Below are 72,089 nucleotides of genomic sequence, written 5' to 3' on the forward strand. Positions count from 1 at the left end.
CAGCTCTACATCTTCATTTCCCAATCTATCTTCAGGTGTAATGTCTGAGGCAGTGAGATCACGGTGTGTAAGTGTGTGTCCCCAGCAAGAAGGCTCCGTGTCAGGGGTCGAGACTCCCATCAAATAAACATGAAAAAGAATAGGGGAAGAAACTGAGAAACCAGAGAATAGGCAAAGACAGTTTGTAGATAAGAAAGAGAAGGCTCAGAGAAATGAGGAGAGATGGGTAAAATGTGAATACAAAATGAAGTGGCAATATGTCAACAAAATAACTGTAATACCTGTTCTGGAATGTGCAACATTACCTACTCTGCCTGTCTTACTGTCTTAGAGTTTTGAAGCTTTTTACTGCAAGAAAATCACCACTGAATAGATTTGTTCTGATAATTCCCTAATATATATTATTAATACAAATTTATAGGTGCCAACATTGGTGTTTCTTATCCTATTAAATATATAGGTGTGGCTTTATTTATTTTTCTCTAAAAATTATAATAAAAAACCCACGTATGCAAACCCCCACCATGGACACAATCTACCTGTGTGCCTAAGGGGAGGATATTGCTGTACCTGTTGGAGCTGTTGCTCTGCAAAAACCCATGTGCAGATCAGGCTGAGGAACAGTGTCCTGGGAAAGCTGGGTGGCTGTGGAGCAGTTACAGAATGAGCTTTATAGTGATAGAAAGCTAAAACTTGAGATGCAGAGTGACCAGAGGCAGTAGTTGAAGATATTTGTGCGACACAAGAATAGCAGATCTGTGATTTTTTTAAAGAAGAGTAATTATGAACTGAAGCAAGAGATGAATGTGAAGTTAACTGGTGTGTGTAAAAAGTCACGGGGCTATAATCACTGTTACACTTTTGCTGACTGTCAGTGATACAAGAAATAAATACTGTAATTCTCTAGAAGACTGTCTCAGCAAGCATTTGAGCTCTCAAGATCAATATAGTTTATTCCTCTTGGCCAAATTGTATTAGCAGCTGAATTTGTTCCTTAGGGACATCTGTACTCATGAAAATAATTTCCATTTAAAGGCCTCTGATCTGATTTCCTCTGTCCAGGTATCAAGCTGCTAATACAATTCAGACACCCCTCCCATGGCTGCACAGAGGCAGCAGTGTGGGGTCAGCCTGTGTCAACCCTGCCACTGTCCCAGCACCTCCTGCCCGCACCAGGCCTTGGCTGCTCCTGCTGACATCTCCTCTGGGGCTGGAGGGAGCGTGGAACTGCTCAGTGCCAGCGGTTTGAGGGCACCTTGGCACACCTGCTTCCTCCCAGCCCTGGCTGTGCAGCCAGGCCAGCACTGCTCGGCCATCACTGGTGCCTTTCCAGGGAGTCAGGGCTTGGGGCTCCCTGGAAAAACACATCTAGGAAAGGGTTGTTTCTGGGAGTGGTGGTAGGTGGGCAGGGGGAGAATCGCTGTCCAGCCCAGTGGGTATGTGGAGTGTTTGAATTTTCATCTCATGTCAGTGTAGGTTTGCTAGAGGAAGGTTTGTAAGTTTTGTTGTGTGGAAGCCCAAACTCTTGCATTATGGGCTGGGTTGACTGGTTTTAGATGGCGTCATCTTTTGATGTAACCTGTATCCCTCAAATGTTTCTTTTCCATATATTTTCCCATAAGTTTTTCTGATTTATCATCTCATCCTTAACTGGGCTTAGGATGAGATGCATATCCCTGGCGTCATCATGTTCTTCCCCCCGCCCTGAGCTGATAAACTGTATTTCCCAGCTGAAGGTTCATTATTTCCTTGCAGTCCTGGCTCCTTCTCATCTCGAGTTGCAGCTGCTGCTTCGGGGCAGAGACAAAAGACTGGCTTGTCTGTGCCTGACAGAAACAAGAAAGCCCTTGGAAACATAATCCAAATAGATCTCAGTGGCACAGAAATCAGAAGCAAATAATAATCCCGAAATGTTTTCGGAAAATCCCAGTGATTTAAAAGCCGTGTTGTAAAAAGCAAAGCACGAGACAAGGCAGGTTTTTGGCAGGCTGGTGTCCTGTCCCTGCGGCTGCTCGCACTAGAGGGCAGCCCGAGACTGTCTGTGCAGTGCTGCGGCTGTTGGAATGCAGCTCACTGCTTCGAGTGGGAAAAAAAAATAAAAAAAAGTTTACAAACTGTTTCCTCTTTTGGAAGAAATGTGCCTCTTTGCAGCTCGGTTTAGCATACAGGACTCCAGTTCTCTCGTACAACAACCTCTTCTGAATCACAGTAACATATTCAGTGGAAAGAGGATTTTGAAGGAATTCAATTTCACCGTGAGTTAAGAAGGCCACTTTTAAAACACCAGTACATTCTTATGTCATAATAAGAAGCTATATCCGTCTTAAAATATTTAAAATATGGGTGACCCTAGAATACCTGGAGATAACTACTGCGAACTAGAACTACCCAGCCTTGCCTTGCTGAGCAGCGCTAAAATAGCAGCACTTGCTCCCCCAAACACCAATGAGCGGTCAGAAAGCCGAGGCTTTGGCAGCTGATATTTGGTTTTGCTGCATGCTGGGATCATGTATGATCCAAACACACATCAGCAAGACACGCACCACTGCTGCTCCTGAACAGCTTGTATTTACTAATTAATACCAGCATTAGGCTTTCATGTATTATTCCATGACAGTCTGTCTCCCAGTCATTACTTTTGCTATGCTTTGAGTCTCATTTAGATCTTGTTGAATATTTTATTTTAAAATGTAATTAACATTGGCTCATATGTGATAGGGATGTATGATGCAAAATGAGTATTAAAAATAATAAATTATAAAGTGATAATAGTCACTGGATCTGTAGCAGATTGAATAGTTTAATGTATTTCATTTGGTTTTGGTTAAACTACATAAAATTAACATAATTTATTAACATTTGAAAACTATACAAATAAAAAGGCTTTAGAGTCAAAAATCAGCTATGATGGATTTTAATAAAGGCTGTTTGGGCTTTTTTTCTAGAGATTTTTTTTCTTAACCCATTGTAAGTCAAATCTGTGTCAGTTAGGCTGCTTCCTCTGGTCACCTCAAACCCTTGGGCACTGCCAGAGCACCCACGAGCTCAAGGACCCCACACCATGAGCTCCCAGCCATAAACTGGAGTGTTACACGTGCTGTGTGTAACTCAGCCTCAAGGCCCTGGAGTCAGTCAGACCAGTTTTTACTGGGACTGTGGTGACAGGAAGGAAGGGGTACAGGAAGGAGCACATTCTGCACAAGGCAAGGTACGTTAAAATAATTCTTGTTTCACTGAACATCTTTAGTTGTTTCCCAGCAGGTGCTTAAGCACAAACTGCTTGGATTAGAGTCCAGGGGAGGGCACTCCCCAGGCTCAGGGGGCTCTGGATGGGGCCATGGGCACTACCCCTGCCACCCTGACCCACGAAGGAGCAGGAGGCTCCAGCCACGCAGGGCAGTGTCCCCAGCACAGCCTCCTCCTGCACAGCTCACAGCCAGCAGGTGCTTGTGCCAGATGTCCACTATGCCTGTAGTTAGGAACTGGCATGAAATCCCAAGGAAGTTGAACAGGTTCATTAATGAAACAGATACAAATTTCTCATTTTTCCTCTGTAATGAGGTGCCTTTCTCCAAGGCATCACTACCAGCAAGGCCCTGTTCCTGCCAGACTCTTTGGAAGCAGCACACTGAAGCTGTCAGGATCGAGCCATTCCTTTTAACAAGGCACATCAGCCTGAGCATCTCCAAAGGGATGCAGTGCTGAGTCCACACACAGGAAGGGCTCACCTTCCAAGGAACCATGGTGCCACTGGGATCTGAGCGTGTCTGTCACAACACACCAGCTCACGAGAGCCCTGCCCAGGGGATCTGTGTGTCTCAGGAAGTGTGACCCAGAGAAAAACAAGGGGAATCTATTTGTCTGTTGAGACTGGGCTGAATGAGCCCTGTTGCCACACTCAGCACCTGAACTAGCAGGGTCCTGAGCTGCTGCCAGAAGCAATCCAAGAGAAGAGCTGTGATACCCAGGTGTAATGGGGTGGTGTGTAATCAGAGTGCTGATAACCCCTAGTGCTGGTTACCCTATGTTGGTAATGCATGTAGACAGCATTATTTTTATAATGTTCCACGTATCTGTGTTAACTTTTAGTCAACCAACTGTAGAGACATCAGTGACTATATATATAAAACGTACCCAAATCATCCAGAGGAATTCAGGTAGATCCCTGTCACTGGACTGCAGTGGAGGGCACTGAGCCATGCTCACGAATCTCTCGGCTTTTTCACGTGAAGTTTTCATCCGTGGGAGTGTGAAAAGCAGCCACATCATGTGAGGGCTTGGGCTCCCGCTGCAGGCAGGGTCTTTATGAGTGGTGGTCAGCTGCTTGCACGGAGCTGGAGGTGAGGCTTTCAGCTCCGTATCTGTAATCTGATTTCTTCTGAACTGCTGGAGTGTGGTGGGGCAGTGAGGGGGTTAACGCTGCTGCAGTGCTCTGATAATTGAAAAAGAAAAAAGCCCATCCAAAGCCAACCAAAAAAAACCACACAACCACCCTGTTTGAGGTCAGTGCTCTGGTAAGTGCCTTTTAAAGAAACAATAACCTGGTGCAATAGAAAATATTCTGTTCCTCTCTTCTGTAGGAATCTGATAAACCATGGAGAGAGGCAGGTGTCCAAGGAGATAAAAGTAATAAATGTGGCTGCAGTTCGGGAGTGAGTTAGCCTGTCAGGCTGGTAATTAAATGAAAGCCCTCTTAGGAAATGCTGGAAACTAATAGATATACATGGAGATGCCAATTCATTTGCCTCAGCAATATATGTTAATTTTAGCATGGGATTAATGTATAAATTTTGCAGTGGGACAAAATGGCAAAGGTGGGAGGGGTAGAGCTTTCATCCTGCCAGTGATCATTTCAGGTGGTAGAGATTATTAAGCACCTTATACTTGTTAAAAACAGAACAGGGTGTGAAAATGGGAGAGAGAAAATGTCTCATTTAATCAGAACCTCTAAACAGAATTAACTAATCACAGGCTTATACCTGACCCAAGGCACACTTGCAGACAGCTGCCAGGGGCTCCTTGGCTTTGCCACAGCTCAGTAAGTACAGAGCCCTTGTTAGCAGGTAGCTCGAGTTGCTCTGTGTTGCTGTGGTTTAAAGGATTTCTGAGAGTTATGTGAGTGTGAAATGAGGAGTGCTGCAGTGGTGGATCCCACCTATAGGAAGAACAGGGGTTATTAGGGGCTACAGTAAGCACAAGGATGCTTTGGCTGGTAATCACCAGCAGAGCTGTGTGTGCCCTCTGGGCTCAGGGCAGTGAGCCAGTCGCTGCTCAGGAGCTCTCTGCTTTAGCCATGTGGCACACACCACCCACAGAGCTGCCCAGCACCTTCTGGTTTGTGGTTGTCCTGTTCTGGAAGAAACCAGCCCTGAGGGCAGACAGACATCAAAGTGGGGATGTTCACCTGAGGCGGGAGGCAGTGAGGAGGGCACTGTGACCCCGCTGGGCACTCAGGCACTGAGTCCCTCTCTGAGGTCATTTTTGACTCTTGTGTCACTTCAATCCTATTTGTCCCATCCATGGAGCTCTCATGAACACCCCTCCAGCTCTCACGGGCACAGCTGCCCGTGTTGGAGGACAGACACACCGCCACCATTGTGTGCTCTGCCCCGTGGTGAACCCCAGGGTGCTGCTGCCCGTGGTGGGGTGTGCCAGGGCACAGACCCTCTGCTGCCAGCAGTGTCAGGTCATGAAATGAGGCCCTGATTTACATGTCCAACTGTGGCATTAAAGGCTTTACTACAGGTATTTCAGCACTGAAACACACACTGCAGCACAGCAGGCTTCTTTCTAAAAAAAAGCCCTCTGATCTGTAAAATTATCAGCATTGAGGCAGCAGAAGCAAAGCAGATTTTCCTTTATTTTCTTCTGCCTTAGAGGAAGAATACTTACTTGCCTTTCAGTATGATTACAGCCCATTTACCAACACTTCCTTTATGAATTTCAGACCTACATTTTGGAACAGTCACAAGCAAGGAATGTTTCTTTTCAGAGCTTGGAGCAGTCAGCACAAGGGTAAAGTTTATTTAACAAAAAGGAGTTCCAGCTGAATACATCTGATGAAATTGCAGGTCCATTTAAAGCAAAATAGAAATGCTTGTGGGTCAGGGTCAGGGAAGGAAGATAATGACATCTGCTGCAAAGTGCATCCAACAACTGTCTTCAAATTTTAAAGTTTTGTCTAGGATGTTTTCTTTTCTTTGTGTAATTATGCAAAATAATAGAACTAAAAATAAATATACTAGATGCTAAAAGCAAAGTCAAGGCTTGCTCAGGAGTTGCAAGTGGAGGCATTATAAGTGGTTCTCAAACGCTGACTGATTTCAGAGCTCTGGGCTCTGTCCTTCCAGGATGGAGGTCTGTGCCCTTCCTGCCCATACAGGTGTACCCAAGGGATGTCCTCCCTGCCTGCCTGGCCAGGGCAGGACCCTGAAATGGTGAGACCCCCACGAGGGGTGGCCCTTGGTGCACACTCCCTGCTTTGCAGCAATTGCCCTGATTCCACAGAAGTCACCTCAATCCCTTTTGTTCCAGACTGCAACTGTCCAAATCCACACTTTTCATGAGAAAGAGGGTTGTTACCTGCTTTTCATGATAGTATTTTTGGTGGAGTTTGCTCTTGCCACTCTTGCTAGAGAGTCTGGTTTACTGTGTCTCCTCCCAGGCACTGCTGTAGTGTCCTTCTGCCCCTCCTTCGAGGGCTCTCTGTTGGTGTTTCCATAACACTGGGAGGTGAGCTAGGAGCAAACCCAGGAATATCCTCTAAGCCCTACCAGCATGAGCTCTGTGTGTTTGTCTGTAAGAGCTGTGGGAGACGTGGAGGAGTCAGGAGAGCCTGTATTATCACAGGAGGGGCTCCTGTGTGCAGAGATCATCTTAATGAAGCCCTCCCTATCACCTGAGGAGTCACCTGGGGTACTCTGAGATTACCAAAGGGACTTCCAGAGACTGTAAGAGACTTCAGGACATGCCTTAGTTCATCTTTGTCCTGACAGTACTGAGTCCAACTGAGCCTTTCCATAACCCTGACATTTAAACAGGCAATGTATTTATAGTTGTCCTCTTCTAATGAGTTAAAACAACAACAACAGAAGAAAGAAATGATAATTTCCCACATTGTCTTGCATGTAAAAATACCAAGCTCCACAGCTGAGATGCTTTTGGTGCCCGCACAGACATGTGGGGGTCAGTTCTGGGGATAGAAAACAGGGATGTTCAAGTTGCTAGTGTAGATACCTTCCCTGCGGATTGCAGCTCAGATTCTGCTCTGGCTGGGTAGCACCAAGAAATTTCCCTTCTCTGAACAGAGGTGATGACTGAGCAAAGCAGCTGGAGCCCTTGTTCTCCCTGAGCACTGGAGGAGGTGTTTCCAGAGCCCAGCACACCTTCAGGAGCAGCACAGCACGTCCTGCAGCTCTGCTCCCAGGTCCTGCTGCTGCCAGGAGCTGGGATCTTAAAACCAGCTGAGCATCCCAGATGGCAATGTGATTTACTAAACCACTAAGATATTGGGTCAGCCTTGTAAATCATTTTAATTATTTCACTAAACAGGTTGTGGAAATAGATCAATAGAAAATATGGCATTTAGGCTTACAATGCTGTGCATTCATTATGGGAAAGGAATTATATTAACTGATTTAGGAGCTAATAATAACTGAAAATAACAATTTAATGGAAGCTGTCCAATCCTGCACTTTGAAAGCAGGATACAGCTATAAGCAGTCTACCCATTTTAATCTCAGTCAAGTATACAAGAGCAATCTTTTGACGCTCAGAGAAATGTCAGTCAAGTACAAGTACTTGCAGACTTTCAGCATCCCATAAATTACATCATAATAAAACCAAACCAAAGAAACTGTCAACAACCATTTTTACATACTGGCAGGGTCACATGAACAAGGCACATGAAAAATAAGAAAATGTATTACAATATAACAAAGTTGAGGTGTTGCACAGCAGGGGCTACTTTCCACTTGCGATTGCTATTTCTGTGAGACCTCAGTTTGTGCTGCTGAGCTTGAAGGACGCTTCTGTCTCTAAAATGTTGGGGTTTTGTCTCAAACAGCTGAATACTAAATATGTGCTATATTTATGTGAGTATATGCTATATATATGAAATATGTATAGAGAGAGACAGGGAGGAAAACAAATCAGAAGAACCTAATCTCTCCTGTGCAGCAAAAGCCAGGTCTCACCATTCACTAGCTGGGGTCAGCATTGCTCTGTTTCAGTTATTTTACTGTAGCTAAACTAAATTTGGTATGCTGTGTCCTGGTTTTCTTAATGCATGCATGACAGTCACCTGTGCTGTTAAAATATTTCCTCCTGAAATAAGCTGTGCATTGTGCCTATTTAAGGCCTTATTGGCCATGGAGTAATGATGCTGAACCCAGGAGGCAGGACCGTGGGCAGAATTGGAGCTGCAATCAGACAGGGCCCCTGTGTCATGGCTGGTTTGAAAGCCTGCAGCCCACTGATAGGCAGTTGTCACACCAGCTATCTCCACTCTGCTTTGCAGGCAGAGTTAAGCTTTTCTTCAAGCCCTCAGGCTTGATAGCATTGGAATTATGCACTTCATCGCCCCCCAATTAGTTAGGGATGCATGACGAAAACCGTTATCAGCGCATTTATTTGGGAAAACACCTTATTCTGCTTCTTGATTCGGCACATGAAGGAAAAACACTCACACACAAACCCCCTCTTTTTCTCCACTGAGAAAAGCTTGTTTTGGAGCAGAGTTAAACTTTGAGCTGTGGCTAATCATGCTGCTCTTGCTTATTCACCTGTCCATCAGCTCCATCCATCTGTTTCGGGAATGTTGAGTGTTGCTAAGATAGAATTAAATGGCTTCAGCATGACCGCAGAACTTACTGAGCCCAGTCCCTGAGCAGGCCATGCAGCACATCTGTCTCCTACTCCTGAGACCCCACAGAAGGTGAGACTCAGTGTCCCCAGGGAAATGGCCCCTGTGGCTCCCCTCCTCCCTTGCCATTTGCAGTCACATTCCCAGCTGTAAACAACAAACCGGACGGATGATTTCCCCAAGCCCAGTAAATGCCAGCAGCGACAGAGATCAGCACTGAATGAAGGGAAACGTGCTGGGTGAACACATGGCATTTTCATGGCCCTGAACATGAGCAGTGTTTTCTCTGGTGCTGCTCTGCTCCAGAAACCTGCAGTGGCAAGGTTTGAATTACCTGGGGTAATGAGCCTAAACTGGGTTGACTTTTCCATGCTCATTTACAAACAGGTTGACAAACACTTTTTGAACCCAGCAACGCTCCAAGCATTTGCTTTTGAGATGGTTTGCTTTAGTGAAATGCTTTAGTCTCACGGCATAAGACCTCTCTGGTAATAAAATAATTAACTCAGGTTAATAAAGAGAGTTTATGTTCTTAAAAAATATTGCAAAAAGTTCAGCTACTCACATTTGACACCATGGCAAGCTGGATTTAGTTCCTTTTACTCAGTCTTGGTCTTCCTGTCTTGTCAAATCCTGCTTTCTTCTCTAAGCCAGGGTTATTAATTATTAAAAGATGTCCCTCTGTAAGGTGTCTGGCTGCAGACTTCAGTGGGACGTGGATAGCTCGGGTGCAAAGTCATTATCAGCGACTTAACCATAAATGGAGGTTCATTTTAACCAGCATTGCAATTAGCACCTTGCTGTGCATTTAACTAACTTGAGACTTTCATAGCACTACACTATAAAAGTTGAAATTATATCCAGGCACTCTGTAAATGGATTACACTATTGTTATTATTTGTAGCACTGAATGATTGTACTTTTACTGTCTTGCACTGAATTAACATAAATGAATAACAAACAAGAGTGTATTTCGTAAAGACCATAAAGCAACTGATGTTTCCTTTATCAAACTGTAAATTTTCATTGTCTCATTTGATTTTGTTGCCTTTACCTTCTCTTGTGCACTTTCTCAAGTGCTGCATTCCCCTCAGGCTAACAGGTATCACTGACAGACATAGCTGGGTCTAGATCATCATTCAGTACAGTTATTCCTTGGCTTGACTTGGATTTAGATGTGCACTCTGTGTCTTTGTCCAAAGATTTATCAGCATTCCCAAGCAAGCACAGCTCCTGAGCTCGTGTACTGCTTGGCTTAGTCACAATGAGACACACTGAGCAGGTAGTGCCGACCTGCCAGAGCTCAGAGCACACTGCAAATTCAGTATAGCAATGTGGGGGTCTTCAACAACACCCTAATTCCTGTCAGAGGCACAGGATTGGTTTACCTGGGGAAAGCAGGCTTTTAAATCCTGAGGCATTTGAAGGTCCCTTCAGGAACTGATGGGTGGGTGGCCTTTCCTTGTGCTCCCTCTGTCCTTGCCTGCTCAAAGCTGGGGGAGTGGTGGTGGCTGTCCTGCCAGACCAGGGCGTGCCAGGCTGAGCTGTGCACTGGGACACGGGGCAAGAGGTTTCCTGAGCTTCACTGGCCACTGGAGGCCAGGCAATACAGCCCCTGCCATCCTGCTTTCAGTGCTTGTGAGGAGATTCCAGAAAGCAGAGAAAAACTAAGTCCTCACCACCACATTGGTGATGCTCTGTAGGCTCCAGAGAACTGATTCTCCAAGTGCAGGTCTCAGAGGACAGACTATCCCCCAGCCCAGGGTTGCCTGATGCCATCAGAGGGCATCAGAGTGTCCCAGGGGGTAATTTAGTTCTCAGGTCCTTTGCTGACATCTGGCCAAGCTCCTCATCTCTCAGGCACAGCAACCCACCACGTTGCTCTTGTGAGGGAAGAATGGGGCGAGCCAAGGCAGGGTGTCAGTCCTGGCACTGACCTTCCTCAGGCCTGGCCTAAGAGCACAGACATGACACATTTATAAAGCTGCAAAGACAGTTGATTAATGGCATACTGACAGGTATCAGTCACTTGGATCAACTCTGACAACTCTGGAAGCACTGAAATGCAACTGCCTGGAACAGTAAGTCACTAAATTACAGCATATACATTAATAAAAGACTCTGCCATGGGAATTGAGAGTTAAATGTCTTGTCTAACACAGACTGAGAATACAGGACTCTGTTAAAAAACAGAAGAAATTGAAAGCTATTATAAAAACACAACACTTGGAAATCAGAAATAACCTACTAATTTTTGTCAAACAGTTGACTTTGACCGTCAGCCTAAATATCATCACCTGCCTACATACTATGTTGATCATCCTAAACCCCAAAATGAGTCATGATACTAACTGGATTGTCAGAGCAACTAACAAGCCTGAAGAACATTAGTAACGAAGAATTCCCATTCTATTTTGTTAAAAAAAGACAATGACTTCAGATTTCCAAGGAAAAGAACAAAGAAATTCAAAAATAAGAGCCCATTTTTGTGGTCATCTGTTTTTTCATCCTGCATAACACTCTCAAAGTCTTAACCAGCTGCTTCCTATTTCAAGGATAATACTAACACAGAGATGAATTAAAGTTTTTGAGAGGTCTGCTCATGGAACAGAAAAAAAAGTTGCTTAACACCCTCTTTCCCATCTTCCCTAGATTAAATTCCAGAAATTTCCTATTGGAAAAGTATAATCCTCAACTGAACTGCAAACATTTTTGAGTTACTTATCATGATCTTGGCAATTTAGTTTGTATTACGCTACAGATGATTTTTGATGTGAGATTTATACAATAACAGGAAAGGAAATCTATAGGCAACAAATAGGGAAATCCATTAAATAACTCTACATCAAAGTCCTCTTCGATTCCACTCTGAATGCAACTGTGTTTTGCTTAGAATGTCCATAATTGCTATAATTAGAAGGCAGGCACTCACCAGAGGAGGAACGGGAGATTTCAATCCATTCATTGGCATTAGCACAGATCCTTTAAAAAAGCCACCTTGTCCAGTGCTAAATTTTGGACTGCCATTGATGCAGATCTGAAGCACACATTTTCCCTGTCTGGCTTCATTTATAACAATATCCATCTTTACTCAGCAGAGATTGCTGGGTTTTAAAGTCATGATCTAAACCCAGCAACAAACCCCCCTGGCCACCCTTCCTCTTCCCCACCCCCTGTCAAACCATGCGGCTGCTGCTGCTCTGGGGCACGACTGGGGGCCCTCAGGGCCACCCTCCTGCCTTGCTGGGATTCTTCCAGCCTTCATCCCATTCTCTTTGTTTTAAGGCCAGTTAATTTTCTTATGGAATAATTGTAACCTTTCCTGTGTGCACAGACCCCAAACCTGGTCCCTGTGTGCCCACAGCCCTGGGTGCTGCCTCGGGGCATCTGTTCAGTGAGTGATGCCCACGGATGCCCGGCATCCCCCCATCACAGCTCAGTGACCTGCAGCACTGCATGGCTGCTGGGAGACAGAAACACCACCAAAGCCCCCGAACAGCAAAGAATTAAAATCCCACATTTTTTTCCTGCTGTAAACCAACGTTCTATCATTTAAACACCCGCTTTATTCATTATCAGCAATAATTAGCGTACGCTGGTATTTCAGCGCTCTCCCATGCTGTGCAGCACTGGTTTTCCCTGCCCTGGTGGCACAGAGCCCCTAGGGTGACACGAATGGTGTCCCCATGGGCCCTCAGCTCACTGGGGTGCAGGGCTGAGCTCCCTGGCAGGGCTGGCAGAGCCCTGCTCCGTGCTCAGCGACGCCAGCCAGCACATGCGCTTGTGGCACATTAATATTCGCACAACAACCCCCCTCCAATCAGTCTTTGCTAAAAGCATTAATTAAGACTTTAACATTTCTGATCCCATCAATTTTCTGTTCTCTTCTTATTAAATAGATGTACTAGGGGAGTTTGAATAATAACTGCCCAAAGTTTGGGGATAATGAATAAATGAACTTTGCCAGCCTCTGGCTAAGCATGAAATTTGCTGTGGAGTAACAAATGCAATGGAGGCAGCTCATACATTAACCAACCTAGTTTTGACACACCAGTTTGGGAGCACATTATTTACTTACTTACTAATTCTAAGTGAGACTAGGCTCCAAAATGTTTTATGCAGGAAATGACAAATGACATGTTCAGACAGTCTTTTGCACTCTCCATCACAGCGTGAAGCTGCTCACTCACCCATCTTCCCTTCCGTGGGTCTGGCCCTCTTGCCATGCACAGCGAGGCTTTCAGCACTGCAGACTTCATTTTCCTTGGGACTTTTGCCAGAAAAGGAGCACACCAGGAACTAGCCAATTTTGGTTTTTACTTGGTAGGTCTTGGCACTTTAAAGGTCACCTGTGTGCTGTGAAACTACTTTTGCTCCGTGCATTTTTACATGTGCATGGCTCTAGCCTCTGCTCTGCTACACTGCTTTAAATCCATTCATTTTTGTAGGAATCCATTAACTCGCAGTGAATTTATGGCAGTATAACTGTGAGCGAGCTGTGGCTGATGGCGCAGACTGGAAATATTACAAGGAAAAGTGCAAAGTTCTATTGATTTTCTCTCAGGAAAAATGTGTGTTTCCTTATGATTATATTACAGATGACTCAGCTCTGGCCCCTACCAGCCATCAGTCATGTTTCCCAGCTCAGCTGTTTGCTGGCTGTGCGAGGAGCCGCTGCCTGTGCTGTCCCCACTGCAGGGACCGGGGGCTGCTTTCCCGGGTGCCTGGGCACACACCCACCCCACCCCCCGTGCTGGGGGACTCTCTGCCTGGCTTTGCATGGCACTGCAGGAGACACACCGCCCCTCCACAGCTCTGCAGTCCAAGCACTTACTCCTAATCGATTCTGACAGCAGACACCGTGAGGAATGCTGAGATTTATGAAATAGCAAGATTTGCCACTAGCCTCTGTCCATTAAGGGTACAGCAAAACCTCTTTTTACCCTTTGTAAATACAATCAGCAGAAGTGAGGCAGTTGCCCTTTTCAGAAGAAAGAGCACTCTCAAAGGACAGATGTATTAGCAAAAGTTCTTAACACACTCACAAGCAATAAGGCTTTAAATTCTTTACCATTTTTCTTCAAAATGTTGCTTATTCCTTTAAGTGCTTTTTAAAGACTAAATACTGTACTGAAAGCTGCAGCCTCCCCTTTAGCCAGTTATTTTCCCTATGCTACAGGAATATAAGGCCAGTTTTAGATTATGTATTTTGCAAAAACCAGCTGACCTGAATGTGGAAACCACAGTCCCAAAACTGGGCTGCAGGGGTCGAGCTCCTTGACTCACTCTGCACATTTTTGAAGGCAGAAATACAGGGAAAGTAAAGGTAGAGCCAGGTTATCTTGGCAATCTGATTCCTTGTTGAAGTTATTCTGTGAGCTGGGAGTGAGTTATCTCTGCATGTGTGCAGGTCTTCACTGGAAAGAAAAGATTGCTCTTGTTAGATGAAATTTTTTCATCAAATCCTCAGGTTATTGTTTAGTAGTTCGGAGGTTTTATGGTGAATTGGAATATAAGAATGGTTATTCCTACTGTGGCACACTTAATTCTGATCTCAGAAGGGATAAAAAAGTTATTTTTAGTCACAGATTTAATATTTTTTCACCTTTAATATGATTAAAGTCTAAAAGACCTTGATAATTCTACTCTTGTCACTGCACACAAAACTTGAAGTGGCTGCCACATCCCTGTGCAGGTAACAGGTTACAAAACGAAGGGAAGGGCAAACTCAAGATGATGGATTTCCTCCAAAACACACAGTATTCAACTCAAGATAAAATGTACTCCATAAGTGATGAAAGAAAAGTATCAGAGCAAAGCAGATATCTGTTTACTAGGAGACCAGCTGAGGTGCCGCTGAAGTCTAAAAAGCAGCATAACTACTCCCAGATAGACACGCTCCACTGCTTCAAGTGCCAGATCTACTTATTTAGATCAATTTCTAGGCAGTTTTCTTCTTCCACTTGCGGAAAAATTTTAGTCCTCTCCATTAGAAGGAAGACGAGGCCCTGAGAAATATTCCCTGCCCTGAGGAAACAGCAGCAGTGATGATGAGCTGGGCAGAGGAGCCCCAGTCCAAACCCAGGTAGTTTTCACTTGCACCAGCCCTTGCTCTCCTGACATTGCAGACTCCACTCGTTTCTCTGCTGGAGTAACTGTCCTTGAACAAATTCCCAAACATGAATGCCAGCTTTAGACATGGGCTAGATGTGCTCCAACATGTAAATCTTTTTCTTCCACCTATCTTTTCCTTGCAGTTTATAAAAGCCTGGCCCTCCCATGTTCATATGGAAGCCAAGGACTGTGTTCTTCAGCGTCTCATGCTCTGATGCACCTCCAGCCTCGCAACAACTACCTCCTTTGAATTCTTCCAGAGAGCACTTCTGCTTCTTGTGGGATGATTATGGATTATTCCCCAATCCACAGGGATCCTACAGCTGGCATTAATGGGATGAACCTTCTTGCAAAGATTTAACCACATTTGGATTCCCACAGTGAGTCTGCCCCAGTACAAGAGGGATTTTGCAATGAAGTAGCATGTATGAAACACAGATGTGCTTTGGTCTCAAACCTAGTGAGTGCGAGCAGCACAAATCCCTCACTCTCACTGGCAGTCCTAGAAAAAGGAAATTCTGATAATCTGAGAAAATTCTAGAAGAGGACTTGGGTACAACGTGAGGCAGTGGCATGTCCTGCTCCCCAGCTCTGCAGGCAGAGTCCTGCTGGCACTGGAGCTGTCACTTTACCTTTTCCACAGTGAAGTCCTTTCTGAAATGCCACTCAAATAGAAGGACAAGAGTCACAGTCAGACATAGGAGATTTCAAGGTACTTCACTAAATTCAGCTAAAGAAGGTTGTGTTTCTTTACCAAGTCATCCTATTACCTCGCCTGAAAAACAACTATTTTGGAACAGAAACATAACTGCTGCATTTACCGTAAAAAAGCTTCATTAGAGAAAGTTCACTTGGGTAAGAAAAGGGACACAATCATGTATTTTTAGAAATCTGAATACATTTTAAACAAATCTTAGAATGAGGTCTAGGGAATACAACATTCTAGGTTGATTTATTTTCATTTTCCACTACTTGAGATTCATCTTTTTTTCAGAGAAGACTGGAGCAAACCAAAGCAACTTACCTTGAATGCTGCACACTGTCCCACTGCCCATCTGAAGATCTTGGATTAATTGCCCAGAGTGGTATCACCACCTGTGGTGTCACCACGGGAAACACAGCTACAGCCTATGAGTAGCTGCCAGCACATTCTGCTGTAGGGTTGGGCATTAGGTGAGGGTATCTGAAAAATAACTTATTTCAATTTTAACTTGTTTGTGCTGCTTTGTTCCTCAAGCCTCTGGGTTATAACAAGGTAGGGAACACACCCAGCCATGAAGCTTTCTCAGGGACCTTCAGGACACAGGGAGAGGCACACACATCTGTAAAAACTTTATTTCAAAATCTTTTTATTCAACTGTTATTCAGCAATATACAATACAGTTTATAAACAAATGTCTTACCTTGTTTCCAATCTTCATTTAAAAATAAATATTATTGACAGTGAATATTAATTATGGTAAGATGTACCTTTTTTTATGTCTCCAAAAGAAATAATTTAATTAAAAAAGAAAAAAAGGAAATCCAAAAAACCTAAACACAATAATCTACTAAAAATATTTCCTTTCTTAGGAAGGGTTTGACCCAACATCTTTACATATTATCATAAAGATAACTGCTCAACAGTTCGTGCAAAATGAAGAGTCAGAGGAAAGGTTTAGAAAAGAAAAAAATATTACATTAAAATAGAGAAATCATAAGTGCCATGCACAGAGCAGGGCTTTACACCATAGATTCTGGAAACTAGATGCATTATTCTATGTGATTTACTTTTCTGTGGCATCCCAAAAAATATGTTTTTCCCCCCATGTAGAATTTATCATGCTTCTTTCAGTCTCTTTCTGTCCATCTTTAAAACTGTAGGTATTTTTTTTTGTCAGGGATTCTGTTTGTTATTAAATAGGTTCCTTTCTGTTTGGCAGAGGAGGAGTGGAAGGAGTAGTCCGTCAGTGGTTTACTAATAAATGTACAAGCTTATGCAGTATTAACAGGGACATGTATAGGAGTGGGTCTGTAGCATAAATAGGTCCTGTACCTGGAAAAGAAAGAGACAAGGGAGAGAAGGAGATTTGATTTTTTTTTATCTTTTCCAATACAGAAGATTAAATGCAGAAGAGAAATATAGGAAGATTTATTTTTATCACTTCAGTGCCAGGGGTCAGAAGCTTAATTTTAATAGTAAAACAGCATCCTCAAGCTATCCAACTCAAAGAGCTTTCTCCTCCCCCTCCCAAATCTAACTCCACTTAGGTCATTTCATTATGCGTTACTAATGGTATGCCTAAACTTGGCTTCAGCCAAGTTACCAGCAATTCAGATTTCTATAAATACACCTTAATCTGGTATATAGTTTCTTGAGAAATGACAGGTATCAACCACCCATTACTTTAAAGGGAAATGACAAATGCTGCAGCTGTACTTCTTGATTAACAGGACATGAACCCATTTCATTTGGAATGGGAACAGCAAGACCTTGACATCTTCTTTACCTTTTATAGGAAAGAGTGGAATTTAAAATAAAAAATGTGCACAGGAGCCATGGAAAAACAGAGGTCAGGTGTGGAACAGATCTGTTACAGTCATTCTGCCCAAACCCAGGGAGGGCAGGAAGGCTCCTGCTCTGAGGAGGGACCTCATGGGGCAGGACAAGGCTGTGGGACACTGAGGCACTTGCTGGGGCAGGAAAGAGCTGCCTGTGCTCTTACAGCTGCTGAGGGAGGACAGGCACCAGTGCTTTTGCTCTCAGCAAGAAGTGGCAGCCATGTCCACGCTGCAGCTAACAGAGCTGTCCCTGCCTCATATCCACTTACACCAAGACACTTGCTCTTTTTTTTTTTTTTTTATTTCCTAGCTACATGTGCCAAAAAGACAGGTATTTACTGTGTGCACCATGGTCTGGCCCCTCTCCCTTGTGTGCTGAGGGCTGTAGGGCTGAGATCTGTTGGCCAGGAGAACAGGACATACAGACACACTGTGTGAGCTGTGGGGTTGCTCCACCTCTGAAATGAGTCACTGCTGAGCTGACAGGCAAGGGCAGAGCAGCCCCTTCCCATGGAGCAGCTCTGCTGCCCTGGTGCAGCCCAAGCTGTTGCTGTGGGACAGGAGATCACTGCCTGGTGCTCCCTGAGCCCTGCAGAGCCCACCATGACTAACATGACAGTGCAGGGCTGTGACTGATGTCTCACATGGCCGTGGGACACTTCCACAGGGCTGGATGCAAAAGCAGGAGCCCAGTTGGGAGTTTGCCCTGCAGGTGGAGGGCAGAGAGGCACTAGGGAGAGGCTTCATCAGTGCTGACCACCCGATCTATGGGAGTAATCAATGCCCGAAATACTGACCATCACCCAGAAACACGACTGTCAGAGCCACTTTGCAAAGCATGACAACTTTTTGTTTAAAGTTTTCTGTGTTCAGTACCTCTGATAAAGGAATCAGAGCACTTCTATTTAGGATACTCACTTCAGGCACCCTAATGCAAATACTTTAGTCTCGGTCTCTAGGAGATGTGAGTGTCTCTCAGCTGTGGCACGATCAAAGGAAGTGCCTCAGACAGATCTGAGTAAACCACTGCTCTTGGGCTCACTGTTCCAGCTACCTCATAATCTACATACACCTCACCAGCAAAGCTGGAGTATCGTTACCCAGTATCAAAAATAGTATACAGTAATGTGCTGGGCAACTGAGGAACTCAAGAAATGTCCCCACAGTGCTGTCTCACAGACTCTCAGACGGTGTGGTGATTATTTAGTTATTAAGATTTTAATTAAATCCTTGCATGCACAAACACATGCTAAGGACTGCCTATGTAGCAACAGCAAGGCATTAAGATGAATACAGGATTTTTGTTTTGAAAGCTGAAAAATCATTAGCAAACACAATTAACTTCAGCAACCGAAGGAGTAACTCATTAAATTCTTGCAAGAAGACACTAAAGGTGCATGCAGGAAAGGGCACAACAGCTGTCAAAGCTCAGGTTCCTGGCCAGCACACAGACAGACAGTCATCAAGCCTCAATGCAGCAATGCAGAAGCTCACAAACCCAGAGTTCCCTGCCACAGGATCCAGCCCTGCAGAGCTGAGGGGCAAGGAGGTCCTGCCCCTGGAGATCTGCAGGCAAGGTAAGTGATCCCCCTCTCCTGTGCTCAGAGGGTGTGGGCAGCAGGAGCCCTGCCTGTGTGTATGCCAACCCTGCCAAATTTCCCTGGGCCAGCCCGGGAGCAACAGCAAACAGGGCTGTGACAACCGTTCCCCAGCCTCAGGGACCTCCCTCCTCCTGCAGGTCCCCACTGCCCTTACAGATATACAGCCAATGCACAAATACATTATATCCTATGGTTCTGGCAAGAATAAAACTCCAATTTACTTACACCAGAGAGAGAAAACAGATTGCCGATTGGGAAGGCTGAAGGTGAGCCCTGTTGTCTGTCTCTGAGCCTGATGTGCCATGTGGTACCTGAAGACAGATGCTTATCCACAAACTGCAGTGCTGGGCCCAACAGACCCACACTTCCAGTCAGCACATCCCTGTTTCCAAGCTGTCCTCCCTTCTGGCTCATGGCACAGCTGCCAGCCCAGGACAGTCCCCATGTGCTGTCGCTGTCCCCTGTGCCTGTGGATGGCAGGGGCAGCCTGGCACCATTTGACACTCCTGGCAGCTGCAGGCAGCTCACTAGTGCGAAACTGGTGCCAGTTCCACAGCTGGACACCACTGCAGGGAAGATCTGGCCTTGGGTATTTATTATGCTCAAATCTGAGGGTGGTGAGAACTCATTCTTTCCCTGCCAGGGCTGAACTTGGTCTTTCAATGAAAAGGACTTGAGTCTGAGGAGATGCTGCCAGTTACTCAGAAGGCAAGGTGTGCTTTTGTGAGGGGGAATTCCCCTGGAAACGCTGAGGAAGCTCAACCTGGAGGAGCAGGCTCTTGTAGCTCAAGTGCTCTTACAACCATGATACTGAAGGGCTGCCAGGGACACCAGGTTAGGATTGTTTCTGCTTTGAATGCAAAGCAGTGTTAGTCCCAGCTCCTTGCAGTAGCTGAGTGCCTGCTCACCAAAACCATTCCCATGCCAGTTTTACCTTTATGTACTAGTTTTACTTTAAGTTTCAATGCAGAACTGTGAATTGCACAGTCCAAATTTTGTCAATTCGTTTTGTAGAAGCTGCTGTTGTTCTTAACCTACCTTCTTCATCTTCTTAATTTGAAAGCAGAATGTGAGTTCAGAGTCTGTTAACAGAATCTCAGCAAATAAATATATTTTTAAAATTATTTGAAAGCAATTATTCTTACTAAACACCAAATGCAAGGTTTCTTTTTTCATACTGATTCAGTGTTGTTCTGCTCTAACACTTCAGGCAACAGGAGGTACAGAGAACTTCAGAATTCTCCTCCCATAAGCAGACCAGAAATATAATTTCCAGTTTTTTCTCCCTGTTTAGTTAACCTGAACTCTTTCCATTACAGGTAGTATTGTTTATAAACAAACTGAACTTAGTCTGCTCAATTCCACTTTTACTGCAGTAGTGGAAGTCTTGACTTTTAGTTAATAAATTGCTACATCTGTAGATGTAAACACACAATGGCCCCAGATGAATTCCTATCCAGACACTTCAAATCAGGAGTGTACAGTTACTTGCAACTACAGATACTTACAAGAAAACATTTCACTGATATTTTGAATATTCATTTGATGTTTTGTTATTGTAAACTTATTTATCCCAATTCAGACTTAGAATTTTGCTTTTAAATTATTTGTATGCACATGGCTAAAAGGGAAAGTCTACCACCATGCAGAACAAGAACAAATTGTTCTCTTTGTGTATGTTGAATTGCTCTCTGGCATCACTCAACCTTCTTTTTGATTTATGACATAATAGTGTTTTACTGTAATTTTCTATTTAATAATTTTTTTATGCCAGAATTAATCAAGGTTGGACTTAAGACAGTTCAATTGAAAACAAACATTAATTAGCCAAGTAACTTGCGACACATGGAGAAAATAGGATGATTCTTTTACAAGCTATATTTAACCAATGGTCAAAACCCACAGTTTCCAGCAGTTACCTATTTTTCTTCCTAGAAAGAATCTGAAAGTACTTTGATGTCTCTTTCCGAGTTGGTGGTAAAATGCAGTGGCCCATATAATAAAAAGCAGAAAGACATCAGTAGCCTATTTTCCTTGAAAGATGAGATGATAACACCTAAAATCTGACTGCCTATTGATGATGGAGCTGGGGCCCTGGCTGGCAGTGCCACGAGACATTTCTCTGTAGTGGCTTTTATGCAGTGACCTGTCAGCCTCGGCCTATTTCCTTACAGAACAATGCCCAATTAAAGCCCTCAAACCTGGCATTTAATTAAGAGGTGAGCAATGAAGCTGACCATATAGATTGATTTATTCTCTCAGTCCAGAAACTTTAGACTGTGCTTGAGATGTGTTCTTGGAGAAACTGCTCCTACTACTTGATATCTAGGGAAAAATGGAGGTTTACATGGGTTGTTGGTCAAGGATCATTACAAGCAATAACCTCCTAGATAAAACAAATTCTCACTCACTGACATACATCTGGAGCACTTGCACTGAATTGAAGGGAATTTACCAGACTTCAGATCTAAGGGGCTTCTTAGAATTTTTTAATTAAAACGACACCATTACTACACACTTACTGAATCAAAGATATGATATGCTACACTCCACTGGAATTACTTCACAGCTTGAGACAAGATCTTGTAACCTGCCTGTTTCCTTCTCCCACTATTGAATACTCCCAGCACAATCCACACACAGCATTCTTCCTACCTTTTTTATTTTAAAGGCTTGTACCTGGTGCCTTAAACTTCCCACTTCTGAACAAGAAGTAATTCTCCAGGAGGCTGTGCAGAAGTGCATCCAGAGCCTGTGCTAACTTTAGCACGCTCTCCCAGCTCAGCCCTAGAGCACTGCATGTACCAGGAGGTGTTCTTGTTAAAAGAAGTATTGGTACTATAGAAAAAAATACCAAACTACAGGGTGTCCAGTGCCTCTGGCTCTCAGCTGGCTGCAGATCATCATGCCCAGGCACCACTGGAAACAGCTCCCGAGCTGCCTGTTGCTGTTGGTAATTTCAGCCATGGTGACTTCCCACATATTTATGAGCAACAGCATGGGATCTGCTCGCCACTGAACCTGCCTGGAAGGCATGATGACAAAATGAGTTTTCTATCCACTACACATTTGTATTTATGATTCACTGAATTTTGGAACAGCTTTTCATAACTCATCTCAAAAAAATGCCTTGTAGAAGTCAGCACACATTTTTATTTGTACACAGCCATGCAGGTGGAAGCTTGTGATCCTGCTTTTTTCCTTCATCCATGCCATAGAGATTTTTAAGGTCAGGAGTAAATCTTCTTATGCAGCTGGGTGAAACTACCAGCATTGCCCTCCACACCTTTCTTCTTGAAAATGCCCACATTTCACTTTCCTTAACCACACTCAACTCTCCAGGAAGCTGAAGACAATTTTACTGGCCAGAAGACACTGAGCAAAGTTTTGTAAAACTATGTCATCCTTTTAGGCCTTCTCAAATACACCCAAGTTTCACCATTTGCCTGCCTTCTCTCAAGATATCCACTGCTATGTTCCAGCCTATATTTAGAGGTGAATTGCCAAAATACCATGTAACAAGAACAACTGAAAGCCACTCCTGTCCTAATTTCAGAAAATCAACAAGTTTTATTATTTCCAATAAGATTCCATTTAGAGTATTTAGCACTCCTGAAATTACCATATTTTATTTATGTGCTGGGCTGAACTGACCTGACAACACAGAGATGAGGTAGAATGTAAAGCTTGGAAACTCTACAGAGGCTGCATACAGGGCAGCACAATGCAAATTTCCAGCATAGATAAAAAAATAAATATGTGTATTTGAGAAAAATCCAATTCTTTGTAGAAGCCTCATTCTTAATTTTGATTGTTCTTGATGTGACACCTCAAAAAGTCCACCTAGGACAGAAGACTTCAGTATTTTAGTGACAAATCACAACATAGTAGCAGGAAGGCTACAGGTCAGAAAACAAATAAATTGGATGGCAATGAGAGGGGGGTGTAGTCATGCGAAGAAATGATGCAGAAATAAAAGGTTGATTCTGAAAAGAAGCTAAGAAAAGAAAAAAGATTCCTTCTGCAGTATCGATTTTCTGAAGTGCTGCAGTGCTTTGCTGGAAGTCAATCTGTGAGTGCCTGTGGGACAGGACAGATGCAGGCAGTGGCAGAGGAGTTGGGGATGTGTTTCTTAAGGCACCTGCAATTACTGAGGTGTGTTTTGGATCACAGTAGAGGTTATTTTAGCTGAGACTCGTTAAGGCCCAACTGTTCTCTAAATATTATTGCTGACAATCCCTTCTGAACGTGCTCACGGTACACAAACCAGTCAAGTGCTCAGTTATCCTCTAGGGAGGCTCTTCCCTTGTCCTAGATTGTAAGGACATTATTAGACATAAGGTACAGGATTAAATGGACAATTGATCTGACCCAGCTCAACAGCTGCTGCAGGGCTGCATGGCACAACACTTTTGTACTAAATACAGCCACTAACAAACAGAAAGAGGGGTTGTTGAACTGGTGGATTTGATGAGTGTATGGAAGTGCAATATCAGCTAAGGAGCAAGAAATACTTCTACCTACTTTATAAAAAAATTTCTATTTCTTAGGTTACCAGAGAAATATGCAGTTTCATTGTCAACAGAGTGGCAAAAAAATCACCTCCCACTAAAGTTACAAGAAATTGGGACACACAATATGGGGAACAGTTGGTACATTTTCCCTTAATATCCCCACTTCCCTTCTGTGGTGGCCAAAGATGTACAGAGCAGTCTTACCAAAAGCCTGACTCTGCTTCTTCCAAATGCTGCATCTGCCTGTGAACACCACAGTGTTGAGAGCAGGCAGTGCCCTGCAGAGCCCAGCAGAGCAGCAGCTGAGCTGATGGAGCCAGGCCCTTGAGGGGCTGCTCTCGGGATCTGCTCTACACTGCAGACAGCCAAATAAACCACTCAACCACTCCAAATATCCACTCTTGGAGAAATTAAGGAATAACTTCAAGAGAACACCAGGAGTAATTTACAACAAGCTCCAAATGCTATAGATAGTGTCAATGGAGAAAAGGAACATGTCCTGAATACTTGAAAAGAGTAATTCATTCTATATAGATTATACAGCTTAAATACTTTCTATGGGCCTGCATTTAAATAAGCCAGTAACTTTCCTCTTTTGAGACCTGCAGCTGGTCTCTACTCTGTATTACCCTCACATAAACAGATTTCTGCTTTGGCATCTGTGAGATGATCTCTCCTCACCAAATATCTTATGGAGAGACTCAAACCATGCAGCTATGGGTTTGTTTAATTTCCAGAATTTTCTGCAGTTCCATGATCTAAAATTAACTCAACAAAACCAAGGATCATTAATTCATTCCTTGAAAGTTGAATAATGAGAGATACAAAATTCTTTGCAATGTGATTTGGTGGGAAATGAATTTTAAACTAAAGCATATAGAAAACTGACTAACTGAATTAGGGTAGTTCAGGTTGTAAATGAGCATCCAGCCCCACACATCCTTCTTCTGTACTACTGTGTGAGCAGCTCCAGAGCATATCAATACACACAAATGGCAAAAAGCACAGCTCAGACTACCCAGATCATGAGGCAATGAAGGATACTGGGAGCTGGTTTCAGTTCCTGAGCTTTGAAGTGAGCCTGGGCCATATTATCAGGTTTTAAAAGCCATGTTGCAATAAAGCAGGCAAGCTAGATATGGCCACACAATTCCATAGGTTGACACCTTATGAAAAAGATTTGTTATAAGAGTCACACCGGACTGGACCACAGATTTCACATTCTGCAATTGATGCAAGCTGTAAATATTTGCAGTCCAGTTCTGCAGTTCTGTGCAGTACTCGCTCCACTGTCTTCTACAGTATTTTAGACTTGATCAGGATTAGGAGCAAGCTGCCAATGTAGTTGTAATTATCACTCCAATCAGAATTACTAAATTTAAGCAGATTCAAATGCAGATTATATAAGGATTTTTTTTTTTTGAAAAATAACCCTATCCTGTCCATACTTAAAGAACAGAGCTAACTAAGTGCATTAGCAGAATACATGATGGCACATGAAAAATGGCTGTATTGAGAGCATGTGTCAAAAAAAAAAAAAAAAAGAGCCTGTAATAAAGAAGGGATGATCTTTTTGATGTAAACAAACAGCAGCATTTTGGGATTGACCCATGAATACACAGACCCTCCAAACCTTTCCAGTGATTGGTATTTGCTAGATACTAGCTAACTGAAGACAGTGCTATGTCCTAGGTCTAAGGGAAGCCAAGCTTTACTGAATAAGCCAGCAAAGGGTTATTTGGCAAAACTGTGGACTTGGGATATTCCTCACTGCCCTCTTTACATGTGAAATTTTCAGCTCCCTGGTGTGAGAGGGATTCAGATTAGAATGTGAATTTTAAAATTTATAAAGCAGTAAAGTATTTCTATTTATGCCAGTTTGGTGAGTTTTACCCATAGGATCATAGAATCTCAAGGCTGGAAAAGACCTCTAGGATCATCAAGTCCAGCCATCAACTCAGCACCACCACAATGTTCTCCACTTAAACCATGTTGTCAAGTGCCACATCCATATATTTTGTGAACGCTTCCAGGGATATAACAATAAAATGATAGACATGAAGATGATGTCCATTAGAGACCTTCCTGTGCTCTGCCTCCTTTGAAACAGCTGCTCCCAAGACACACAAGGATGTCTTTCTTCCCAGCCACAGCCATGGAAGGGCAGGGTAAGACCAGATACTATCACAGAATATCACAGAATATGCTGAATTGGAAGGGACCCACAAGAATCATTGAGTCCAGCTCCTGGTCGTGCAAAGGACACCCCAACAATCCCACCGTGTGCCTGAGAGCACTGTCCAAATGTCTCTTGCCCTCTGTCAGGCTTGGTGCAGTGACCACTGCCCTGGGAAGCCTGTTCCAGTTCCCAAACATGCTATGAGTGAAGAATCTTTTTCTAATATCCAACCTAAACCTTCCCTGACACAACTTCAGGCCACTCCCTGGGGTCCTGTCACTGGTCACCACAGAGCAGACAGCAGTGCCTGGCCCTCCTCTTCCCCTCACGGGGAAGTTGTAGCTGCAATGAGGTCTCCCCTCAGTCTCCTCCAGGCTGAACAGACCTAGTGCCCTCAGCTGCTCCTCATACGGCTTCTCCTCAAGGCCCTTCACCACCTTCATTGCCCTCCTTTGGACACTCTCTAACAGCTTCACATCTTTCTATATTGTGGTGCCCAAACAATATCCAAGGTGAGGCTGCCCCAGGGCAGAGCAGAGAGGGACAATCCCCTCCCTTGACTGCCTGGCACTGCTTTGCCTGATGCGCCCCAGGACACAGTTGGCCCTCCTGGCTGCAGGGCACTGCTGACTCATACTCACCGTGCCATCAGCCAGGACCCCCATGTCCCTTCCCTGCTTTCAGTTTGGCAGTTTCCATCACGGCAGCTGCTCAGTGTCCTGTGTGAGCTCTGCTAGCACAGCTCCCTCCTCCAGCCGCGCACGACGACCCGTGCTCGCTCACGCAGGCTCCTCCACAGAGCACGGCTGCTGCTCTGCCAAACTGCTCCTCTTTCCAGCTAATAAAATTGCCTCCCAGCTGATAACAGCCTAGCAATATAAAGTACTCGGTTGTTAGCCGCTGTTGTGACAAATAATACCATTCTGCTGACAACCCCATTTTTTCCAATACAAACCTACTTGAACTGTTTATTATTGACGTATGGGGCTGCGCCACCATTATCTAATTTTAAAACACACATAGTAAACAGCAATAGTGAACCTGCCAGCATTCTCAAAGCTAAATCAAAACCCAAAGCAAACCCCTTTTATTACCAGCACAGTCCTGTCAGGCTCTCTTAAGTAAAGAAGGAACACCTTCACAGGACTACTGCAAGATTCGTTCCCTGGCAGAGCCTACTTTATGTTTGCTTTGCAACTACAGACCACCAGTATTAAAAGCATTCTCAAAATCAGTACCAGTAAGACTGTCTGGACATTTCTTTCTGCCACGACTGCTAAGTTTACCACTTAAAGTATTAGGGACCTATATAATTGACAACACAGTTCAAGTGTTATTTTATACATCAGTAAAGCTGCATTAGTATAGTGGAGGTGGGGAGTGCTTAACAATTATTGCCTCTTGTAAAACATACAGAGTTAGCTGGTTCTACAAACTAAGACGCCATTTTGCAAAGTATCTATTGAAACTGTATTTAAAGAACTAGCACTATATATTAGAATTAGCTGTAAAATGATGTTTTTTCGTGCAAATACACGTCTGAGTGTATTTGCACAAAAATACCACTGATCCTTCCTTCATAAAAATTTCCAATTTTTGCTCACTAATGAATCAATCTCACATAGAAATCTAGACCAATGTTAGGTACAGCTTCCACTTTCATTAAGAAGACCTGGAATACCCCTTTCATTGTGTTTAGTAATATTTTTTAAAATACTTTTCATCTATAACTTGATGATATCAAAGAAGTTCAAATACTATTCAGATTTCTTCAAGGGCACTGCACAGGCTATGGTAGAATAGGTTGGTACAGTTTTGCCTGTCCTCCAGGGAATAAGCAAGAACTGCTGAAAGGAGGTTACTCAAATAAATTGCATTTCCACAGTACAAAAACATCCTGGCACAGCTTGTTTCTGCCCTGGATAATGAGGTGACACCATACAGCAGTTTGTGCTTTTGTCCAGTTCGAGAATTAATCCATATTACACAGACACAAAAGAAGATATTTGACCTCACTTGTCCCCAAAGCAGTCTAATTTGCCTAGATATTAAAGTGCTAGTGATGTGTACTTAATGAGAACTCTTTTTGCATGTTTATTATCCAGTGACATTTAGGAGGTCAGCCTGATAATTCAGTTATGGCCTCTGTCTTGCTACTTTATTTAATGTAAAGGAAAATGTGATGTGACCCAGGTTGCATTTAACTACAAGTAACAACAGAATGTGAGCTCATACATGGGCTCATAAAAAGCACAGGGGGAGTGGAGCAGACCCAGACATTACTGAGTGGGAAAGGCAGGGAGAGCAAGCTGAACAGCCACACAGGCTCTCCTTACTTGCTATTTCATGTAATGTTCATCTATCAAACATAAACAAGCTCCACAGCCTGTCTCTCAAACTAGCACACAGTCATTCACGCTCTGACAAGGCCAGGAGAGCCCTAAACTCTAACCCTTACCCAAAGTTAACCCAAACCACCCACAGCCCCTCCAAACAGAGACCCTCTAACCAGCCACAGCCTGTCACCCTCAACAAAACACTGTGTTCATTTACTTCACTGTCTCTAAGCTGCAAAGACATACCCTGTGCTTCCCAGTGCACAGCCCAGATCTAACAGTCTCTGACACGATCTCCTGCCTCCAGGTGGGTTGCCACAGCTTGACTGTGCCTGTGTTGCTCTCATGAGCATCACTGGGAGCTGCACATGCACAGAGGCTGCAGAACTGGGACCTGGTGCTTTATTATCTTGGGCCATGTAGCCCACAAGCAGGGTTTCTTCTGCCTCAGACTTAAAAGGCTTTGAGGGGGGGGAGGGATAGGCATGAAGTGAAGACTTCAGTTCTTCCTTGCTATGAACACTTCATCTCTGCATAACACATGAGTTTGTGTCCTTCCTGGAGCACTCTAAGCACAGCTTCTTGCTTCACACTCCCATCTTTGTTTATTTTATTTAAAGCTTTCAATTCTGAGCTTTGAGGCTAGAGATCAAACAAATAAAAGGGAATTTGGAAGCTGCAATGTCTGATCTACATTCTGTTCAGAAGTTAACTATAAATTGCCCCCAAGCCAATACACAGGCACTCATTTTGGAGACTGTTTTGTAGGATATAACACAGCCAATTTCCCTCCCAGAAGGTCAGTATGAAGATCCGTGTTTATTACTTCACCATCTGATGACAAAGTCTCATGACTAGGGCAGTGGACTTGCATTTAAGACATCTGAAATTAAGTTTTCATATTCAGTTTCTCAGCAGTCACACCACTAAACAAAGCCAGTTATTGTTCTTCCTGCCATTTGTCCATCTCATCTCTTTGGGTGACAAACTTCCTAAGACAGAGACAGTGTGTTTCACTCAGTGATGCTCCTATATCCTCCCTACTCTACACAGTAAAATCTAGGAACACTTCCAAACAGTTACACTATATATGCACACTTTCATTTGCTCACCCCAATTGTTTTCCTACAGCAGAAGATTCCATTTGTGTATAAGTATTTAAACTGAAAGCCAAATATTTAGAAGCACATGTAAAACAACTGCTTCCCTCATCGTACTAAACCCAATGATCTTACAAAGCCCAAGTCCCATGTCCTAGATTCCCACTTCAGTCCACCTTTCCAGCAGAACCCTTCAAGCAGCAACCTTTTTGACTCAGGAGACGACAGCACGAAATTTTTACATGGTTGTTTAACAATTACAGATAAAATTCTGTGTGAGCAGCTAATATTTCTGGCATTTGGTCAGTTTTTCTGTTAGACTGAATCTATTTCCTTAAATACCACAATGCTGAATTTCATCCAAATACCATTCTGATGACGTGCCCAAAACAATGGATTTTCTATGTATACCCAGTCTGAGACTCTTTGCTGTTCAGAGAATCTCAGTAACAGACACATTTATTCTAATAAGTTCATGTTTTAGTTCAAGTAGAAGATGTAGAGAATCACAGTTTTCCATGGTACGTGACTGGGACAGAAACTGAAGTCAACAAGAGCCCTGCAGGCACATCTTAACGTAGCATTTGATCTGTAATCACATTTATTGGAATACAAGTACATAGAGGTCCCATCTTACTGCACTGAACATATTGGGAAGATTTCTATTGCAAGGAAAATAGGATTAGAACCCAATTCATGCAGGACACTCTAGCTAGTGCCATGCCATCAGCTCTTATGCTGAGCTCTCTGGTGTCTTAAATGAGGGTGTTTCTTAATCGCTGATGGCAAATCCAGTGTTCTAGTACATTTCTGCTTTTACGCAGAGCAAATATCCCTGTGTACAATGAAAAAGATTTAAAAATGCTAAAGACTTTGAGAGTAAATGATTAGATGATTCAATTACCACACACAGATTTGGTGCAAGTACTTATCTGTACGTGTTACAGGGCTCAAAATAGGATAATGAAGCATCTGTATTATGCTACTATGCAGATATAATTCATGCAGCAGCACAGGGTTAGGTCCTGCAGACTTACACATGACGTGAACAAAGATTGAATTTGATTTGTTGGCCCTACTGTGTGGAATACCAGTTAAGACACTGCCTTGAGGGGGTGGACTTGAAACAGGGCTTCTAGTTTCCAGAGGTTAAAAAAAGGAAAAAAAAGCATTTTCTGTAAAGCAACTGCATTCTTTATAGAGAACAATAATTACTGTACCTAAAATAGCTCTAAAGAACACGACTTTAACATACAAATGGACAAATGGGAAGCTCTGAAAGTCAAAATGTCATTTTCTTTTAAGATATTTTGAAGGAAGTTTAGTGCTTATCCAACCCAGGTGGCAGCACTGGAGATCCAAGTCTTCCATTTCCTCACAAAAGCAGGTGACATCCCTGCAAGTCCTCATCACACTGACTGCTAAGTTAGTATTTTATCCACATGTCTTTATGCAACACTTCATGTCTTGGGAAGATTTCTTGCCTCTACACCAAGCTGTCTCTCTCTGCTTCAAACCAGGTCCCTGGCACAGACAGTCCTTCTAAGACACACAAGTGATGGGGACTGAGATGGCAGCAATCTGCTTCACAAAAGCAACCGATGAGACCTCTCGTGCTTGCGAGACTCAGATGGTTGTGGTCTAGAAGGCACCTGAATTAGGAACTTTGAGTGCCAAATCCCTCAGCTTCTAATCTAAAAACCATGATGTGGCTGATGTGCTATTCACAAGTAATTAGAGGCAGCTCCAAACTGCCACAGGTATGGAAATTACAATAAACCAAGAAGAAGCCTGTTATTCAGCGAGGTCTTGATTCAAGCAGAGTAAAAAGACATTATTTCTGCAGAGGACCACCCCAAAATACAAAATTAGTTGCCTCTCTCTTACAAAGAAAAAAGCAGGTGCTGCTTTACACCTTTTAAAGTCAGTAGTAGGAACAGAGATCCTGTGCTCTCTGCACTGACTTCGGCTTCTCGGGTTCGGGAGCTGCCACAGAGTGGCACTGTTCACAGACACCAGTGCGCCCAGGAGAGAGCTCACAGCATGAAATTTTGCTTTAGCCAGTTTTGTAGCCCTCAGCATCAGTTTCCATCTGGCGACCCCCACTAAATATTTTTCTGTGCTCTGCTACCTTTTTCACTAATTCAAATCATTCCATTACCTCCGTTGCTGGCCACAATGCTATTAGTTTACTCTTCAGAATTTAATCCAGCCTAGAAATGATGCAGTAGTGCCACATCCTCAAACCACAGACATGTGAAAAATTGGGACAGACAGCAGTTTAGATGATCTGGGCAGGAGGTCTTGCCCTAACAGACATATGTGACATGCTGTCTTGGCGGCACACGCTCACATCCATCTGTTGACGTGGAACTGAGCCCACTGCACTTCCACTGTCCTGTTTTCAGTTTGCATGCACCACATAAGCTCTGGGTTCAGTAGGCAGGGTGCACAGTGCTATGAGTCCTAAACCCAACTTCTACTGTCAGCATGGAAAACACTGCAAGAATTCTCACAGCCATGGAGTGAAGAGGAAACATGAAAATTGACCCCCAGCCCTGGGGTCCTAGGAGGAAAGCAGATCTTTCCAACAGGAAAACAACACATCATGAGCATTAGTGTTGACTTTAATTTCTTGTGGTCAGTGAATTCAGGAAAATCAAACTGAACTTTTTTAAATGCCCCCAAGAACCTGTAATTAGACCTCAGGAATTATCACCTTATCTTCCACGAGACATCAGTGAATAGCCAGCTTGGTCTTGGGAATGATAAGGAGTAAAACCCAGCCTTCATATGTATTTCTACATGAGAAAAAAACCTAAATTATTCAGAAAACAGGAAAAGGCAGTAGCCAGATAAAACATAGCACCTGTAAAGCACCAGCAGGTCACAGTGACCCATATACAAATTATTTCCATTACTGCGAGCCAAAGCCTGCAACCGTTTGCCCTAAGAGTGTGAAGAGGTATCAGGAAAAAGTGTGAACATCCCTGCATGAGGATTATGAATCTGCGTCAGAAGAGACTCAGCAGAGAGGGGAGCTCAGGGCCTTCCCTGCACAGTCAGTGGCATAAAATTGTTTTCCTTCTTCCACAGATATTTTGGCAGGAACATTTGTTCAACATTAGCTAAGTGACAGTGGCTGAGAGAGGAGCTGAAGCCCAGCCAGAGCAGCAGCACACCTTTGAAGCTTGAAATACTTTTGCAATGCAGATTTAAGATTATGTTCTTTGTCCCAGACCTTCCTGTCATTAGTTAAAGGTTTATAAGGGCCTTCTCTGTCAAGCTGCAATATGGTAATGTGGCATTAATAACTTAATACAGTATTAACTGATAGACAATCAGTATTAGCGTGATGTTTACATTTGAAAACCATTATCCAGTGCTATATCTCCAGTTCTTATCCTGCCATTAATTCAGGTGTGGAGTTCATTACACAGCAATTGACATTTCCCTTCCAAATCTGCACCCTGCTCCGTATGGGCCCTGCAGCTGTTGGGGACAACCAGCCCTGTAACCACTTGCTGATCCAAAATCTCTGCACAATATCCCCGGCGTTGTGCTCACCTGAGGCTGCAACTGCTGTTTCAAAAACCTCATCTTAAAAGCTGAAAGGGGTTCTGAAAGCGAGGCCTCCCAAAACCTCATCCTAAAAGCTGCAAGGTGGTTCTGGAGGCGGGGCCTCCCGTAGCATCTGCGGAAAGGATGCAGGTCCCTGCCTTGCGCTCAGACCCACCTCCCCAGCCCGCGCCTAGGCTGGACCAATGCACCAGCCCCGGCTTTTGAAACAACTTAAGCACAGTTGCCAACAGATCTGGGTGCGATTATTTAACTTTAGCATCGCAGCGACAGCCCCACCCATGGCAAAGGGGGGGGTGGTCACGGTAGCTGACCCACGAGTGGGGGTCCCCCTCCCGCCCCCGCGCCCTACCTGACCCGTGCTGCTGGCGGAGGATGGCGGCCTGCCCGGGCGGCGGCGAGGCCGAGGAGGCGGCAGCGGCGGCCGTCGATGCGGTGACAGTGGCGGCGGTGGCGCTGGCGGCGGTGCCCCCCTGTGCCGGGGCCGGCGGCGAGGGCGGCGGCGGGCGCTTGCCGGGGCCGGGCGGCGGCGTGGGGCGGGCGGCGGGGCCGTGGCGGCGCGGGGCAGCCCCGCTCTGGATGTGCGACACCGCCTCGGCCGCCTGCACGTCGGGCGGCGCGAAGCGGGACAGGACGCGCAGCAGCGCCTGAGCCTTGTGCTCCTGCGTCTCGTCGTCGCTGTAGTCCGACACGCGGCACTGGTACACGCCCTCGTCCTGCCGCCGCACGCCCGAGAGCCGCAGCCGGTGCGAGATGTCGTTGCCCTGGACGCGGACCGTCTGCAAGAGAGAGCGCACCGCCGGCACCGCCTCAGCATCGGGCAGCGACCCTGCCCTGGCCCCAGCCACGCGGCGAATTCCCCCCAAATCACCGGACACCGAGCTGTTAAAGCCCCACCTCGCCGTCCCAAGGCCGCACATCCCCCTCACCACCAACCACCCCCGCGGGGCTCCTCTCGCACCCCGCGCAGTGCCCGGTGCCGGGCAGCCTCCAGCCCGCACGGACCGCCCCGCGGGGAAAGGACAGCCCCTTGGGGGTCGCCCCGCGCCTGCTGCAGAGGGACAAGCCCGGCTGGGGCTCGGTGACACCCCGAGCCGGGCCCGAGCAGGTGACCTGAGTCCGGCTCCGCCGGAGCGGCTCAGCACCGCGGAGAGGGGCAGCGGCACCCCGGGCTCGCATCACATAGAGGGGCGTGTTTCCTGCAGGACAGACAGAGAAGGGGGTCGCTTTGCGAGATTTTCTCCTGATCTGGCCCACAGTCCTTTCCAAACATGGCTAAGGAAGGGCTGTATAAGGCAAGCATCACTTCCTCTGGATTTGCAAGGAATGAGACGTGACTGCAAAACCAGCAACAGATGGTAACGCGTTGATCGAGCCGTGACACACTGAGGAGGGGAAACGTGCCACACTCCTGCCGTGCTGCAGGAGCAGGGCTGCCAGTGAGACCAGCTGCATTCCTGTGTCAGGAAAGGAGGGGGCATGCAGTAAATCCCACGTGCATGGGAGGAGGGGTGTACACCCATCTCGAGCTGCACTTACACTGATTTTGGTTGCATCCTTATTTGTTACCTAAAAGAACAGAAAAAACGGAGATTAGACTCAGCACTGCCAGTATATCAACAAAATGCTCATATTCCCACCCCAGTGCAGGGACAGGACATGGGCAGATACAACTTTCTCCACTTGCCAATCACACAGCCCGTGCGTGGCTCGGGGGAGTTCCCCAGGTTATGGGTAAGGCAGCAAACCAGTGCTCAGCTGGGGGGATTGTTTTGGTACAGCTCCCGTGGTGCCCACAGAAGTGCTGCCTTCACTCAGGGTGAGACCAGCATCCAAAGAGACGCTTGTTGCATGCTGTGCCGCTCACAGCCACTGACAAACACCGGGGAAGATGTTTTACCAGCAGCACCGCGGTGAAGTGCTTGGGCAAGCTGGATCCTGCATTGCTCAGGGCAGAGCGTCGATCCAGAGACACCCTGGGAACAGGTATCACTCAGCAGGTTTTGTATTTGGTTATTTTTTTGTCTCCAGCCAAGTACTGTAAACCTAAGTGATGCCTCAGACCTCACCGACGCGCCTCTCAGGGAGACGGTCATCATTCTCCAGGCACGCTCTGTCATCATTTGTTGTAAAAGCAACTCGCAGTTTTTATATAAGGTTAAAGAAGACATTTAAATCCAAGCAATTCATTTCCCAGTCTGACAAGTGACTTACACTTTCCCCAGCTAGGCGGCATCGCATTAGCTCAGTGTCTATATGCTTTGCATCTCTATTTGAGCTCTGCAGGAAAACAAGCGTGCCACAGAGAGGGGAGCTGGCACAGGCACAGAGGCTGCCGCGGGCCACCCTGCTGGCGCAGGGGACAGAGGCTGGAGAGGATGACGTGCCCTGCACAGTAGGGCAACACAGCCTGCAAGTCCTGCTTTACCCCACTCCTTGTATAGCCCCGTTTGGCACCAGGAAGGTGTCTTGCACTGAGGGGAGGCTGTAGAATGAACTGGCTTATGCTGGAGAAATGCAGCTGAAAAATTTAGACCAAAGCATACCCTCATGCCAAGTGGCTTGCTAGGGGGAGGGGAAAGGGGATGCAAGATTTAACTCTGCTTCATGCATTTTAATTACTACATCTGACTGAAAATGTCTTGTTGAGCTCCAGATATGGACAGATACTGTACAAGTACAACAAGAAACTGTGCATTTGTACATGCAGACTGATACCAGGTTAACATACCAACAGAGAGAGGTGTATCCCTCATGCCTTTCTCTGCACTATCAGAGAGCCTCTCCCACCTTTTACAATGATTCCTAGCGAAGTCTACAGAAGCACAAGGTTTTTGCTTGTCCACACTTCATACTAAAGCTATTTTCACTGCCTTTCTTGGGATCTCACTGATGATTTTGCAGTGGGACTTTTATCACTTTCTATTTACAATCCTGATGTTTTTTCCTGAGGCGAAAGTCCCCCATGGTGCATGCCCTGTACTCCTGCATCCCACGGAGGGCCTGAGTACACCAGTGCTTCCTACCAGTTGCTGGCACTGGGTAGAGGAAGCGCTCTCCTCTCTGAAGCTGCTGAGTTAATTTTGATCACCCTCTAAGCACGTTGCAATCAATGAAGAGATGTATCTCCATAGCAATGCATTACCTTGCTCCTGCTGCCAGGGACACTGATGGCTAATTCGTGTGCAAGTTCTCTGGCTGGTTCTTTAAGGTACCACCACTGGATTTCCAAGGAGTAAGAGGTGGATCCGCTGGCTCGGAAAGCACAAGGCATCTCAATATCATCTCCCTCCCTAACAGTCACATCTTTGGGAACTTCAGTAAAGGTAGCTGGGAGGGGAAGATAGAGTTACAAGGGCTGGTTAACGGGAGAGATTAAGAGACAAGATCAGTCCTTTTCAGCGTAACGTGAGCTGCTTTAGCTCAAGGGCTAAGCGCCGACCGAGGCACGGGTTTCATGTAGCTCACTGACCGCAGAGCAAGTGGAGCATCCAGGACTGCGCACCCGGGCAGGGCAGGGCCGAGTCGGTCCCCGCCACCGTGCAGCCGCGGCTCCAACGGGAAAGTTTGAGAGGGATCTTAAACCCCCTCGTCCTCCCAAGAAAGCCCTCGGCTTTCAGAGCCACCGGTGTCCCACTGCCCCCTCCCGCAGACGGGCGTGGGGACTGTCCCGGGCTGCGCGCCCGCCGCGCCCCGCTCCGTCCGCTCCGCGCTGCCGGCAGCTGCGGCCCAACAGTGCCACCTTGTTCTGCCAGAGCCCGCCCGGGCAGCTCCCTGCCCCCAGCCCCCAGCACTGCCGCTGGGAACGCGCCGGGCCCCGCTGCACCTGCCGGCGGGAGCGGGGCGGCCGGAGCTCAGCCCCGACGGCCCCGCAGCCTCCCCGCCAGCGAGTTGTGCCCGGAGCGGCGGATCGCCGCGGGGAGAGGCTGAAGTTCCCTACTCACCGGTGACAATGAACAGCAGAGGTGCGTTGAACATCAGGTAACAGAGGGTGCAGAACAGCCCCCGACTTTCCATCGCATCGATGTGGGCTGCGGGCGGCGGCCGGGCTGGGGGCGCAGCCGGGCACGCCTCAATCCATCGCACACAGCGGGCCGGGGCAGGGCTCCTTCCCAAAAAGCCAAAGCCACCCGGCTAACCCTTGGTTTGCGGAGAAGCAAATATAAAATCCACAGCCGACCGCTCAAACTCGCTCGCAGGTGGAAGCGGCGTCCCTGGGAATGCAGCAAACAAATCGCGTCCCGGTCCTTCGCTCCGCCGCGGGCGGGATTCAACTGCCCTGCGCTGCGTGGGGGCTCCCGCAGCCCGCAAGCGAGGAGGCGGCGCCGGGCGCCCCTCCGAGCCCCATCCCCGTGCCCGGCCCGCGCTCGGGGGTCCCGCGGGGAGACACGGACGAGGCTCCGCTCCCTCCGCCCGGGCAGCGCCCGTCGCGGCGCGGGCTCCGGCTCAGCCCCTGCGCGGCGGGGGCGGTGGCAGCCCCGGGCCCGCCTCTCCCCGCACGGGCGATGCGCGGCGGCCCCGGCCGCTGCTGCCCCGCGGGCCCGGCCCCCGCCCCGCGGCCGCGCCCCGCACCGCCCACCGCGGCAGGCACCGCCCCGCAGCCCCCGCAGCCCCCGCACCGCCGGCCGGGCTCACCCGCTTTGCTGGAGCTCCCCGGCCCCCTGCAGAAGCACCTGCGAGGCACCTGAACGCGGAGCAGTAAGCGGGATGCTGCTGTCTGCGGCGTTCGCATCCACGTCTGGGGCTCCTCCGCTGGCGGCTCGGTTGCTGTCAGGGCTTCCAGACTCGCGGTGTTTATGACTTGTTAAAATACTTTAGGGAAAGAAAGAAAACCCAAAACACCACTACTATCGACTTAAAAAACAGTTATCATAAAAAGAAAATGTTTCAGTGGATCGGCTGTTTCTCAGGCAAAACGTCCCCAATTAAAAAATAGCAGTGCTCAAAAGTCATCAGTAAAGTCATTTACAGTGAGTAGCGAACACAAGCAGAGTTTGATTTTTGCAGTAAGTAATGCAAGGGAGCTGAATTTAATAAATTTGAGGTGCCTTTCTAAAATATTTGCCCTTTCCTAGCCCTGAAATTCCATTAGAAGGTACCATTTTGTTCAGCCACAACTTCATTTAATCACTGGGATGGCCTGGGAAGTGTGCTGCAGAAAATTTACTTTATATTTTTAATGGTTCCATTCTGTACCATAAAAAAAAAAAGTTCGCTGTCTTAGCTGAATACATGAAGATTTCTATGGAACAAATTATTTAGAAACATTCACTTTCTGAATAACTAAAACAGACCAGTTTTTAAACGGGTGCTTGTCTCCTATCTCCCCAGCTAACTGACTCCCTGTCTGATCAGACACACTGCTGGAGGCTTAAGCAGTTGGGCACAGTTGGGCTGCTGGCTTCCTGCTAGGAAAACCCTCCTGCAAGGTTTCCATCCGGAAGTTTCAGTAAAACTCACACAATCCTGAAGAATACCGAAACTGCATCAAATCAATATTTCCTGCTGTAGACTTTTTTCTTCAGAGCATTTTCAGCCATTCCTATGGATCATACCATGACCTGAATCCTGTGACAGTGCTCTGGCAGGTCTATGACAACTTTCCTTGCCTTTCTCCGTATTGGTTACTGGGAGTCTAAATCCTGCCCCAGGCAGGGCCCAGTCTCCCAGGCAGGTTGTGTCAGTCCCTGCCAATCATAAAAAACTTTTACTGTAAAAACTAGTAAACACCATTCAAATGAAATAGTCTAATAATCACTTACACTTTGCTTTTGCACCCAAAAGCTCAGGGTGCTTCATGCAGTAGAAAGCCTTCCTTTTCACATGTGGCCTCAAGCCCTGCAGCAGTGCAGAATCCTCATGTAGTTCTTCACCTCCCAGGCCACATGAAGGCAGGGAAAGGCAATCAGGACAGGCATCCAGCAGCCACTCCACTCAGCAGCACAAGGCTTTCAGTCAAATCCCAAGAATGGGTTAGGTGGTTCCTCTGCTAGTGAGGCAGAGGACTATGTGTCCTCTGCATTAGGATTGATTAGAAAACTCCTATTAGATAAAGATAATCAAAACAGAAGTAATTTTGATATAAAATTGGTACTGGAAAATCATGTTTTAAACACTTTTACTCCAGTTTTTATTAAATTGATGTTTAAAAATTTCTTCGGAAATTGCAACATTGTGAAAATTTATAACAGCTGGGAAAGTAAAATACTCTATGTATGTTAAGTGAGTTTTGTTTCTTAGAGATAAAAAATAAGTAATAAAAATGAAAGGGAAAACATATGCATCTAAACTTAGTTCTATTTTAATAAATCTAAGGTTGTTATTGTAGTAATAGTGTTGCTGAATTGAAGACAGCTCTATCTTGAATGGGTTTCTCAACTTATAATACTAAGCCTTCAGTTCTGCTGTATTTACTACCCTCCAAATTTTATTTTATATGTAGCAGCTGAACAGTGAAGTACCCATATCTTTGTGTTCAATTAAAGTAAGGAATTAGGAACTCAAGTGTGTTTTTCACAGTCTTAAGTTAGAGTAATTCAAGACTCTTTTTATGTTCTCCTGTTCTACTAAAACTATAATGGGGGACTATTGTGCTCTACACTCACTAGCAAGTACTCTGTGCAAATCATTTTGCTCTTAGGATCATAACAACATTTGAAGTCATTTATTGATTCAATCCTGCTAACAAAAGGACCTTCCGCAGTGCAGAAGCTTTCACCTGGTTGCATTCATACCCCAAACAGGGGGTGAATGGCAGGAATATCACAGGGAGAAGCTCCCTTTGCAGTTGCTGATCCTGCAGCATCACCCACACCAGCAGTTCTCAGTGAAATCAGGGAAACTATTCAGGTGCTTAAAGTAAAGGCTGTGTTTTGCTGATGACCTTATTATTTTTTTTTTGCTGCAGCTGTCAGTCATATAGCAGACAGGTAACAATATTTTAAACTTGGGCAAAATGCAGTTGGTTGTTTTTATGGAGGAATCCTATGGCATTTCCATAGCTTTCCACTTCCAAATCTGATTTTAGTAGAGAAGATTCTCTCTGCTGTAGGATAAACCAAAACACTGTTCTGGTAACAGGACATTCCCGAGGAGATGGTGGCAGGGAGAAGCTCTGAAGTCCCCTTCCTGGCTCCTAAGCACCTTTCCAGGAAGCCAGAAGGAGTCTGAAGGGACCATTGGACGAAACCAGCAGAATTTCTCCTGAAGGGACAGTCATCTTTGTCATCTCTGATCCCATTCTTATACTCCACTGACAGCCCAAATCCTCCTTTGATAGGAGATGCAGGAGCACCACTGACCTCAGGAGGAGATGGATAATTAGCAGTGGATGAGTGTCTGGCACTTTAGGCAGACACTGAGACTCACAGGACTGGTAGTGGCAGACCTCTTTTGATGTTGCTGGACCGTGTTTTATAGCAACTCATGAAATCCCCGAAGCGGTTCCAGCACTGTGTAGCTGATGACATTTAAGAACATTTCTCCCTGGAATTTTTTTAAATGACTAGCAGCTCCATTATTTGAATAACCAAAATACTTTCTAATGGCTGCTTGAGGAGCCTTTAATTCATACCCCGCTGTTTGGAGTTAATCCATTCAGAAATTAAAACAGTGCAGGTCACCTTTGGAAAGGAGGAAGCTGCAAAAAAGATCCAATTGTACACACACAAAGCATATATCATGGGATATACTTTGAGCTGGTGCAAAAGCACTGTAACCTACTTGATGTGATGTGGTATTCCCACCATATTTAAGCAACCTTCATCTCTGCCCTACATCCTGTGTCAGAAACAAGTCCTGTTCAACACTCTGTGCTTAGATTTTTTGTCAGGTTTTTTTCTTCTCATTTTTCTCATTAGGCTGACATGTTTTCATAGTCACAGGGGGCCAGTTTTGCTTCTAGTGACAGAAAGTAAATGTTTTTGCACATGACTGCTGTGGACATGGAGGGCAGTCCTGGCCCTCCCTTCCTGTGGTGGGTCTGGCAGTGCTGCCACTCTCAGCTCCCAGGCAGGGCTCCAGCAGGCTCTGGGGCTCAGGGTATGTCCCCAGGAACCTGAAAGTGCTGGTGGCTTGCTGAGTGGCTTCTGCAAACTGTATTATCTCTAGAAAATAGGTGAGGGGCAGAAGTGAATATTGAATGGAAAGAAACCCGAAAAAGCAAGAAGAGAGAGATGTAAAATGTTCACATCTCTGCTTCTAGCACAGTGACCTTCACTGTGGAACTTCTGCCTCAGAGTAGCTCATAACAACAGGCTGGCAACTACCAGCCTCGTTGCCTCTAAAATGTCACTGGTTTAACATCATCAAATCAAGAGGTATAATTGCATTTTTTCTTCCTTCTCCCCACCTCACAAATTCCAGTCCTGATCAGACCCAAAACGAACTGACAGCATATTTGTGTTCCCATAAGAAGTCTTCAAAAGGTCATAAAAACTGCAAGTTCAAAGGGCTGGACTGTTTTCAACATACACAATGACTTTCCTATTTCCCATCTGCACTGCCTTGAAGTTATTCCAGGATCCAGGTGATATGCAGAAGCCTAACACAGTGTTTGAGTAAGAACTGATTGGTCTCATATGAGGAAGTTCAGGGTTAAAACTGTCAGACTGTGCTACTTTTTTGGTTTATTCATCCTCACTCTGGACAAGTGATATTTCCACCAAAAAGCCTCATTTTGCTTTCCACGAAACTGATTAAGATGGAAAGTATGTTTCTGCATTCTGGCCAGGCACAGCTCTCACTTTATGCAGCAAATGCATTTCTCACTGCCTTCAGTTTCTACTTTCATTTTTTATCTTATGTTCTTTGTTGAATGATCCAACAGGATGAGACACTTATGCAGGAACATATGGAAAGAGAAGGCAACATATATTCATAACAATGCAACAAAATCTCACATTCTGGTCCATCATGCTTACAATAAAACCAAGGGCAGTCAGAAAATCAGATTATTCCCAACTGTAAAATTTATCTGAAATTTATGGTATATAGTCCATTTTAATAAAAGACATGATGCTGGCTGCCTAACACACAGGAGTATAAGATGGCATGAGAAGACAACATGTAAAAATCTGTCAGGTCCATCAGCATGTGGAGTTGCCATTTGGCAGCTCATCCTGCAGCAGATGGGAGCTGCTGATCCTCCACTGCTCAGTGCAACCCCTGCATATGAAAGGGATCTGGTAAATTTATTGGGAAGAGCTTGAATGACGTGGATCACCCAGAGGCAGAGAGCAGAGTAAAAGCCAACTCAGCTCAATCTTGGGAATGATAAAAAATACCCTGCTTTGCAGAAGTATGCTGAATGCAGAGAAGCAGCCAAAATTCAACATTACCACGAGAAACTCTGACTCCAAGATGTTCCAGCAGTGCCTGACAGTCTGGAGGTGAGTATTGTTTGCCTCTCAAGTGTCTAACTAACTACACACTGTGGTCACTCCCTTTGAGTGATGTGTTTATGTTTAATATACACCAGATTCTTTATAAAGTATATTACATCACCCTATTGTAATACCTGGTATTATTATAAAATAATATTTTATAGATTATAAGTTAATATTTATCCCTCTTCTGGGGAAAAAGTAATATAATCATCTTTTGAAAGAGATGAACACATTGACAAAACTCAATACACACCAATATTTGGGTCTACAAAATAATTCTAACAATTGTTTATCAATATCCTGATTCCTCACATTCTGAAAGCAGTATAATTACTAGGGAATTTAATCCAAAATACTATTAACAAAGTCTGAAAAAAGAATGTTACAAAAAATCTTACTAAAAAACCAACATAAAGTCCAAGAAAGAACACCACTGAGTTAAACAACACCTTGTATTTTCCACTGGGCTCACAGAAATTAGTAACATCTCCCATATAGAAAACTGACATGTATTTGACCTCAAAGAACTCTCAGTACCTCATATGGAAAGAAGTCCATGTAAGAAACCAACAGAGCAGACAAGATCTGCAGCAAACTCTTAAACATTTAGGTGTCAGTTCTGCAAATGCTTTCTTGTGAGATGCAATATAAATGTCTCAGCAATCTCCAAATATAAAGGGTGAGGACATGTACCTACTAGTGCAATATTAGAAAGAAGAATAATTGTTTTCCATGTGTAAGACTGGAGAGTTTGTTTCACTTTATAGAAAACTTAAGACTTTCTCCTTCCTTTACATTATTTGCATTGCAGGATCACATCATGGTAGGCTCTCCACCAGTATAAAGCTAGACAAATCTAAACAATTAGAAATTTAAGTCACATCTATCCAGGTCTTTTAGGGAGATTCAGTGAATGACTGGAGAATTAGTATAATTACTGTAACATCACAGATACTAAGCAAATAAAGCCTGATTAACTAGAGGTGTGGAAGTGAGTTTTATTTGCTTAGGATGCACTTATTTATTTTACTATCCTTTCTTTATTTTTTTTTCTTTTGAATAATAGATACATCATAAACTATTGGAAAAAAAAAGTTGCTGTTAAAAAAATCATGTTTTGCATCCCCCTGGTCAAGAGCTGAAGCTAGAGGTCCCAGAAAATTTTTTTGATTGAACGCGGTTGCCAAATCAGTGTTCCTGATTTGGCTGTTAGGCAGCTCGGAGAGAAGCCACCATGGCAGAGAGGAATCTGCTCCTGCAGAAGTGAGGGAGGGAGCTGAGTCAGCAGGACCTGCAGCATCCTCTGCAGCACGATGGCCTCTGTTTCCTGGCCTCACCACAATGATTATCCAGGTGCAGGGGTAACCTTCCTGTGCTCACCTATGGGCCTTTTCCAGGACCAACTGTTATAAAACCCATTTTACATGCAATACATTTGATTTTATACGGATCCATATTTCTCTACATATATGTAGTATATATATATAGGTACATGGTATTCAGAGTGGTTGAGCTTTAAATTATTTATAAGACTTTCTATATTAAATACCTTTATAAATACCACTCAAGTTGTGAGAACACAAGGGAATACTCCAAATATATGTGAGTTACTGCAGCTGGCAATTCAGGCTTTAAGTCCATAGCTTGTCAATATACCATGCCTTTGAATCCTGGGTGAGTGAGACAGCAAGAGAAAAGAAGTTGACAGTGTGAATCTGGCTAGCTGTTAAAGCCAAAATCATGACCTTCACTAAATCAGTGTAATCAGGAAATGTACAGAAATCCCATCTTTCCATTTAATACTAGGGAATAAAAGATCAGAGTGCAAGGAAAAGAAAAGTTCAAGTAGAAAAAGAATTTATGGTAAATATAAAACACACACAACATGGAAAATCTTACTGGGTACAAATATCTTGTATTAAGCACATTATATGTGGGCTTATGCACAGAAAGGCTTCTAAGTTTTCAATTAATTTTCATTTACAGATCAAGACTGTATTTTTATTTTTTAAGGAACTGTCTTCATCTGCTCTCTGCCTAAACCACAAAAACCTATCCACTTAATAAAAGAATGGAACACAACTCGTTGAAGCCAACAGTTTCAAGAAGCATCCATTAATTTTGGATGCTTCTGGTTTTAGATGTCTCTCTTAATGAGCTTGAATGTAAACATGCTCTTAATAACTCTGCCAAAAACGAGGCTAATAAGTCGATGTCTTCGTTTATCAACTGAAACACCTGACCTCATGCTGTACAGATGAATTAGATGCTCTGACTTAATCATTTATATTACTTTTCTTTGTATGAAATAAAAAGAAACTTTGGGCCAGATTCCCTGTTCTGTTCCCGTTCCTCTCAGCATCCCTGGCACTGGGAGAAAGCAGCCTGGACGGAGCTGCCAGCAGAGCATCTCGGCAGCCTGCACAGTCTGACTGAGAGGGGGTCACCTCCACACCCCTCCCATCACAGCTGGCTTTTGTGGAAGGGAGAATGGAATGTGAAGGGATCTGTATTTCTGGTTTGCAGACAATCCTTTCAGTAATAACGTACCTCTCCAGCCTGTTGGTGAATCAACCCGTTACCCACAGTCTCACAAGGACTGTTAGAGACTACGGCTCCTAAATTAGAGTTGAAATGACTATTTGGTTCAAGCAGGATCAATGACTTGCTGGTGTTTCCTCAGTGCTCGTGGTAGTTAGAAAGCTGCAGAGCTGATGGATGTGTAAGTAAGGTGTAAGTGCTGAACTGGGGGGTGACACCGTGGAATTTTGGCTATGGCTTATTGACATATTAACATTTCATGGACCTGCTAGGAAGGACTCAGACTGAATTAAAATCCATCCAGAAAACTGATGCTTATCCTGCCAAATGAAAGGAACCAGTCAGTGGGTGTACCACGTAGATGCTGGCAGCCAGTTGTGAAGAGTTGTGCTCAGAGCTTGGAAATTGGGACCACTCCAGGCAGTGACCTGAGAAACTGATGGATGGGAATGATTCCTCTCTCTGTTTCTTGACTTCTGGCTTGCAAGGTTGGAGCCTGCTCTTGGCCATGCTGAGTTTTCTCTTGGGTAATCTTCCTGCAGCCCACAGATCTGAAGCAATTTTTCTCAAAGGAGAAAGGACAGCCCCAAAGGACCAACAATACCCAGGAATGGGAGCCTCTCCCCATTCTCCAAAGAGATTGTGGCATCAGAAGACCTGGGGGGATGCTGCCACAAGTAAAAGAAAGAAGATGAGAACTAAAAGGCAGATTGTTCTTGATTCTACATCCTTTGTGTGCAGACTATGATATTTTTTCTCTGTGTTCTCAGGAAAATGAGATTAAAAATAAGCATTTCTCAGCTCCCTTATCCCAAGATCTGAACTGGTTAACTTCTGACAGGTCATCCCTTTGCACAGATTTTGATAAGGAGCATTAAAACCTAAGCTCAACAGCATTTGGTAGGTGTGGATTAGAAGTTATGCATTACAGAGTGGTGACTAATAATTTTCAGCAGACAGGAGTTTGTCAGGTGTAAAGAGAGTGGGTAGAAAACACTGGCTGTAGACAAAGGCCAGTATTCAGAAGAGGTATTGAAAATGGGAAGTCTGGGAAGATGGGTTCAAGGGAACGCTCTGGAGAGTTTAACTTTCGCAAAAGTTTCAATCAGGTTTTGCTAGTTTAAAATAATGATAATGACCACTGCAGAAATACAAAAGTCCCAGCAATTAACCTGCAAAAGCATCCTGGAAGAACCTGAGACAAAACCCCTTTCATAGAATGAACCTTCAGAGGTGAGCAAATAATTCTAACAAAGAGTTTCATGGACAAGTAGCTCTATTTGCAGGTTTTTAGAATAAAACTGCAACACACATTTGTTCAAAGTGGCTCCTGTCAGGGACAGGCACGTGTCTGACTTCAGGTGCTCCTCTGTGAAAGCTCTTCCGACTGTAGGGAGGCAAATTTAGGTAACAGCACATAGATAACAAAATTTGGACACATAAATATGTTTCACCCTGCCTTGTCTCTTATCTGGGTGAGAGTCCTGATGCTTAGATGTGATTTTTCTCTGATTTAGACCTTCTACACGGCAAAGAATGTTGGGCAGAATGATTATTTCTCAAGCTGTAATTCAGTCATGTCCAGTTCACTGCAGGCAGTCATTCAAAGGCAGAGGCAGGTATCCAGGTGAATTGGAAAGGACAGGCTTCATAGCATGCTTGGAATTAATTTGGTCTCTGGGACTCGGGCTGTAGGGCTGACATTTGTGAGGCATTTCAGGGCAGCCGCCCGGCGGGCAGTGGTCACAGTGCTGGGGGACTGCAGCTCCAGCCCAGCTGTGCCCAGGCACGTCCTGCCCCAGCCCCAGGGACCTGCAGCCTGCTCACATCAGCACCCCCCTTCAGCATATTGCAGTGACAGGGAGAAGATAAAGGTATGTATTTGATTAGCCACAGAATAAATCATACGCAGAAAGGTATTTGAAGTAAACGGTAACAACTCTATAAACATTCTAGAATTCAGATATTTACAGATGCTGAAATATTAAGGATTCAATAATCTGAGATTAATCTGCTATGTAAAAATAGATGTTTGTTTAAATAAATTGACTACACTGCTAGTTAGAGATTGAGATTTCCATTGTTCAGAAGGTCTGCCTTATTTTGATCTGTTTTAGGAGATAATCCTCATAATCCTTTATAAAGTTGACTATAATATCTGTTCTCTCTTAGAGCTCTTTGCATGCAGCAGTGATCCAGCTACCACTCACTAGTTTAGGGTAGTGTGGAGTTCAGGTTTTCAGGAGGAAATTGGGAAGAAGTTATGAAGGTGTTAACCAGGATGAATTCAGCCACAATACTGTTAGCAGGTGAACACTGAGAGGAAAACTCTAAGCACTGATTAGAGTTTTCTATCTCAGCAAAATCAGTACTTTTCCTAGAGCTGTGTGTGCATTTACAGTCTATTCCACTGCTTCCAACTTAAGCCACTGCGTGTGGAAGTTCAGTCTGTTTCCCCACCATTACCATTCCGTGTATGAAAGCTCTACGTGTGAGGTTTTCTGCTTATCTATTTTTACTGCATCTTCCTTGGCAATGAAGCCTCTCTGAGCTGCTGGTTTTACACCTCAGAACAAGCCCGTTGGCCAGATGGTTGCTCTGACAAATGGGGAGGAATGTCAGAAGCACTCTTGCATACCTGGGCAGTGAGGCGCACCAGTCCCGCTCCTCAGTGCCAGCACTGGCCAGAGCACACAGGGCTGAGCACACCTTGCCTTCCTGGCATGAGAGAATAGGCATGGGAACAAAGAACAGCCCTCTGGGGACAGTCACTGCACTGGAACAGGGCCCCTTTGCACTGCCTGAACTACCCAGATGTGTCTCTGAGACCAGCTCGTGAAAGCCATAACCTCACCAAAATGTTTTCTGTGTTTTCTTCCTGGATGACGCATGCGGATTTTGCTATAAACACTACCCCCAATATTTCAGACAAAGCTTTGAACGGGAAACTCCTAGTTGGCTTTCAAATAATAACCTTGCCATGCTTCATCTGAACCTGATTACCAGGATTATATCTGCTTGATAAAGTATTGTTTTATCTTACGGGTAATGATTCCTCACTGCTGCTTATGATTTTGTACAAAACATTTTCTGCTCTCAGGAAAGGTGTCTCTTAAAGTCCTATTTCATGGCCTTGTTTTGTGTATGATAAGTGCCTAGTCAAGTAGGCAGGACTGGTTGGCTAATGAGACTCTGGTGCAGAGAGTAACATTAGCTAATAATTACTGAAAATCCTGATAAGAACAAATAATTTTTTTTTTTTTGTACTGTGAAGCTCTTCTGTTTTCTATAGTTTCTCTGTCAGTATGATACCATCAAGCCAAAAGCAGATCTCTGGAAACCAGAGGCCTGAAGTTGTTGTTGGTGGTGGTCATGGCTAAAATGGGACATGAGGGCAGTGAGGCCAGGTTGGCCTCCCCAGGGCTGGGTTGCTGCAGCCCATGGGCAATACCCTCATGAAACCTCCAAAACATCTCAACTTTTCCTGTGTAAAGTTAATTATAACAGAGATGATTAAAAAAGCAGGTAGCGTTCTCCTCCAGTGTAACTACTATGATGATTTAAGTTTTTAAGATGCTGTCATGTTTGCTTATTTTTAGTTTTGTTGTTTCAGTTGTACTTGCATCAACCCATATATCCAGCAACAGCTGCTGGCAGTTATGGCAGTTATTTTTGACCTTTTCCTGAGCAATAGCTGATAGCTTTCCAGACTTTTTGTCTAATGGTAGAGGTTAAGCTAAGACTAAAATGTTCACCTGATTGCACTTGAACTTGTGGCTTACTCAGGTAGAAAAAACAACTACACTTTTGACACAGAGCTGCTTTCAAAAATACTGAGTGTTTGATCTACAACTTTCTATGTTATTAAGTTGTATTGCAAAGAAAATGTACACAATATTCCACACAGACTGAAAACCACCTTTGTATGAAATGTTGATACCATAGCTGTTAAAACAAAAACTCAGCTAATGATGCACCTTAATTCTCCAAATATTTGTCTATGTTTTTTATGACTTCTCCAAAGTTTAGTATAGGCTTTAGTATAACCCTGATAATATATGAGGGTACTTTACACCTCATTTTGGATGTGGTGAATCCACTGGTTTTTATAGGAATGTCTGTTTACAAATCTAGGATACCACCTGTCCTAAAACTATCCTTTATCTAGTTCTCTACCTACATTCTGTGCAGCTGTACTTTGTCATTGCAATCCAAATAAATAGGAGTATGTTACAGTACAAGTTAATGAATAAATGATGAATTACTAAAACTGCCTGACCAAATTATTCAATCTCTTCATCAGGAGTCAGAAATTCTACTTACATTTCTTCATCATCTACATTTGCTTGTGTATGCTCCCTCAAAGCAGGTTTTTCGTTACCATTGTTATTACACATTTTAATGGTTGGTTAGATTTGTCAGATTTTTGCAAATTCAGTGAAATGCCAGACTGAGAAAGCACATAAAATTCAGCTTTGTTTCTACTGAAGAATTATTTCTTCCACATTTGACTTGTGCTGGTGTTTAGAGGGAAGGGAAGAAGGTGTTCCTGATACCACATGTTAATGCTGCCAAACTGAATGCCAAGAATCCATTTTATCTTGGATTCAACAATGTTTTTGGGTCTATCCATGCCTTTGGAATGGAGGTTTAGTGAATCTAGTTTAACACTCTTCTGTGCAGAGAATGTATCATATCTCCAGGACAAAGAACCCCATAAACCTTTGGCTTAATTAAACAGTAATGGGGATCTGCTCCTTGATTAGGACATCATGGAAATACCAGCTTGGAGTGGCACAGAGAGTCTGTTGTTTTCCCCCAGCTGCTCATTGTCATGATTCACCTCTCACGGCTGATTATCTGAAATTCTCTGGCAGGTGCTCGATGGGCACTATAGCATTTGTGTTTGAAAAACCTGCCTTGCTTGTGCCCATAATCAATTATTTCTAGACCTTTGGTGATGCTTCTCCTCTCAACCCAAGAAGTAAATTTTTCTTCCATTCCTGTAACAAACCCTGCCTTTTATACTTTTTGTATAAAAGTTATTACTGACATTTGTTACGATTGGTAAGTGCAAAGGGCATGAGGCCTTCTCATGGAATTGAATGGCCCTTTTAACCAACCATCTTAGCAGGAAAAGGCTTTCAGGGCACTTGGTATTGGCTAATTCCCACTAGGGCCTTCTTCCAACTTGGGGTGAGCCAAGAGTGTCCCACAGATACTCGTGTGAAGGTGTAGCCCCTGCCTGCAGCAGTGAGGGCCAACACACCTGGGGTACCTGATGGAGTGGGACACAGCAGGCTGGGGCAGACAGATTTGGGTCATTTATTCCAAATTGTTATACTAAAATAGTATATTTTTAAACTGTGGTTTAGACTCTGTGGTATCACCCACATTACTTTATAATCTCCACCCTCAGGGCACGGTGGAGAAGCCCCCGTGATGGAGAAGGAGAAGTAGAAGGTGAACTTCAAAGTCTGAATTTCAGCTCCTTCATCTTATGCTCCTTTTCACATAACAGTATCTAATCAGAGCACATATGAACCAGTTTTGCCTCAGGGTCATAATTTCCTCTGTTCTTTGACCCTCTGCAGACGAGAGCCTTTGCAGGCAGTCACATCTTCACTGGGGGTGGACAGCTGCTCGCTGGTGCTGCTGAAAGCAGGAGTGGACCTCACTAGTCTCATGCTGGCTTCCCTTTCCCATGGTCATCAGCCCAGTGCATTTTTATGCCTTATTGAAATGCATAAAAATGCACTGTCCAATTTGACAAAACTTTCCAACTAATTACAAAGTACTTTTTGCAATTTCCTATGTAATATCCTTTCAGAGTTGTCCTGTTTTCTTTCTCTCTGAATGAGTATTCAGAGCAGGCAGATTTGTAGGCACACAATAAGAAGTTGATTTTGAAAAGAGGTAAATAAATTGCACTGGCTGGAAAAGGGTTTCTTGCTGCCCTTTTATTGTGATGTGCACACAACTTGCTACAAATTCTTTACTTTGCATTTCTATCACAAAGATAAATGAAATTGTCAATCCTGTTCACATTTCCTTTTGATGGCTATATAAAAGTAATAGCCAGGGTGCCAAAAAAAGCTTTCATTAATTCTTCTATTTGTTAAGATGAAAAGAGGACTATTTTGCAAAAAAAAATAGGAATAAACAGACTGCAGTGAAATGTCTGCTCCTTTTCCAGAGGATATACCTTCTGCCCAGTTCCTAACTTTAGGATGACTTTGAGGAGCTCTGAAAATAAATAAAAAACTTCTTGATTTCAGATTTCTGTAACTTTATCTCAGTATGACACCACTGCAACACTACACAGCATATGTGAACTGCTTTATGGCAATGCTGAAATTTAATCCAGGGAATCTGACCACACTTTAAAAAAAAGAGGAAAAGAAAATTGTGCATTTGTTCCACAAAGATGTCTAATATTAAAAAAAAAAAAAAGAAAAATCAAACAGAAAAGCCAAAAAAATCCAACCCACATTGCCTTTTGTATGTGATAGATATAGATATCAGCGTCATTTCTTCAAAGCCATCCTGGGAAAAGATGCCCTCATAAATCATATTTATTAGGAGTAGTCTGGAGCAGAACAAGCCCAGAGTGCTGCTGTGGAGCTGACACAGAGCCTACCAAAGCTCACTCTTCCTTGGCAGCACACCAAGAGGAGCTGCAGCCCAGCAGGACATCAGGGAGCTGCCGCCAGTGCCAGGAAGGTGGAACAGAGCGAGGTATTTGTCATCACTGCTGCTGCCAAAGATCAAAACACTAATCACTGGCGCCTAGGGAAGGATGGGCACAAGCTGGAGGAGGGAAGGGGAAGATAGAAAGCCCCTGTGGGGAGGCAGCAGAAAGGGGAAAGCTTAATGTCATGGAGGGAGGTCACGGAGCAGTGAGAAGGCCACTGCTCAGGCTGGCACGAGGCAGCCAGCACTGAGACTCACCCTCTGAGAAGGTCATCAAAAAAAGGACATTTGGGCCCTCAAGAAGGAAGTGGAGAAATCAGATTACAGTTTTCCCAGATCACCTCTGCAGATGGGGGTAAATCTGTCTGCAGAGAAGGTAAATTCTTGTGTTTATATTTGTATTTATAGTTTGTAGCCTCAGAAACGTGTGGATTTTGGCCCTTCACTGTTTTCACAGCACTGCCTTTTTTTTTTTTTTCCCCTGTAGTTTTGTCATTACTTCATTTCTGGCAGAGGAATGGGACTTACTAGATTTTGAGGAAACAGGGAGTCCCAAGAGAGAAATGAAAGTTTGGAGAGTCCAATAATTAAGATGGGTAAATGTGCAGATCACCTGAAGTTTAGAAGTATTGTTGTAACCTCCTGTCCTGCCTGGAAAGTGTTTGAGCAAAGAGTTCACAAATTTTTAGGTGAGGAAGAAATCTAGTCCTCTGAGGGACAGGGAAAGGGCAATACATCCCCAAACTCCATAAGGCAGGAGCAAGTCTGAATTACCACACCAAAGTTGTCTTCTTTGTCCTTCTTGTGAACTGCAAAAGGTCTCAGAACAATTAGTTCTGTCTTTTTTTATTGTTTCAGTGTGGAGCTTAAAACCCCTGACCTTTTATCACATCTATTTAGCTCTATATCCACAGCTCAGGAGACAATTAAAAATGAGGAGCATGTTCTGTGTTTGGCAGAAAAATGCAGTACTAATTCATTTTCTGGCTACAACAGTCCAACTGTGTTTAGTTTTTCCTTCTTGCATTCACATCTAAATCCACCTCCCCTCTTCCACTGCACTTTATACACATTTGCATCTATATGTGTTTATACGTCGGTGTAAATCTTCAGAGTCATTTTTTTACTGCAGCACTTATTAGTACAGAATATATAAGACATCCTGCAAAGGTTAGAGTTTTCAGAATATAAAACTCCTTTGCTTGTTTAGATGTGGTTCAGCCCCCTCTAAACGTGATCATAAAGCATTCATTCCCAGGCACTCAGTGGCCACAAAGCATGATATTGACTCTGCCCCTGGTGCAGCTGTGTGTGATGCTATTCACAGCCAAAGCACCAAGACATCTTTCTACTCCACTTTGAAGGAATCCCTCTCTTTATCAGTGAAGGAAACAAGCAGCTTGTCTACTACAACATTCAGAAAACCTCCCCTTCCACCTCTTTCCCTCCCTCAGTTACAATATGAACATCAGAGATGGGAGAAAAATAACATTGTGTTTCCCCATGCAATTAATTTTGCAACAGTTCAACTTCAATACCTTTGGACATAAGCACAAATGGGAAGAAAAATTAAAGCTTAGATTCACAAAGCCATGAAAACAGCAGTAAACTGCCAGCAAAAGAAGTGTTTCCTTATCACCTGCAAGCAAAGGATTCAGTGACTGGGAAATATTTTAAAACCAATTATTTTAAAATCCACATAAACACTATTTCTGATTCCATGTGAAAATCAAATCCAAGGGATTCAGGAAAACCAGGCAGAAAAGCTTGAGATCTTATTTGAAAACAAGAGGTATCTGAAAGTACAGCCATCCCTAATGAAGCTACAATTTAAATACCAAGTTTTACACAAAGCAGAAAGACAAAACCTCAAAACCAACCCACATCTTGCATCAAAATCAGCTGGTTTAAAGATTATCCCTAATTTTTTTGTTACTGTGTGTTTTGACAGATACGGTGCCAGCAGTGGATGTGGTGAGAAGTGAGTCCTCTGTGTTAACCAAGGTACTGGCAGGTGCCCTTCTGGTACTTAGCAGAGTCCCTATGCTGAGGTCACTGCCTGTGCCATCACCCTGTGCAAGTGCTCTTCTGTGTTGAGAGAGAAGGCACCTGGTAGGTCAGATTAGCCTGTAATTTCTCCAAAGCAGAGACACTCCTCTGTCTGTCTACTCAGCCCCTCATAAAAAGAAACTCTGACTGTGGTAAAAAAAATGACAATATGCAAGAATTGAGGCCCTGGAGCTTTCCTAGCTAGATTGCTTCTTTTTTCCCTTTCCATTTTGGATTTTTTTTTTTCCCCACGACAGTTAATATAAATATTATGGGCTAGATTCTTGTCTCCTGAACTTCTAATAATATTGAAGCAGCAAAGGTGTCCATGTTTAAAAACACAGGACACTCACCAGCTACTTGGCTGAATGTTCTTTACTATGCAAAGCTCTGCAATATTTCCAGTAGTGCCTAATAATGTCAGCTTTCAGAGTATGATAAGGTATCTCTGTGGTTTCATATTGCATCAAGTGGAAATCCAGCATACAAATGACTTGCTCAGGAATATTCTACATAAAATTATTGAAACTTTTAAGCTGTTTCTGCTTTTACCCAGGAAGTGGAATATATTACATGGTATTAAAGCATTTTTAGGAAAGTTTTTACCTTTTGGAAAGATCACTTAAGTGAGGAATGTAATATTTATGGACTATTATATATTTTCCCTCCTGTACATTCCCCTCCATCACCCAAAAGAAAGGACAGTATGTCAGAATGGTCAGCAAAAATCAGGTCTGTTTGGTAATAAGGCTATATTCAGACCATACAACTACCAACCCATGTGAGATACTTCATTTTACCATAATATCATTCTCTTGCCTGCAGAATGGCTCTGTACCTCATGTTCAATCATTATATTCATTAGTGGGGAAAAATCCTTCAGGAGGATCATTCTTTTTAAAAAGCCATATGCAATTGTGTGGCTAAAAAGCACAAATGTCTTTAATTATATCAACCATGCTTGCAAATTAAAGGCATAATAACCCATCTGCATCTGTGGAAATCGGGTATTAGGCCTGAAGTCAGTATTCATTTGTGTACATCTAGTTAAAAAACAAAGGAGTAGAACACATGCACAACCATGATGTTTAGAGCCTGTGATGGATTGAAATTATATCAAAGGATGGCAGCTCAGTAAATTAGTGGTATCACACGAACAGAAAACCATGGGAGATACTAGATGATGGCATGAGAGGGAGGGAAATTTAGTCTCTACATGTAGAGACTTTTCTCCACAAAAGCAATGTGAATATTGTCACTCAATCCTTCATTTTAATAAATTTGCAGGAAGAGGCTTAGGAATATCTTCAAATTGGAGTACAAAGCTGGCATCCCCTCCTGGGTGTCAAAATATCTCAGGAGAGCTTTCCACTAGCAGGAATCAGTATGATCATTTAACTTTCTCCTCCAGATCGGGCTTCAGATTCTGGTAGGGAGTTACACCCACTGATTTTAGGTTTCAAAATTAAAATTCACATTAAAAGAGTTTAAACATCTATAAGGAATGCCTGGAAGTCCTTCCTCAGACACTGAATAAGCAAAGGCTTCAGGACTGGCTTCTTTGTTCGTGTGTGTTTGGTTAAAATATACAACAGCATCAGTGTCAAACAAATGAATGTACTTGAAAGAGCTACAAGGAATTACAAAAGACTCTTGCTCTCTTTCCATCAGCTGTGTGATGCTTCACGCTCCCGCCTGTTGTTGAAGCCGCTGCTGTAAACAAACAAGCAAACAAACAAATCCCAGAGCTGTGCAGATGATGTTGGAGACATCATTAGCCACGGCTGGGGAATAAACCAAGGCATCCCGACACTGGAAAGGAACACACGTGTTGAGTCACTGTGCAAATCTGTTCCCTTCAGCCATTTCACAAGGCAAGGCAGCAAGGACTGCATGAGCAGAGTGAACTGATCTCAGGATGCTTTGGCCGTTGAGAAACTGTTGCTATGATTAGTAACAGTGACATAAAATCCTTGTAGTTTAACAGTGGAAAACAGGAGAGTTTATGGGAGAAAATAAACTTTACAATTCAAAAGACACTCCACAAATACTGGCTCAGTTCCTGCTGTCCTGATTTACACAAGCACTCAGGCTTTGGCTAATCTGAGAGTAGCCCTGCTTATGGCCAGGGCTGATGCTAGTCACAGGGATTTCAGCTTTGGTCCCCTTTGGGAATTGCACTGGGAAGCTCCATTAAGGACTTATGGTCCCAATGCAGACAATGCACAGGGAGTGGAGTTTCCTCCAGCAGGGATTAAAACCCTGGCTCTGTGTGTCTTAGCAATCAGCAACCTTATCATGTTAGTTCAGTTGTAGTTTGTAGTGACCACACATCTGACATTAAAGTACATTTGGCTAATGGATCTCTGCCAAAAAGCATGGGAATATAAGTAATTCTTGCAAGGAAAACTACTAAAAATAGTGCTAATTCTTAGAGATGCAAAGGGATATTACTGATTAAGGGTCATTGCTTCCTCTCCCACTGGGACTATTTCAGTGCTTGGTGCACCAGCCTGTGCTGGAGGAGGCAGAGCTTGGACTGATGACAGAAATTAGAGAGAACACTCAATAGTGAGATGAGACCTGGAGGAGTTGATTCTGTGTCTCTGGAGCTCCTATGCTTGAAAAACAAGGAGATTTTACTATCTATATATTTCTTCTTTCCTTTTCTTTTTTCCTTTTCTTTTTTCTTTCTAATATCTGCCTGAAGGAAGATCTAGTTTTATCTGGTCTTAGGCCAATTAGTACTAGTGTCTGTGAAACCTATTAGCAGCACCAACAACAGCAGATATGTCAAAAATATAAATCTGGTCATTCCTGTACTTTCATCTTAATTGCAGCTTTAAATCTAACATGGTTTTAATCATTAAAATAATGCTGGAAAGAAAAGCTGTTGGTTTTGGGGGTTAAAAAACCCTTTTATTTCCTATGCTCTTTTCAAAAAGTTATGGTAATTATTTTTATAGCGACAAGAGGATTATTTGTCTTAATTTAACATAGAAGATTAAGTTCTCAGGACAAAAAATGTAATGTACACAAGTGCAAAAACAATGTCAACCCTCTCCTATATCATCAGAAGAACTTCCTCATCCTTCTGTGGGACAGTTGTGTCCTGGGAATGTATGGTGATATTTAAGCTTCAGCTAAAACCACCTGGTTTCTGGAAGCACATGGGCTTGAAGAAACTCTTGGAGACGAACTTCTGCAGAAGTGACCAGGCCACTTCCCAAGGATCCCTTTTTCCGTGTGCTGTGGCAAGGTCCTGACAGGAGAAAAGGTAAAAAGAGAAGAAAGGGAGCAATTCTGTAAAACAGAGAGGAAAAATGGTACAAGCAGTTGCTCCTTTTGTCCTCTGCCTCCATTCCCTCTCTGCACCAGGGGCAGAGCAAGTCAGCTTTCTCCCATTTTCATCAGCAGAGCCCATTTCTGTCTCCATTCACCTGGGATGATGCAGACTGAGGGACAGGGTGTGTGTCAGCTCTGACAGGTTTGCAGAAGCAGCAGGACATGCTTTGTTTTCAGGAACAGTTACTATTACCCATTAGAAGGACAAATAGAAAATAATTAAAGTATATCTCAGTCCTTGCTGTAAAAGGTGTTTCATTAGCAAAGCTTCAGCCATGGAGAGAGCCATAGTGAACCAGCCTTAAGCAGATGTCTGCCTACAATTGTTAATCTTCCTTATAATTTCCTGGGAAACATGGGGCACAGGGTATCAGTGCCACAACCCAGTCTCAAACATCTGCATCCGAGACCCCACACCAACTCACAGCTCTAGAAATACCTTTTTTTCTCCCCCCAGATAGTTCTACATTGGAAAGTCTCTAGGTTTTCTCTTTTATAATCCAATTTTTAGAAATTCTTTTAAATGAAGTTTAGCTGTGAACTAATGGAAATAAATTAACTGTGAAGTATATCATGGTGGTCCTGGTCTTGGAGTCTGCAGTGCGGTGATAAATGATCAGTGTTGTAAAATAGCTGTTAATAGATTTTAAAGCCAGAGGGGAAAATTATGATCATCTAATTTTGACCTCCAGCACAGTGCTGGTGACTGGACACCCCCCTGTAACTTCTGCATCGGTGCAGCTGCTCACTGAGCAGCAGGACATTTTTCAGCTGCCCAAGCCCAGCAGCCCCTGTGCAAGGAGTGAGAGGGATCCTCAGCCAGTGAAAATCAGAAGGGTTGCAGCCCCGTGTTACACCACGTGAAAAGCTGCTCTACTACTTTCCTTTTTTTTATGGTGCTGCGAATCCTGTTCTCCTTCCTGACACAGTGCCATTCTCATTCTCTCTCTGCCTCATCTGTCTCTCTTAAGCTTTTCTATTGCTCTTGTATTTCCACCCCAGAAGCTGTCTAAGTATCAGTTTCCTTTATCCTCTCTGCAAACTTCCCTCAGGCCCTTTTCACCCTTATGGGATAATATCTGCCAGCCCAGACTATCTACCATCCCTATTAAATTAATATATAGATAATTAAATAAATGAAACAGTAGTACAGACAGAAGACTATTGGGTCTTCAAAACCAGCCACACTCGTGAACTGAAAGACAGTGACAGGAGAAAGACCACAGCAAGCTCCACTGGCTCTCTCTAAGAGCTCTTCCCACTTCCAGGAGATCACTGAAAGAGAAGCAATTGTGGAAATTTCACCTAAAAGGTACTTGGAAATACCTGCAGTATTTACTCAATGACATGGGTTTCCTGTGTAAGCACTAGAGTACGAAATAAAGGTAAGTTATGCTTCTGCTGGCTTATTCTAATCAAAAAGAATCAAAAAGGGGGGTGATTTAACTTGATTATTGAATGATGCTTTTCTGCTTAGCTCCATACAGTGCCCATTACAGCACTGTCAAGCCTTGAGGTGATGAGGGCATAAAGCACATTTCAATCCTGAAGAGCAAAATAAAATACTTGTCTCGGGCAGATGGAAAAGGACACTTCTTTTCTCTGCCATCTAGCAAACCAGGAGCAGAGTTAAGTCCAGTGAGAACAAAAATAGCCCAATAAAACCCATGGTCTGCAGCACTACAGATGGCTTGTACCATCTCCTAAGCCATTTACTTTTAGAAGCTGAGAAATGGCAGCACTGGAACTTTAGGTGAACATTTCACTGCAGGTGATCATGGTACTGAGAAGTGTTAACTCAGGCTCTCGTCTCACAACCTTGCTCTCAGCGTTTTAGCACCTCACTCTCCTGCCTCACACTCTCCCAAAAAAGACCTTAAACCAAGCCAGGATTCAGCATCCAAAGCAGGATCACTAACTTTAGGGATTCATTTCAAAAATCTTTCAGTACATTGCTGCTGCTCTCAGAAGCAGTTGCTGATTATCGCTTTCACAAATATTTACAGCTTTCTAATTCTTGAATAGAATATATTATGAAAATCTCCATATGCCCAAGCACAGCTTGACTTAGCGGGTGAAAGACAACGACTCTATTTTGGATTCACACTGCTGAGAGAACACTTACTGTATTGAATTCATACCTCATTTAAAATTGCCTTTACAGATAATAAATCCAAATGTTCCTTTGATAATTATTCTGTACTAAAATTAATGCCAAATAATGTGCAAGCAAGCAGGCAGGCCTTTATGGGTATGATTACAGCATTTACTTCTCTTTGGGAACTGCTGGAACTGTCTACATAAATAATACCATGCCATTATCCTTAAAGCAGCACATTTGTTTTACAATGAACCCTTGCAGGGAGAACTTTTCACATATATACTATTGAAGCTTTCTGTGCACCTTAATCATTTATCATATCCTTTCAGGAAAGATCCCGTAGCAGAGAACTCTTCCCCCCCCCCAACTACTGCTTGACATAAAACCATAAAGGTTGTTATGCATATTGGAAACCCTCCCACCCTTCTAAAAGACAATTTATCTTCTTTATTCATTCTACTTGAATGCCTCTGCTGTAAAAGAAACTTTTACTGTGCTTTGCCTGAAATCCACATAAGGGCATATGCTGTAAGTGCAGGTGAACTGCCGGAGTTTCAGTGTCTCTCCCAGCCCGACATGTCTTTGTCCTTCACTGTCACTCTGTTGTGGCACAGCCCCTTCTTTAATTGCATCTAAGCTTTTTGCTGGGGTACTTGCACTAGCACAGTGATGTGCTGCCTGTCTGGGGCACTGCCCATTGTGCATTTGGCTCCTGAACTTTGTGTGAAATCTCTCAGACAGTTGAAACAATTCCTGTGCCCAGTGAACACCAGCTGACAAATTATAACCTTATCCTATTTGTTGCTATCAACGCATTCTAAGTCAACAGCCATATTTTCTGCTAAAGTAAAGCCAGAGGAGCACTTGGAACTGTGAAATAACTGCTTAATTACAAACAGGAGGGGCATATGCAGCACCGAGTGCATGAAATCACTGAGCTGCTCCTGGCTAACATTGGCAGCAGAAAACCAAAAATACATATATGATGCAAAATGGTGGTTTTGTTGAAGACTGCTCCTGAGCAGCAATTGCACTCTAATCAGAAACCTTAAAAGGAAAAGCAGGAGTAACTCAATTCAGAGGCCTTTTACTGTCAATTACACTAGACCTTTTCTTATTCACTTTGCTGAGTGGCTCCTGAGTGATCGCTGATGGAGTGAAATCACAAGCGCTGCAAGCCAAGGCAGCTGCAGCTCTCCCACTCTCACCATGTGGACATTTCTTGCAAGTCAAAATGTGATCTGATAAATTATGAAACAAGGACTCCAAGATTCAGATTGCATTATGAGGGGATTTACATGCTCAGGTTCTTTCTGCTGTACAGAGACAAGTTGGAAAATTTAGGTTGGATGATGTACATTGAATCTATTTCTCCTGCTAGAAGAGATGTCACTGCCTTCCCCTGATGTGTTCCTTGCACTGTTCTCTGAATTACCAGGCTCATCTCTGCTCTGCAATGGAAAAATAAAAAATCAAAACATAGGAAAACTCACTGTGGACAAGCGTGTTCCTTGTCTCTAGTTACCTCCTGCTTTGGGCACTGTTGATAACTCCATCCCATAACTGAGAACTGATGCTTTGATGCAGGCAGGAATACCAGGAACACTGTGAATGCAGACCAGGATGGATAAGCCTTTTCCCCCTCCCAAAGTGCTCAACCCCGAAGATAACAAGGCCACTCTGCAGTAGATGCTGAGAACAGCTTTTTTCTTCACTTAAAAAAAAATAAATTAAGAACTGTGTTGATTACCTCTCTCCCCTATTTTTCCTCCACAACATACATTTGGGTCCCTCAACTTTAGGACTCTTGCAAATGGGAATCTTCACTTTTCTTAAAAGGTCAGCTAAAATAGGGATATTTCTGCCCTGGTTTTAATATGTGTTCTCTGAACACTTTTTCTTCTGTGTGCCCAGCCTGTAACAGAGGCAGGGGATGAGCAACACATGCTCCTGAGACATAACACAGGATTTTTATTTAGAGTTGGAAATTTTCTGACTCCTGAGGGAGTCAGGCAAATGATTTCATAAGCATTTCCAGGGGCACTTGTTGGCCTGGTGATACCATCAGCAATTGATGAATAACCCCCTCTTGTCTCAATTATGCTAAACTTGAATTGCACCGTTTACGTTTGATAAATGTGCAGTGACTTTAAATGACCTGAACTGGGACTGGCGACTCTGAAAGTAGGGAAGGAGGATTCCCTGGGAAAGCTGAAGTGATGAAAGGGAGCAAAACAAGTTCACAACTACCTGGAAGGAGGTTATAGCCTCCCTCTGTGCTACCACTACAGCAAGTAACAAGCCAAATGCCCCAAAGAGTGAGACATGGTTATGGTAAATAAAACAAGACCTGAGGAAGTTTTATGAAGTTTTTAAACAAAAGACAATAAGAGGGATCATCTCTCATCAGTATGAGAAATATGAATACTGCCAATTAATTCTGGAAAAGCAAACACGAACTACCAGGATGAGCAGGTAAAATATAGCATATTGGTGCTGTGATTGAAACAGGAGACTCGAAATCCAAGAGGAAATAGTTACTTCTATGTTGAGAAGTCTGAAGTAAATGGACAACAACTGCAGTGACTCAATCCAATTAGGAAAAAAGATTTAATTTAATTACTTTCCACAGGTCTTGGCCTCTGAGCACCAGTCAAATGCAGAGCTAGGAAAGATAAAGGGCTGCTTTAGGAGCGAACATTTTCGGCAGAAGTCATCTGAAGGAAGTTAAGTTTAACAAACAGGAAAATCCATGCAGAAGAAGATATATTTCTCCTCCAAGTTTACTTACTCTTAAGTGAAGCATTTGCCAACTTTTTTCAATTAGTTTTCTCAGCTGAAAGAACTCTGGAATTGGGAAGCCTTACAAAGACACATGATTAAATTGGCTTCGACAGGTGAGGTTCAGAGCTCACTAAAAGGTCATACAATTTAAACTGACAGGTGTCAGAGAAGACAACCTGACTAGTCCAATATATTTCCCCTGATGGAAAAGCCAAGGACTTGCAGGCAACAGATGATCGTGAATGCTGCTACCAAAAGTTACTAAACCTGGAGAGTCCAGCTATAGAGTGCAAATCACACCAGAGCTGGCTGCTGAGCCTGCCACTGCCTACGTAATGGCACATCATTCCATATTTTCTGCCCTGCTGCTCTCAGACCCCTTGCAGACTGTCTAATGCCAGGAACACCACACACCTGCCACACTGATTTCACATGCAGCACAGTTACCTAAGTGAGAGTTACAGAAGACAGCCCAGTCTGGCCCAGGTTTTGCTTCTCTCACTAGTGGTCATACCCCAATAATGAGAACAATCTAATCAGCCAATTTATTCCCTTCTGTGTGGATGGTGACTGATTACAAAGAGATTTTCCATCTTTTGTTAAGGCTGAACTCCAGTAACTGTATGAAGATACATGGCATCAGGACACTTCAAAATATTTTAAAAAATTTTAGACTGCTCTGTTAGTCCTGCTTAGACAGAAATGTGTGGCCCCATTAGGGACAAAATTCAGTGCTCAGTGACAATATGGGCAAGAGAACCAAAACCATACAAGATTTATTTAAAATCCCTTATTTAGTAACATACCTTGTAAAGGTGAACAGACCTTCATTTTCTCTCAGGAGAGGGATAAAGCTGTAACCTTTGCAAAACGACCAAGGAAAAAACACAAGCAACTTTACACAGCCAGGATTCCTTGGTGGAACAACAGCCCAACATCTTCCAACAAAGGGAGCTTCAACACCCTCCAGAGGTGCCCACAAAAGGGAAATAATTGGTGTGAAACATTCATGGAGCTGCACAGCACACTTCTCTTTGCCTCAGTGTGATTGAGGCAACAGCAGGAGCTGGTGAATGGTAGACCTGGATAACCGAGAACCACTTCACAGTTCCTCAATTTCTGTATTTTGGGGGCAAAACAACCACGTGGATCAAATATGCCTGCTTTCCCTGACTAGAACGCCATTTTCATTAGGTGTTTTTATTTATAGACAAACAATACACTTAGCTGCCCTGGGCTCTGAGTGGCAGACAAAATGTTCTCTCCGAGATGAGTCAGACTGCACTCCTTGTACACTAAATTACAGAGCGATTCTCACCACACACTGATTCCAGCCATAGCAAAGGTCAGTACACACATATCTCCGGGTTCAAATGGGAGATGAGGAAATGCTTAAGCTTTTATCTTGTTTCCAAGTGCTTCTGGTTAAGCCTTACAACTTTGCTGAAAGCTTTAGTGGCTTATATCTGCTGAAGGATAGTGTTAAATCACGACTGTGGAGATGTCCTGCACAACACTGTTCGTGGCCAACTCACCACCATCGCCTGCTCTTTACTAGAAAAGCACAAGGATGTAATAGGATTGCAAAGAGGGGCTCTGTCATCTCCTCCTCCACTCGATGAAGCAGGAGCAACCATCCATTCAGGCTTAGCGTGCTAAGATGCTTATGACACTTCTGGAGGGGACACATGGCAGACTGCTTGAAGAACTAACAGGAACAGAGGGAGAGGAGAGGAAACTAAGCTTAAAAAGGCATTAATGCTGCCAGACAGACAAACAACCACAGAAACAATTCCAGTGGCAAAGCTGTACGATGTGAGACTACACACAAGCCACTGGAATTTGAAATAAATATGATGAAAGGATCTTAGCCCAACAGTGAGGGGACAAGGGAAGGTGAAATGTGCCTCTTGGGGGAGCTTCATTGAATTTGTGCTGGTTTGCTGCTGAGATGCAGGACATTTTCCCTGTTCATGTCATCAGTTAAGGGAAGTCATAGTATTCTATCTTAGATAGGCTACCCCTCTGCCTTTTGTAGGCTGGAAATGTCAAAGCCAACCTAGAAGGAATACATTTGCCAGCTGCCCCTGGGTGTCATCAAGCCAAAACCTGCCTATTCACTCTGCCCCCAAACATTCAGAGCTGCTGTGTCTGTGGTTTGTTTCTGCACTGCTCCTTCAGGTCACGACTGCCACCAGACTTTGTGAAGCACAAGTTTAAAACAAATTAAAAGCTTTCCTGAATTTTTAGGGAGAAGTGAAGCAGAAGAATCCTTTCTTTCCTGATTACAACAGCCCTGGCATTCCTCACTGATCGTGTGCACCCTCAGAGACCTTGCATTTCTATTATTAGCATCACTGGCTTTTTCATTCTATCTTTACATTTCAGTTCTGGGTTGTACCATGGGACTACTCAAAATTTCTGCTTGCTTTCCATTTCATAAATAAACATGCATGGGAGCAAAATCCCCAAACACTGTTTATATGCATAAAACTGATTCATCAACAAATAGCAATTTTGCTCTAAAAACTGATACTTAGCTTTTTCTGTTGCTGCCTCTGTGCAAATGGGGAGCAGGGACTTTTATTTTTTTGTGTGTTATTTCTTACTAACACCATTTTCTGGTATAGCTGTCAGTAGCATATTAAAAACTGGCAAAACCTTCCAGGTATTTGTTTTATGGTAATAACACAAGTGATTACACTTTCTAAACCCAAACAAGTGCTGAGAAATTCTCTACTTGTCTGAAATGAGATTTTACTTGTAAGCCTTTCCCCATCACCAGCACCAGGACAAGAAGCAAAGCAAGTGACTCTGCTCTGACCAGTCAGTGCCAGTGCAGTCCCTTTGACTTGCTCCTGATTCTGGGGACATAGAAGAAAGCAGAATAAGCCCCCCTTTCAATGAGTTGTATGACAGACAAACCTGCTCTCCCTGTGCACCACAGTGGCAGGGCTGTGCCTGGGTGCTGACTGTGGAAATAGCCAAATTCTGCTACTGTTCCCCCTGCTGAAGGCCCACCCCCTCCCCAACACTACAATGCTGTTCAAAATACTAAAAGAGGAGCTCTAGGAAACACAGGCCTGTTTCCCAAACCCCTGCTCAGTAGCACAGGTCACACACAGAGGTGACCTTGGGCATCCTCCCAGCACCAGCCCAGGCTCTCGAGCCATGCAGGGCTCTGCAGGGGCAGTGCAATGGACTCTGCTCCTGGGGAGAACTGCTCCTGGCAGCAGGAGCAGTAGGAGCCTCCTGGCACAACCGTGGAGGATTTAACACAATTCCCTCTCTCCCGTTCTGCAGAAGGAGCAATGAAATCTGCAGTGTAATGTATTCAGCAAAGTTTGAATGATAAATGCTGATGGCATTTCCACTCACTGTTAATATTAAAAAGCTGGGGAAGACTCCCTCTCCTGAGGTGAACCACAGCAAATCAGGAATATTTTAAATCAAAAGAGACTCGGGGCCAACTTGCAGTGAACTCTAAATTACACGGAATTGACATATGCGGAATTTACAGATTCAGTTTAGCCCAGCTCTATCTGTGGGGTGGGGTGAGGTATTCAATGCCATGCCACACTTTGGTTATGGGCAAATTCCCTTCTGGAAGGTTCTGGCAATCCTGGTCTTTCCCTTTTCTGTGCATTGAGCTATTTCAAACCTTAAACAGACCAGAGGTCACAGATGTTCTTGTAGCCACAGTATCTTTACCATATTCAGAAAAATAAATAATTTTTTTGTTTTCTTTTTAGTGGTCAAAGTCAGCACTCATCTTTGTATGGAAGTGGGTATGTTCATGTACTGAAATTGCACGTTTTACTGAGCACAGCTTTGCAGACACTGCAAGAGATAGGTCTGCCCTGTATGTGCACATTTTTTTCATCCTCTGTCATACAACCACTTTCTTAGTTCTTCCAGTTTTCTATGCCTGAAAAGTACCTGTGAGCATAATATTTACAACAAACACATTTTTATCAGATAGTTAATTAGAATTTATTTCAAAGACACTGCTGAAATATGCCATGAAGACTTTCATGCTGCAGCTGTGGCTTAGAAGGTAATCTGGTCTCAGGAACTCCAGCAAACCAGAGAAACTGCACAGCTCTCCAGGATTTCTGATTCAGATAGTGGCAACTAAAAGTGGAAGCTGAGCTGTTACCTTTAAATGGCTAAAGGGCTGAAAGAGGGGGAGCTGCAGTGGTGTAGAAGTGGAGAAGAGGAAAAGGAATCTGAGCATTCCCATTTGACAAGTAAATTGTAGAGCACATAAGTGACAGTGCTGACATTTTGCATATCTGTGGAAAGCACAGAAATCTCCTCTGCAAAGAACCCTGAGAAGGTGAGAAAGAGTGCAATTTCAAGGTGTCATTTTCCTTATGTCCACGAGTCCCTGGACCACAATCAGCAAGTTTAGCTTTTATGCAATAAGAAAGGAGGTGGCTCCTTCACACTGAGGGTTTACTGTCAGCATTAATGAACAAGTTTCTGCCCAGGGCTCACACAGGCTCTCACTGAGAGAGGGAGCACTTGAGAGCACAGGGAGACCAGGAGGGTGCTGAGCTCCTGGGGGGATAAAAAGAATCAAGAAGCATTTAAAGTTGTCGCTGTTTCTTCCTGGCTCCACAGTGGGACCTGCACCCCTGTCTTAATACGTCCTTAGTTTCAGTAAGGTGAAAAATGAAACAGAAGTGCTTCACCACAACACCGAAAGGAGCATGTTGAGCAGGAAGCCGGGCTGTAGCAATTTAATGAAGAGCCTAGAACAAGGTGGGATTAGAAATCCAGTCCTTCTCAGGGCCAAAGTGCTTTTTGGAAGATGCAGGGAGCTGTGTCTGGGATGGGCTGCCTGGAGTCCATCTCCAGTGCACAGGGAGACACATGATTCACTCAGGACATAGCTGAGGTTGCTCTAAGGGGAACAGCATGCAAGAGCCACCAAAGAAACAAAAAATTGGGCATTTCTCCAAAAGTTATCGAATTTCTGAGCAAGCTGCTCAAGATGACACAATACAGTCAAGGAAACCAGACCTGAGGCCTTTAACATGATTTGCTGCATTCACCTTTAGATAATTGATTGGCAAATATTCACCATAAAAACCTTTGGAGCCAATCGTTCACTCACGTGGAAAGAAAGAGGCTGTGAAACTGCCACAATTTGGATCAGGTTCCAAGGACTAACTTCTGTCCAAGAGAAGTGAGCTCAGAGACAGGAGATGGCACGAACTCCAAATCCAAACAGCCCTTCATGTCACAGATCCTCACATCCCAACCCAATTGCCCAGGGCCAGCAACTGCTTCATCAGCAGCCCAGCTAATACAGGCCCTCCTTCCAGAGGCTCCAGGCTGAATTTAAAAATACATTGTTGACCTGGTCAAACTGTTTTGCCTAAAGAAACAACATTTCCTCAGAGTTCAGCCATTAATCCAGTTAAGTGTAATTAAAGCATTTGCACAAGTCTGAACTAATTTCTCTGTTTACAGAACAGATTGGATAAATATCCCTATGAGAGGCAGAAAATTCATTACAGCAACAGCTTAGGTCCCAGTATTTCTAAGCTGTCTTGATATGAGGAAATTACTTTGGTAGCCTAACATAAATCTAGCATTTCAGTAAGCCCTTAATGTAAAAGCACTGTGGAAATAATGTCAACAACCTTGTGATGACTAATAAATAGACTAATGTACATCCAGCTGCACATAATAAACCTTTAGAGAGCCTAGAGAGCCTAATGTCATCATAAGCCATAAGAAAAGGTATCACAAGATTACAACTGAGGTTTTATACACAGGCACAACACTTCACTCATATTAATATTTATTTTTCTCCTTATTGTCCCCAGTTTGCTGCCCTTGCTGGCTCCAAATGCCAGCCCTTTGAGCTGCTGCCTCATGGCACTCAGCTCTCTCTGACTGCTTCTCAGCTTTGAACTCTATCAGCAGCAAATCCTGGAGCTGCTGCATTCCTGGATAAAGCTTTTTACTTGTACACTAGACAGAATTTTTATATTCTTGGTGCTTTGTGAGAACTGAAATTCCCAGGGCTCCACTCAGCCAGCAGGGACAGACAGGAGGGTACTGGGCTGGTATTGCTGTGCAGTGAAAGCTCCAGTGCCATCCAAACCTCACACCAGCCACTTACTGACTGTGCAACAGGAGTGATGTGTCAGTTCAGCCTCCCGGTTCAAGGCAGTTGTTGCTAATTACATACAAGAAAAGGCATTTATTAAAAACTCAGCTGCACAATTTTGATTCTCACACAGGAACAACAGACTTGCAGTGCTTTGTCATCCAGCTGAACTGTGTTAGTGGGATTAGATCTGTGCTACAAAACCTCATAGTATGAGTTCATAGAATCATAGAATCAGATGGGTTGGAAAGGAACTCTGAGACCATCAAGTCCAACCATGGATCCACTACCACCACAGTTACTAGACTATGACACTCAGTGCCACATCCAGTTTTTTCTTAAAAACCTCCAGGGATGAAGAATCCTCCACCTCCCTGGGCAGCCCATTCCAATGCCTGATTACCCTCTCTGTAAAGAATTTCTTCCTAATATCCAACCTAAACCTCCCCTGGCAGAGTTTGAGACCATGCCTTCTTGTCTTACTGAGAGCTGCCTGGGAGAAGAGACCAATCCCCACCTGGCTACAACCTCCTCTCAGGTAGTTGTAGAGAGTGATGAGGTCTCCCCTGAGCTTTCTCTTCTCCAGGCTAAACAACCCCAGCTCCCTCAGCCTCTCCTCATAGGACTTGTGCTCAAGTCCCTTCACCAGCCTGGTTGCTCTTCTCTGGATCTGCTCCAGCACCTCAGTATCCTTCCTGAACTGAGGGGGGAGCAGATACAGCCCTGTGGTGTAACTTCAAGGCAAGGAGGTACCACAGGGGGAAGACCATCCCTCACTATGAATCTCCTGAGCATCCAAAAGTGCACGTTTGAATCCAGCACAGCTGCAGATTAAGGAATTAGAAAGGATACTGGCTGTCAGTTTACATTTTTTAAATGACTGATTTTTTTTTCCCCCCTGTAAACATCTGCTTGTAAAGGGGTTTCATTATGACAGAGACTTTTGGATTGGAGAAAGTTCTCAAATTCTCTTTCCAAGTTTCTGTTGAGTAATAACAAATTTGCACATTCCAACATCATAGGCAAAATCTATTTGTGTAACAATTTTTCCTGTCCTTTAAAAAAAAAAACAGCTCAAGTAAATACAGCTACTGTTGCTGATCAGAAGCAAACAATTTCAAAGCAAAAAAACCACAAACAAACAAATAAACAAAAACCCCAAACCAAACAAAAAAAACAAGCAAAAAACCCCCCCCACACACAAACAAAAAAAAAAACCAAAGAAACCACCACCACAACAACAAAAAACCCACTTAATTTTTAGTCCCCAGGGTGTAAGGTTATATGGTAAAACAGAAGACATCTAGCTCTTCCTACCACTCCACTCACTTTTCCTATGCTTCCTATTTCTACAGCTCCATGTCTTGTCCTGGACATTCCTTTCCATGGGAGGTTATGGGAAATGCTACTGCCTCCCAGAGCAGATGCCATCATGCCATCCTTGCTTCCTGAGATCCTCCTGTTCTCCTTGACATGGGATAGGATGGTAAAAGCCCAGCCATTAATTGCTGGTGTTTGCAGGTTTGCATTTTCTGACATCCTATTTCTTGCCCAGTTGCACTGCTTGAGATGTGAGCTGGCAACTGAACATCTTGTTAGGAGAAGCTGTCTTTGAGGAGCATGATTTTGTAGTCTCCCAGCAGCCAGATGATGCTGCTGCTCAAGCACCCTTGCAATTCCAAAATTACTACCTCTTTAGTTTGCATACAATAAAGGCATCAACAAGACACAACACAGGCAGAGACACAGCCAGCCCTGGGGATAGTAGTGCAGCCCTTGAAGCAGCAATTGCACTACCTCTTTATTTATCCTTTTGGGTCCATACATCAGTTCTCCACAGGAATCCCGGAGAATTTTAAGTGGCTCTCATTAACACACTGGAAGAGATAGGCTGATTATCCTGTGCTCATTAGAAGTGTACGAGGCTACCAGAGATAATTGGAGAGCTTGGTGAAATATTTGCCTTTCTCATGTTGCAAATATCACAGTACCTCATTAGTTTACCCTGCTATTGCCCATTGACTTGCTAACCAGGGGTTTGCAACCTGAAAGGACAGTGGATGAATTCTTAATAAAACTAGGAAATGTACTGCTCTTATTTCTGGAGTTTTAGTACACTCTGCTACACTAAACAAACCCTCTGGTACAGTTTTGTTTGTGCAAGAGACCAGGCATGGTGAGGAAACAGTAAAAGAGGATGCAACTTCATGTCATATCAACAGTGTAAAGCCAATAAAAAAGGCTTTACAGACCTAAAGAAGAAAAGCAAAAACTGCTCTATTTCATATTTACGATTCATCATCTCAGGAAGAAGAGCCAGTACAACTAATTTAGTGCAAAATATTTCTGTTACAATGTTCATCCTTGAATGGCACCAACACATTCTCACAGGTTCATGTATGGAAAGAGTTCATCACATTCACATCCACATCACTGTGAAGCCAAAGGCAGGCTGTCCTGAGGCTGCAGGGAGTACAGGGACAGTACACTCTGCACCACTCCATAACAGCACACTGCAAAGGGAGGCTGTACAGCCAGGCTGCCTCTACACAGCGAGGAATTCCTCCCCCTTTCGCTGTTCTCTGCTCCAAGCAGCGTGGACACTAATGCAGCTCACAGCCTCCCTGCCACGGAGCTCTGAGAGTCCCTGAAGAACAATTCCACCACCTCACTGCCTACTCCTGAATGACACACTGAAGTACCAAAGCAGCCTTCCACTGTGGGCTTCCAACAGACACTCTCCAGTTTACACCACCTCACCTTCAATACTGAAAGCTTCATCTGATTTCACTGCCACTTGCTGGTTCTGAGTCATAGCAGACATTTGAACATAACCCCCAATCTTGATTAATCTCGAACTATTGATAGGGAAAGGAGGAAAGAGCTCTCAGTTGAACTGAAAATCTTTCTAATTGTCCTGTGGCAACTGCATTACCACAGGAAATGGCAATCTTAAAAACAAGCCTCCAGAAATGCTAGTACCATTTTGAAAAACTCTGTAGTTTCATGGCACAATTTAGTTCTAAATGATTATATAATTACATTTGTGAACGTAATCCTGTGGGGTATTATTCTAATTATAGACTACAATCCTTCTTAGCAGCTTTCAGAGAAATAATTTGCGTAATGAAATGAAGGTTTCCAGCTGCAGCAAACAAATCAATCTCAAACCTTTTTTGTAAATGACAGGCTACCCTTAATGGTGTGATCAAACTTGGATCAATCCACCGATTCTGTATTTGCCTGGATTTGGGGGATTCCTTATTCCAGTGCAGAAAACAGCCGAGGGCAGCATGCTACCTGCAGAACACCCAGATGTTCTCTGAGATGATAAATAATGCAAAAAATTAAAACTGAGGCCCCAGCTATGCCATCTGAGTGTGACAGGATCACCACTCCAAGTGCTGCTGTACATGGAGGCTGAAGACAGGGGACTCCTGGCCCTGTGGACGTTTATCCCGATGACACAAAAGGAAATTTTGCTCAAAGAAGCTTTTATCTATAAACACTGAACTGCATCACAGAACAATGAATGCAGTTGAAAGGCAAGCAAACACACAGTAACTTCAAACAAGAGCAGCAGCCTGCACCTGTCTAAACAGTGATCTCTGTGATACTAAATGTCTCTGTAGACACTCCAATGCCCCTGGATGGTGCTTCATGATATTGGAACGTTATCTGAGCCTTAGGATGAACTCTATTCACTATCCCCCCTCCAAAATCAGTCATTTTTTGACACAAAGAGCACCAAAACCCAGCACTTTACCGTGGCCTAGCTCCTAACTAGCTGTCCTTTAGGACACATCTGCACACCTCTTGCCCTATGAGCCATCTTGTTTTGTCAGCTAGAAGGTTCCTGAGAGTGTGTCCAGCTTCTCTTCTGCTGCTTTTTATGTAACATCTTTATGCAACCCTTCACCCAAGGTAACAAGGCAGATGATGCCAGTGCACAAGCTCTGGAGCACCTTGTGAAGACAGAGGGTTACAGAAGCTAGAAATGAAAGGGACCCACCAAGCCAGTAAATCTACCTTCCTGCAGGAGGAGGATGTAGGTCTTTGATCAAGAGTGCACTGGGGTATTTGGTGACATAGATGGACTACAGAAAAAAGGTCAATAAATAATTATTTAAAACCAAGTAATTTTTCTAGATTATTTTGCTGGCTGCACAGTAAAACCCAGATTCTGAGTTGAGCCAATGTTTTAATCTAGACCACACACACTGATATAGGCAGCCA

General features: G+C 43.9%; 1 protein-coding gene across 2 annotated transcripts; it reads right to left on the reverse strand.

The window, feature by feature from the left end:
* Nucleotides 1-16,298: 16,298 nt before the first annotated feature.
* On the reverse strand, nucleotides 16,299-37,306 carry VSTM2B (V-set and transmembrane domain containing 2B). Of its 2 annotated transcripts, none has more exons than XM_050311386.1 (5): nucleotides 36,772-37,306; nucleotides 35,973-36,157; nucleotides 34,367-34,396; nucleotides 33,185-33,606; nucleotides 16,299-17,012 (listed from the first exon to the last, which is right to left on the reverse strand). In XM_050311386.1, the coding sequence occupies exons 1-5, from the start codon at nucleotides 36,842-36,844 to the stop codon at nucleotides 16,952-16,954; spliced, it is 771 nt and encodes a 256-aa protein (XP_050167343.1). In that variant the 5' UTR covers nucleotides 36,845-37,306; the 3' UTR covers nucleotides 16,299-16,951. The 2 variants fall into 2 exon arrangements, with proteins under 2 accessions (XP_050167343.1, XP_050167342.1); XM_050311385.1 differs by having other exon boundaries at nucleotides 33,180-33,606; nucleotides 36,772-37,300.
* Nucleotides 37,307-72,089: the final 34,783 nt, after the last annotated feature.

Source organism: Myiozetetes cayanensis, unplaced genomic scaffold (genome assembly GCF_022539395.1).
Source record: "Myiozetetes cayanensis isolate MyiCay16 unplaced genomic scaffold, myiCay2020 scf16, whole genome shotgun sequence".
Lineage (NCBI taxonomy): Eukaryota > Metazoa > Chordata > Aves > Passeriformes > Tyrannidae > Myiozetetes > Myiozetetes cayanensis.

Coding starts and splice junctions, on each gene's coding strand:
- VSTM2B (XM_050311385.1), bottom strand. CDS start 36,844: ATGGAAAGTCGGGGGCTGTTCTGCACCCTCTGTTACCTGATGTTCAAC. Junction 33,607..34,366: donor AGGATGCAACCAAAATCAGT/GTAAGTGCAGCT, acceptor TCTCTCTTGCAG/ACGGTCCGCGTCCAGGGCAA. Junction 17,013..33,179: donor CCGCCAGCAGCACGGGTCAG/GTAGGGCGCGGG, acceptor TTTCTTTTCCAG/GTACAGGACCTATTTATGCT.